The 72089-nt window shown below is 35.4% G+C and overlaps 2 long non-coding RNA genes across 2 annotated transcripts; one reads left to right on the top strand and one right to left on the bottom strand.

Annotated features, from left to right (window-relative positions):
• The first annotated feature begins 49375 nt into the window (after window positions 1–49375).
• Window positions 49376–49780, top strand: LOC131800916 (uncharacterized). The gene is made up of 2 exons (XR_009341625.1): window positions 49376–49517; window positions 49577–49780. It is a non-coding gene; the product is annotated as an uncharacterized LOC131800916 (long non-coding RNA).
• A 362-nt stretch (window positions 49781–50142) lies between these two features.
• On the bottom strand, window positions 50143–50637 carry LOC131800915 (uncharacterized). Its single transcript, XR_009341624.1, has 2 exons — window positions 50406–50637; window positions 50143–50346 (listed from the first exon to the last, which is right to left on the bottom strand). It is a non-coding gene; the product is annotated as an uncharacterized LOC131800915 (long non-coding RNA).
• Between the last annotated feature and the right edge of the window lie 21452 nt (window positions 50638–72089).

Raw genomic sequence — 72089 nt, 5'->3', positions numbered from 1 at the left:
TGGTTGCTTTTTCTTATTTATGCTGTGGTAAAAGTCATTAATAGTTTACTATTTCTCTCGGGCTCGGAATACCCTTTTTTTTTTTTTTTAATTTTGATCAGTCTGGCATGATATTTTTTTTTTTGTTTAACGTATTGCCAACCTAGTCAATGTCGTCAAGAACCACCCCCATCCGGCGAGCACTAGCCGTGCAAAAAGCCAACATGCCAGCAATGACGATGTTTGATAGAAAACAGGAATTATGTGAAATCAACTGACGGTAGTACGTGACAATAGCTCCCATATATATCTTCGTCCGATTTGCTTTTTATTGTGAACCAAACGTGTAATATCAGCCCAAATTGTATGAACTTTTGCACATACAACCAAATTAGGTATGAAAATAAGTAAGTAATAAGTGAAAATAAGTCTAATATTTGTCCAAATGGGATGAAATCTAGAAGCTAGTATGTCAAATTTGGTGAAGATCGGTTCAGGTATAGCTAGAGCTCCCTGTTTAGAGAACATAGATAAAAGGTTAAGAAACATTCTCATGTGATCGTTTGACTTAATTTTTGAACGGTCCAAAATAATAATATAAAAAAAGAAACCATATGTAAGCAATTCAGCGGCCTTGTAGCTCTGTGGCAGCGCAGATCTATTTTTAACGATAAGAAATTCCAAGCGGCCATAAAATATATTTGTGTGCACTGATAATAAAGGATCAATAAAGTCCACACATACAGATAGAGATGCGCTCAGCAGGTAGCACGCACTTACGTGTTTGACACAAGATCCCTCCTAGCGTGCCCTTAGAATATATAAGAAAGATTGTGTGTCTGCGATTAGGTTAAGTCAGAATAGTTTAGGTAGCACTTAAGTAAGATATATTCTTTAATAAATCAGATTTGAAAATACATTATAACCGGCCGGTTGTGTGTTTTTATTTCTCCCCTAACACTCCCATAATACTGTTCATCAGATTCGTTATATTTGTTACCCACAGCCGTAACATGCACTCCGTAACAACGACGTTCAGGGAAATGTATCAAATACAGCTCAGAAATATCTTTGCAAAAGATATATATTGGAGTCTATACGACGTGGACATACATAGACATTGTTTGTCATAAGCCATTACCATATTCAAATTCGAAACTTGAAATAAACGGTGAATAATGTAGCTAAAATCATCAAAACATAGTATATACGGAGGTGCCGTTAAATTGGAGCTGTGCGAAGAACTGTCACAGGCTGTAGCTGTAACTTCAAATACCACATCTCGAACTATTTCGGTAGGTATTGTACCTAAAATCGTCAAAATACCAAATATAGGGAGGTACCGTTATATGGGGGCTATATGAAGACGTGGACCTGCACAGACAATTTTCTGTCTTAGGGTGTAGTATCCATTTTGAACTTCAAATAGCAAATTTAAAACAATTCCCGTGAATAATGTCGCTAAAATCATCAAAATACCGAATATCGGGAGGTACCGTTATATGGGGGCTATACGAAGACGTGGATCTGCACAGACAATTTTCCGTCTTAGGGTGTAGTATCCATTTTGAACTTCAAATACCAAATTTGAAACAATTCCCGTGAATAATGTCGCTAAAATCATCAAAATACCGAATATAGGGAGGTGCCGTTATATGGGGGCTATATGAAAACGTGGACCTACATGGCCCATTTACGAACTTAACCTGCCTGCTGGAAAAATAAACATGTGTGCAAAATTTTAGCCATCTATCTCAATTCATTCGAAAGATAGCGTGATTACAACAGACAGACAGACAGACGGACGGACGACTCTAAATCGACTTAGAATTTTACGCTGGTCAAGAATATAAATACTTTGTTGGGTCTGATATGAGTATTTCGAGGAGTTACAAACGGAATGACAAAGTTAATATACCCTCCATAGTATGGTGGAGGGTATAAAGAAGACAACACACGTTGTAAAAATAGCAAATCCTTGCAAATGGTAATATCTTGACCAACCGATCACAATAAATAAGCAATAATTTGCCTATTTACGTTTTTGTCGCTTCTTCGTTAATATGTTTTCTGGTCCAAAGCTTTAGGTACTCAATGCCCTATACCATTTTGCGTTCTATGTTATAATTCGCAAATAATAACTCAAAACCTCACAAAAGTACTCCAATAAGTTCCTGCAAACTAAAAGATTATATTCGAAACATATACTTTCCTGGTATTTTTAAAAGTTCAATCAAGTTTGTATTTATTGCCAATAGGCCTTTTTGATATTTATTAATTCCTTCTGACAAGATATGAAACAATACAGTGTCATAAAATCGCTCAAACGATATGTAATCGCTATTTCAATTCAATTTCATAACAACGCTCAGGAACATGGTGCGATTTCATTTCCTACTAAATATTGGGACAAACCACTTTATTTTCTACAATTTAATCAGTCTGTAGTATTTAGATCCCTCTTTGTTTCCTATTAAATATTTTTATTCCGTCTAAGTTTTGTAGATATAAATCGCATTCCTTTGATCTATCTTCTTTCCATAAAAACCAAATTCAAATGTCTGCCCCAAAAGATTACTCGTCAATGTTTTGTGCAGGCAGAGAACAAAGTAAATTGAATTCTAATCTAATCTGAACCCAAGTATAAATGCTATGTGTGTTTGTATGTATATCCGCATAACATTGCTCATACATTTCCCTTAGAAATAACTGTATTGATGAACCATATAAAAAACATTAAAGAGGTCATTGAAAAAAAGAGAAAAAAGACAATAATAAAAAGTTGAACTGTAGACAGAAAATACATGCACACGTTATGGCGTACCGGAAATCTGTTAACGAATCGAAATAGGAAATACAAAAAAAATGTCAATAACAAACCATTCACATGCAACAGCAATTGACGATCTCGCGAATACGAAGCTTTCACTAAAATTTGCTTTGTGTGTACAGGAACCAACTCAGTAATAAAAAATAAACACACATACACATAAACCTGCTCTATCTATTCCGTATATTCACATACACACACAACGGCTATAATACGATTTAAATATATTCAATTCAGGCTGAGGACGAAGCTAGTGAGACGACAACGGAATGGGATATATTTAAATCTGTGTCGGATGGCATGAAATGAGCTGCCGAGTGATTCATGTAAAACACTTATGGAGTGTCGTCATTCAATCTTAATTCAATCAGTGAAATTTCTACGCTTGATTTATCAAAAGCCAACTAATATCGTGTGAGTACATGTGTCTGATAAGACCACAAAGCAGAACAATAGCACCCAACATTCGATTAGAATCTGTTGACATGCCCCAATTCCTTTTGCAAAGGATACACAACACACAAAAAGCATAATAGTGTAAAATTTCAATTTAAAGGCCACTTCAAAATTGTGCAGACAAATGTATGTACGTGTGTACATACACCTAAACTTTGATGCAACTTTCTTTTAGGCCCTACGGAATTAAAACAATAATTAGAACAGAGCTAGTGTAAAGGGTCGTTTTTGCTAAACAATAATTAACCTGTTTAAGCCAAAATATACATAATCGAAATAACAGCTTTAGGACCTCAGTCCATTTAGACGAGATCCATCGCAGAAATTTCGGAATCGATCTAGCGATTTTTGTCCATTTGCCTGACTGCACTCACGACAACCCTCAAATGATATATCCAAACTGGTCGAATCTTGGAACGTCATAATATGTTTACATCAATGTGTCAAATTTTATATTATATACTACTCAATTACCAGATAGCAGACTTAGACCAGTAGCGAACATGATCAATATTAGACCACTCTCTTGTTACTTTGTTAAAAGTCAAAATTTTGAATAATCATAAAAAATATAAAAAAAACAAATATTTAAATAGACTGTTCCTACGAAAAACTCGCTTGAATTTGTGTAAAGGCTGAAACCTGCTCGAAATTGAGCGGCAGCACACCTGGAAGTAGAAACCAGTTAGGGAAAGTCAAAAGTCGGGCGGGGCCGACTATATTGTACCCTACACAACTATGCGCATTAAGTAGTGGTCCCGTAACAAAAAGGTTAATATTGTGAATTTACGAATCCGATAAGGATTATCTAAACAATATTTCTTGGAGCAGTAGATATGTATACCTGACCGAGTTTTACCAACTGGTAAAATTCGACTAAAAATGAAAAAAAATCTATTCAATTTGGGATGATATTACTTATACGGTAAGTAATAAACTTACAATCAGACGAAGATGTATATCGAAGCTATTAAAACCTGAACCGATCTGGATAAAATTTGGGAAATTTATTTTCAAGCATTATCTGCTGTCCTGTATCTTTCACAATTGTTGTGGAGTGCATATTACGCGAGTGAGTGACTTTAACAACAAATCGGATAAGCATACAGGGTGAGATGAAAAAACTGGAACCAAATTCACACTGCTGTCATTTCTAAGCCACTCGTCCGACAGCTGTTAAAATTATTCCATTGACAGTTCATTATATTTTTTACAAGCGTAAAGAAGAATTTTGATGAGAAGTTTCCAGAAAAAAAGATATTCATGATGGAATTCAAGCGTGATAGTGTGATATCTTTATATTTGGCTAGAAAACCACAAGTGGCTACCAGCACTTAAATGTGAATAAATCTTTTGTGTCTCGTACCATCGCTCGTTACCGTGATACTGGTAGCGTAGTCCGACGTCAAGGAAGTGGACGGAAGAAAACAGCGACATCAGCAGAAGTAGTTCGAAAAGTAAAGAAGCGACTTGATCGAAACCCGATCGAAGCCATTGAAATTCCAAAAAGTACAAGAACTTACACCGCAACAGAAAGAAAATAGACTCAAAAGAGCTAAAGAGTTGCTTCGCTTGGCCGAAAGTGGTGAACTGCCGAATTTGATTTTCTCCGATGAGAAAACAGTCGTTATCCAGTAGTTTGTAAAAAAAAATGATCGTGTTTACTTGCCAAAGAGGTCAGCTGAAAATGTGCACCTTCGGTTGGCCACCATAACTCAAGCGCCGGCAATGGTGATGTTGTGGGCCACCATAACATCCGATGGTCGCTCTCCGCTTGTATTAATCGACCGTGGTATCAGAATAAATGCCTAATGTTATAGCAAAACCAGTAAGGAAAGCTCAAAAGTCGGGCGGGGCCGACTATATGATACCCTACACCACTATGCATATTTAGTAGAACTCTCGTAAAAAGGTTTATACAGTGGATTTCAGAGCTCTATGAGATATTTGGTACAAAATCAAAATCTATCTAATTCTATCTAATTCTATAGCTATCTCTGAACCGGGGTTCTCCAAATTTTACGTATTAGCTTCTAGACTGAATTCGGTCTTATGTACGAAAATTCAGGTGATTTGGGCTGATATTGACCATTTAGTGCACATTTAACCCTAAATCGGATGAAGATATATATGGGAGCTATATTCAAATCTGAACCGATTTCGATAAAATTTAAAACAGCTATTCCTGTGCTCCATCTAATACCTGGTACCAAATATCACGGTTGTGGAGTGAATATTACGAATGTATGGGACTAAAACACTAAATCGGATGAAACATATATATGGTTGCTATATCTATATCTGAACCGATTTTCACTAAATTTGATATACTTGCTTTTAGGCTGAATTTGGTCCGATGTACTAAAATTCAGTCCATTTGGACTTATATCGGCCATTTGGTGCCCAATTAACCCGAAATCGGATGAAGATATATGTGGGAGCTATATCCAAATCTGAACCGATTTCGATAAAATTACAAACAGCTATTTCTGGGCTGTATCTTATATCTGGTACCAAATATCATTCTTGTGGAGTGCATATTACGAATGTGAGAGGCTTAAACACCAAATCGGATAAAACATATATATGGGAGCTATAGCTGTCTCTGAACAGATTTTCTCCAAATTTGTTGTATTTGCTTTAAGGCTAATCTCGGTCACATATGCCAAAATTCGGGCCATTTGGGCTGATATTGGCCATTTGGTGGTCAATTAACCCGAAATCGGATGAAGATATATATGGGAGCTATATCCAAATCTGAACCGATTTCGATAAAATTTAAAACAGCTATTTCTGTGCTCCATTTAATACCTGGTACCAAATATCACGGTTGTGGAGTGCATAGTAGGAATGTTAGGGACTTAAAGATCAAATCGGATGAAAGATATATATGGGAGCTATAGCTATATCTGAACCGATTTTCTCCAAATTTGATATACTTGCTTCTAGGCCGAACTCGGTTGGGTGTGCCAAAATTCAGGTAATTTGGACTGATAGTGGACATTTGGTGCACATTTAACCCGAAATCGGATGAAGATATATATGGGAGCTATATCTAAATTTGATCCGATTCTCACCAATTTCAATAGGGTTCGTCCTTGGGCCAAAAAAATATTGTTTGGAAAATTTCATCTCAATCGGATAATAAATGCGACCTGCATTTTGTTCACAAGAATACATGGACAGACGGACGGACGGACGGACGGACGGACGGACGGACGGACGGACGGACGGACGGACGGACGGACAGACGGACGGACATGCATAAATCGACTCAAAAAGTGATTCTATGAAGGTTCTCAAAAGTAACTATGGGTCTATCTCGTTTCCTTCTCCATGTTACAAACAAATGCACAAAGACATAATACCCTTACCACTATGTGGTGTAGGGTATAATTACCACTATGTGGTGTAGGGTATAAATATTCTGTAGGGTGTATTAAAGCCTTGGGCACGCAAACATTTTGGCCGCAGACCTTGGACATTCCAACAGAACTCAGCACCATCGCACTCAGCACGCGCCACCCAAGAATGATTACAAAATGATGTTCTTCGCTTCATTTTCAACGCATAATGGCTACCAATATCCCCGGATACCAATCAGTTGGACTATTGTGTCTGGGATATTTTGGATTGCAAGGTTGGCACTAAAAAATACAAAAGTGTCGATCAGCTAGCGTATCGTCGGGAATGGCCCAAAATACCGCGGAGCAACATTCAGGCCATAATGGCCATAATTCGTGCTAAAGTTGACCAATTCGAACAAATCTAAGCTTATTCTAAAATTTGAAACTATTTGCGAATTTTTTTTTCTTTCAATAAAATTAAAAAAAATCCAAAATTTATAGCTTTTGACTTTGTTGGAGTTAGCCCTTTTTTTACCCTTTTCAACAAATTTTGAATTACTTGATTCTAGGATGAATTAAGGCAGAATTTCATTCAGAATTTCAATTCAGGGCTGATATTAGCCATTTGGTGCCCAATAAACCTGATATCGGATAAATATATGTATATGGTATCTAAATTTATATTATATTATATTAATATATATATATATATATATATATATATATATATATATATATATATATATATATATATATATATATATATATATATATATATATATATATATATATATATGTATATATATATATATATATCTTCTTCTTCTATATCTATAAAAGAGGAAAATGTTTGTACGTTTGTTTGTTTGTTTGTTTGTAATTTATGGACTCGAAAACTGCTGAATAGATTTTTCTGAAAATTTCCATATATACTGCAACATCGCCTGAAAGTAACATAGACTATATACATTTTGAATTTCCACTTGGAACTGGAGATATAGCATCAGAATCGGAGGTACCTCCCAAAAATTTAGATTTTATATGCACATATCTATTGATCGGTTAAAGATACAGTCTCCAAATTTGGAATGTCTAACGGAATTTGGAACAAAAATAAGTTTGCTAAATTATATTGTAATCGGTTCAGATTTGGATATAGCTCCCATATATATTTTCCACCGATTTCGTTCATTTGATGCCTCAAACACAATATGAATGTTCGATTCCAATGAAATTTGGAATAAGTGACGGGATTTGATCCGAAAATAAATTTGTCAAATTATATTGAAATCGGTTCAGATTTGGATATAGCTCCCATATATATTTTCGGCCGATTTCAAGCATTTGATGCACCAAACACGCTATATATCCCCAATTTCAATGAAATTTGAAACGTGTGATAGATTTTATCTAAAAAAATTTATTTCCCAAATTATATTGAAATCGGTTCAGATTTGGATATAGCTCCCATATACATTTTCGGCCGATTTCATGTATTTGGTGGACCAAACAAGATATGTATGTCCAAATTTAATGAAATTTAAAATAAGTAACGGAATCGGGAGCAAAAATGAATTTTTCAAATTATATTGAAATCGGTTCAGATTTGGATATAGCTCCCATATATATTTTCGACCGATTTCACATATTTGATGCACATTTGACAAATTATATTCAAATACGCTCAGATGTGACTATAGCTCCATATATATACTCAGCCGATTTCACATATTTGATGCACCCAAAGCGAGAGGGACAAAATCTGGCACCAGCAAAAATTGCCAAATTATATTGAAATCAGTTGAGGTTTGGATATAGCTAACATATATATTTCGGCCGATATCATACATATTATGCACCAAACACGATATATATGACCGATTCCAATGAAATTCAGAATGTGTGGTGGAATTTGGTTATAATAATAAATGTGATAAATTAATTGGAAATAAGTTATGATTTGGATATAGCTCCCATATATATTCTCGGCCAATTTCACATATTTGACGCACCAATTTCAATTAAATATGAAAGGTGTGGCGGAGTTTGGTGTAAAAGTAATTTTTTTTTAAATTATATTTAAATCGGATCAGATTGGGATATGATTTTAATAAGAACCATTGACCCACAACGCCTTAGGCTAACACTAAAAAACAACACAACAATTTATTTGAAATACGCATATTACGGCGAAGTATGTTGCTATCTCGAATTCACTAATTGCAATAGAAATGCCACTCTACTTAAAAAAGTTGCAGGTTCCTACACGCTTGGTATTTGCTATGAAATAAATAAATCCAAAGGACAAACCCTTCGTGTATGCATGTCATGTTACTGCTTTTGTAATGATTTTGTTTATTAACACATTAAATTAGTGCAATATTTTTTTTAATTTATAAATTTGTTTTTCTTTATCCAACATATATTCGTAAATAAAATTTTGAATGCATATAAAATCAAAAGGGGTAGCAAAGCGCACCGGGTTCAGCTAGTCTATATCTATAAATATATCTATAAAAGAGGAAAATGTTTGTATGTTTGTTTGTTTGTTTGTTTGTTTGTAATTTATGGACTCGAAAACCGCTGAATAGATTTTCCTGAAAATTTCCATATATACTGCAATATCACCTGAAAGTAACATAGGATATATACATTTTTGAATTGCCACTTGGGACTGGTGATATAGCATCAGAATCGGAGGTACCTCCCAAAAATTTAGATTTTATATGCACATATCTATTGATTGGTTGAAGATACAGTCTCCAAATTTGGAATACGTAACGGAAATTGGAACAAAAATAAGTTTGCCAAATTATATATATATATATATATTTTCGACCGATTTCGTTCATTTGATGCCTCAAACACAATATGAATGTTCTATTGCAATGAAATTTGGAATGTGTGACGGGATTTGGTCCGAAAATAAATTTGTCAAATTATATTGAAATCAGTTCAGATTTGGATATAGCTCCCATATATATTTTCGGCCGATTTCAAACATTTGATGCAGCAAACACGCTCTGTATCCCCAATTTCAATGAAATTTGAAACGTGTGATAGATTTTATCCAAAAAATTGATTTCCCAAATTATATTGAAATCGGTTCAGATTTGGATATAGCTCCCATATACATTTTCGGCCGATTTCATGTGTTTCTTGGACCAAACACGATATGTATTTCCAATTGTAATGAAATTTAAAATAAGTAACGGAATAGGGAGCCAAAATGATTTTGTCAAATTAAACTGAAATCGGTTCAGATTTGGATATAGCTCCCATATATATTTTCGGCAGATTTCAAGCATTTGATGCAGCAAACACGCTCTGTATCCCCAATTTCAATGAAATTGAAACGTGTGATAGATTTTATCTAAAAAATTGATTTCCCAAATTATATTGAAATCGGTTCAGATTTGGATATAGCTCCCATATATATATTCGACCGATTTCATGTATTTGATACACCAAACACGCTATGTATCTCTAATTTTAATGAAATTTTGAATGTGTAGCGGAAATTAAAACAAATATACAGTTGTCAAATCATATTAAAATCGGTTCTGATTTGGATATAGCTCTATTATATATTTTCGACCGATTTCATGTATTTCATGCACCATACACGATATGTATGTTCGATTCCAAAGAAATTTGGAATATGTAACGGGATTTTGATTAGAAAATAAATTAGTCAAATTATATTAAAATCGGTTCAGATTTGGATATAGCTCCCATATATATTTTCCGCCGATTTCACATATTTGACGCACAAAACACGATACGTATTTCCGATTCCAATGAAATTCGGCATGAGTGGCTAAATTTGGTACAAAAATAAATTTGACAAATTATATTCAAATACGCTCAGATGTGATTATAGCACCCATATATATACTCAGCCGATTTCACATATTTGATGCTCCCAAAGCGAGAGAGACAAAATCTGGCACCAGAAAATACTGCCAAATTATATTGAAATCAGTTGAGATGTGGATATAGCTAACATATATATTTCGGCCGATTCATACATGTTATGCACCAAACATGATATATATGACCGATACCAATCAAATTCAGAATGTGTGGCGAAATTTGGTTACAATAATAAATGTGGCAAATTAATTGGAAATTAGTTAAGATTTGGATATAGCTCCCATATATATATATTATCGGCCGATTTCACATATTTGACGCACCAATTTCAATTTCAAAGTAATTTTTTTAAAATTATATTTAAATCGGATCAGATTGGGATATGCTTTTAATAAGAACCATTGACCCACAACGCCTTAGGCTAACACTAAAAAACAACACAACAATTAATATGAAATACGCTTATTACGGCGAAGTATGTTGCTATCTCGAATTCACTAATTGCAATAGAAATGCCACTCAACTTCAAAAGATTGCAGTTTACTGCACGCTTGGTCTTTGCTATGAAATAAATAAATCCGAAGGACAAACCCTTCGCGTATGCATGTCATGTTACTGCTTTTCTAATGGTTTTGGTTATTTACACATTAAAGTAGTGCAATAATTTTTGTTTTTTTTTTTAACCAACATATATTCGTAAATAAAACTTTGAATGCATATAAAATCAAAAGGGGTAGCGAAGCGCACCGGGTTCAGCTAGTATAACATAAAGAAGGAAGTGAGATAGACCCAATGATACTGTTGAGGATCTTCATAGAATCATTTACTGAGTCGATTTATGTATGTCAGTCCGTTTGTCCGTCCGTTCATCCGTCTGTCCAATTGCAATGAAATTTTCCAAACAATATGTTTGGGCCTATATATATCTTCAATGAATTTCGGCTTAATTGTGCACCAAATAACCAATATCAGTCCAAATGATCTGAATTTTTGAACATCTAACCGAATTCAGACTAGAAGCAAGTACATCAAATTTGGTACTAGATATCTTATAGAGCTCGGCAATACCTTTGCCATCTTTTTTCGAGATCGGCTAAGATTTGGATATAGCTCCCACAAATATTTTCGACCGATTTCACGTTTATTGTACACCAAATGGTTAATATCAGTCCTAGTAGAATGAATTTTTGATAGTAGTAAGTACATCAATTTGCTTTTCTAGTAGTAAGTACATCAAATTTGGAAAATCGGTTTAGATATACCTGTGGCTCCCATATATATGTTTCATCCGATTTAACGTTAAGCCCCATACAGTCGTAATATGCACCCCACAAGAGTGATATTTGTTAATAGATAACTTATATATATATATATATATAACTTATATATATATATATATATTTATATATATATATATATATATATATATATATATATATATATATATATATATATATATATATATATATATATATATATATATATATATATATTCATTGGAATCGGCAATACGTATCGTGTTTTGTGCATCAAATATGTGAAATCGGCGGAAAATATATATGGGAGCTTTATCCAAATCTGAACCGATTTTTATATAATTTGAATAATTTATTTTCTAATCAAAATCCCGTTACATATTCCAAATTTCTTTGGAATCGAACATACATATCGTGTATGGTGTATAAAAAACATGAAATCGGTCGAAAATATATATGAGAGCTATATCCAAATCTGAACCGATTTTAATATAACTTGACAAATGTATATTTGTTTTATTTTCCGCTACACATTCCAAATTTCATTGAAATTAGAGATACATAGCGTGTTTGGTGCATCAAATACATGAAATCGGTCGAAAATATATATGGGAGCTATATCCAAATCTGAACCGATTTCAATTTAATTTGACAAATTCATTTTGGCTCCCAATTCCGTTACTTATTTTAAATTGTATTACAATTGGAAATACATATCGTGTTTGGTCCACCAAATACATGAAATCGACCGAAAATGTATATGGGAGCTATATCCAAATCTGAGCCGATTTCAATATAATTTGACAAATTTATTTTCGGATTAAATCCCGTCACACATTCCAAATTTCATTGGAATTGAACATTCATATTGTGTTTGAGGCATCAAATGAACGAAATCGGTCGAAAATATATATTGGAGCTATATCCAAATTTGAACCGATTACAATATAATTTGGCAAACTTATTTTTGTTCTAAATTCAGTTACGCATTCCAAATTTTGAGACTTTATCTTGAACCAATCAATAGATATGTGCATATAAAATCTAAATTTTTGGGAGGTACCTCCGATTCTGATGCTATATCTCCAGTCCCAAGTGGAAATTCAAAAATGTATATAGCCTATGTTACTTTCAGGCGATGTTGCAGTATATATGGAAATTTTCAGGAAAATCTATTCAGCGGTTTTCGAGACCATAAATTACAAACAAACAAACAAACAAACATACAAACATTTTCCTCTTTTATAGATATAGATTACGTGGACCTATACATGCAATGTTTCGCCACCGGAACTAGAACCCATTATGACCAACAAATACCAATTTTGGACAAATCCGTGAAAAAATTTGGCAAAAATCATCAAAATACCAAAAATCGGGAGGTACCGTTATATGGAGGTTATACCAAAGCGTGGACCCATATATACAAAATTTCGCCACACGAACTAGGATCATTATGACCTACAAATAAGAATTTTCAGAAAAAATCAAATAATGTGGGCTATATAGTGATTATGAATATATACTTTATGGGGTCTACGATGAATATTTAGGGATGTTACTAACGGAATAACAAAATTAATACACCCTCCTTTCCAAGGTGGAGGGTATAATTATGTACAAAGTGGGTTGCTAAAAATCTATTCAAATGTATTCTTGATCCACATATTTTAAAATGGGTCATAAAAACTACACTTTTGCCTTTCAACCGTATCCATAGAAATCAAGCGACATTAGATTTCCCAATGTCAATCTTGAAATAAGTTTACTTCAACAAAAATTTCTTTAAATCAAAATTTACAAAATTTTTTCTATTTTCATCAATAATCATTTAAGACATGTATTGACAAACATTAAACCACACATACACATCTTTACTTGTCGAAATGTGTCAAGTAACAGCCATTCGGCTATTCAATATTTTAGGAGGTTTAATTTTTTAATACAAAGACTTCTTTCCTAGCATTTTCGAGGGTGTATGTGTTTGCGTATAGATACATATGTATGTACATGCTTATGCTGCCTGGTAGATGTTGTGGGTGATGTTTAAACGAATTTATATGCAAATCAGTTAAATGTCTGTAAAGAATGAAATTGGAACTTGCGAATGGTACAGAGCAAAAGAACAGCGATTTTCTGCAATGTTAACCAAAAGCTTAAGTAATTTCTTCATTTAAGGGGCATTGTTGACAAATAAGGGTTGCCAACGTTTATAATTCGATTTTTTATACCTTCCACCATACATAGTATGGAGGGTATATTTAGTTCGTTATTCAGTTTGTAACTCGGCGAAATAATAATTTTAGACATAACAAAGTATATATATTCTTGATCAGCGTAAAATTCTAAGAAGATTAGGCCTTTCCGTCCGTCCGTCTGTTGTAATCAAGTTAGAGTTCGAAAATGGGCTATATCGGTCCACGATATCATGTAGCATCCATACAACGGTACTACCCGATATTCGATATTTTGATGATTTTAGCCACATTTACCAATGGAAGTGTCTAAAATTAGAAGTTCTTTCCAACCACCTTACTCCCTGGAAGAGAAATATCTACATACATAGGTTCAACATATCGTATAGCCCACATTAAACGGTACCTCCCCGATATTAGATATTTGGCGATTTTAGGGACTTTATTCACCGGAGTTGATTCAAATTGCGTACCTAGAATTCGTAATGGGTACCTATGGGTAGCCTATGCCAAAAAATTACTTATGCAGGCCCATTTCTTCGTATAGTCTATATAATGGTACAAGCCCCATATATCAGTACCTCCTTATATTCGGTATTTTGATGATTTTAGCTACATTATTCAAGGTTCCTATTTCAATAGTGAAATTGCTTATGACAAAAGTTGCCTATGCAGGTCCACGTCTTCGTATAGACCCCAATATAACGGCTATTTTGTTATGTATTTTTTTTAAATTTCCAAATTCTTTTCAAAGTTTGGCCCGGCTGAACTTACTGCTTTTTTACTTGTTCTTATTTTTTTTGTGATGTGTAGTATTTTTATAAGCTACTTGAATTAGGGTATCCCGTGTGTACATTTATATGAATGCTACAATGAGTAAGAAAGACAGCCTCGTAAAACTACTGAAATACAGCCCTAAGACTATATTCGCTTCTTTTCAGAATTATACAAAATTCGATGAAACAAGTTGTTCTCAAATTCTTGAAATTTTTTCTCATTTTTAAAAAGGATTTTCTGCCTCAATTGTGATCCAAACTGTTAAATATTTCAAATCTGAACAGTGTTGGCTTGTTTGTTCGGGATACCGTAGTATTTTGTTGTTGCATAATGGTCAGGTTTTATCCCTTTATTGTTGTTTCTATAAATCTGGTTAAAAATTTTAATGGGATCAAGGGAATGTAAGTTTCTTCAAAAAAAAAAAAAAGGAAGAACCGTTATATGAGTGGTTTTGAGCCGGTTTCGGCTGCATCTGCCATTGGGCAGATGCATGAAGCCAAATCGGCTTTGCTGTCCGTCTTGATGAACAAACATTCCCTTTCGAGCGCTGCCTTGAAGGATGTTTTGTCCCAGACTGCTCGTTTCGAGCAGTTGGTTGTGTCGTTGGTGGCGGAGAATGAGCGTCTTCGTGGGCGCTTAGACGTTCTCCCCCGTTCTGTTGATGTGGCTGGTCGTTCCACGGCGACCGTTGGTGCACCTATGGTGCCTCGGGTGCCTATCCGGGCAGCAATGGAGCCCCTTCCCAAGCCTGTTGAGACGTGGTCTGCTATTGTGAAGCCTAAGGACTCCACAGTAGCACCCAAGGATGTGGTAAAGAAGGTGGTCTCCGAGGTGGGACCTAGTTTGGCGGACCTTGGTGTACGTGTACACCAGGTTAAAGCTGTTAAGGCCGGCGGTGCGATCATTCGCACGCCCTCGGTTGCAGAGAGGGAGAAGATAGCAAAGAATGCTAAATTCTCAGAGGTAGGCTTGGAAGTTAGTGTCCAAGATAAGATGGGGCCTAGGGTTTCGATCCATCAAGTGGATCCGGCTATTAAGCCTGAGGTTTTTATGGAGGAGTTATTTTCCCTTAATTTCAAAGGGAAGATGACAAAAGAGGAGTTTTTGAAGAGTGTACGTTTGGTGACTGGTGCCTGGAAAGACACCGGTAGGCCAGTTAACGTAATTCTGGAGGGCAAAAGCCGTGTGGTGGATGCTTTGTTGGCGGCTGGGAGGTGCTACATCAAGTGGTTCTCCTTCTTGGTGCAACCACATGATGGGGTCCCCCATTGCTACCGCTGCCTAAGCTTCGACCACAAGGTCCAGCACTGCCGCTTCACACGTGGAGTGTGCCGTAGGTGCGGTGAAGAGGGGCATACGGCGAAGAGGTGCAAGAATGCACCAAATTGCCGTAATTGTGCGTTCCGGGGTAAACCCGATTTATAGTTTGTTGGTGGCTAGGGCGAAATCTAAGCATTAAGATGGATTTAATCATCCAACTTAATTGCAGACGATCGAGCGCAGTCATCTCTGATTTGGGTGTTACGATGCGTCGGCTAAACTGTAGGTTCGCATTGATTCAGGAACCTTATTCGACTTTTGGTCGAATAAGGGGCCTGCCTGCAGAAATGCGGGTATTTCCTGACTCGAGGTGTCATTCTGCAGTTGTCGTCGACGATAGTAACGTAGATTGTGTGCTTGTGGATGCGAGTGATTTTGGTGTTTGTGTGTCTGTGAGTGCTGAATTTTGTGTTTTATTTCTTGCGAGTCTCTATTGCAAGTTCGAAGAAGCGTTAGAGCCGTACCTTAGGTACATGGATGCGGTGCTACTACAGGTGAGTAGCCATCCTGTCATCCTCGGCTTGGACGCGAACGCATCTTCTCCCATGTGGTTCAGTAAGATAACTCGGCAAGCGCGGAGCTATCAGAACTACACTAGGGGGGAGATGTTAAGTGAGTGGCTCCTTTCAAGGGCCATGCATGTGGTAAACCAGCCGAGTGAGGTTTATACCTACTGTACGGTTAATGGCTCTAGCGATATCGACGTGACATGCTGTAACGATGCTGCTTCGCGGCAGTTTCGTTTTTCATGGAGCGTTGATGAAGAACTGGGAATTAGTGATCATAACCTAATCCGTATAGAGATGTCGTATGATGAAATAGTTGAATTTGTGAACCCTTCTGTTCGTTGGCGTTTGGCGAATGTTGATTGGTCCGTTTACGGGCAGCAACTGGTCAATGCCTTCTCGAACATTTCGCTGCGAGAATTTTCTTCTCTTCCTGTCGATGAGCAAGTAGCATTGTTAACCAACACTGTTACTAGCGTCAATGATACTCTCTTCGAGAGATATAGCCGATCGAGTTCTAGGAGGTTGAGGTGGTGGAATAGAACTCTGAGTCAGAAGCGTAAAGTTGTAAGGCGTCTCAGGAAGAAATTCCAGAGAGCCAAACGACGGAACGCGGATGACGTTGGCGTACATTCGGCTGCCTATAGGCAGTGTCTGAATGAATATCAAGACATGATAGCTAGTGCGAAAGATGGTGTTGCGAGAAACCGTGATGACCCATGGGGTCAGCTGTATAAGATTTGTAGATCCCAGAAATCGGTTGATGTTTCTGGTATTAAGGTAGATGATAGAGTCATTACCACGTGGACAGAGTGTGTGTCGGCCCTGATGGCTTCTTCCTTTCCAAGGGTGGACCTGTGGTTGCCTCCTCCACAGGAGGAGACTGCTATTGTTCCAGAATTGGAGAGAAATGAGATCGATCAGGCTGTAGCCTTGGTTCGCTGCAGGAAGTCACCAGTAGCACCCAAGGATGTGGTAAAGAAGGTGGTCTCCGAGGTGGGACCTAGTTTGGCGGACCTTGGTGTACGTGTACACCAGGTTAAAGCTGTTAAGGCCGGCGGTGCGATCATTCGCACGCCCTCGGTTGCAGAGAGGGAGAAGATAGCAAAGAATGCTAAATTCTCAGAGGTAGGCTTGGAAGTTAGTGTCCAAGATAAGATGGGGCCTAGGGTTTCGATCCATCAAGTGGATCCGGCTATTAAGCCTGAGGTTTTTATGGAGGAGTTATTTTCCCTTAATTTCAAAGGGAAGATGACAAAAGAGGAGTTTTTGAAGAGTGTACGTTTGGTGACTGGTGCCTGGAAAGACACCGGTAGGTCAGTTAACGTAATTCTGGAGGGCAAAAGCCGTGTGGTGGATGCTTTGTTGGCGGCTGGGAGGTGCTACATCAAGTGGTTCTCCTTCTTGGTGCAACCACATGATGGGGTCCCCCATTGCTACCGCTGCCTAAGCTTCGACCACAAGGTCCAGCACTGCCGCTTCACACGTGGAGTGTGCCGTAGGTGCGGTGAAGAGGGGCATACGGCGAAGAGGTGCAAGAATGCACCAAATTGCCGTAATTGTGCGTTCCGGGGTAAACCCGATTTATAGTTTGTTGGTGGCTAGGGCGAAATCTAAGCATTAAGATGGATTTAATCATCCAACTTAATTGCAGACGATCGAGCGCAGTCATCTCTGATTTGGGTGTTACGATGCGTCGGCTAAACTGTAGGTTCGCATTGATTCAGGAACCTTATTCGACTTTTGGTCGAATAAGGGGCCTGCCTGCAGAAATGCGGGTATTTCCTGACTCGAGGTGTCATTCTGCAGTTGTCGTCGACGATAGTAACGTAGATTGTGTGCTTGTGGATGCGAGTGATTTTGGTGTTTGTGTGTCTGTGAGTGCTGAATTTTGTGTTTTATTTCTTGCGAGTCTCTATTGCAAGTTCGAAGAAGCGTTAGAGCCGTACCTTAGGTACATGGATGCGGTGCTACTACAGGTGAGTAGCCATCCTGTCATCCTCGGCTTGGACGCGAACGCATCTTCTCCCATGTGGTTCAGTAAGATAACTCGGCAAGCGCGGAGCTATCAGAACTACACTAGGGGGGAGATGTTAAGTGAGTGGCTCCTTTCAAGGGCCATGCATGTGGTAAACCAGCCGAGTGAGGTTTATACCTACTGTACGGTTAATGGCTCTAGCGATATCGACGTGACATGCTGTAACGATGCTGCTTCGCGGCAGTTTCGTTTTTCATGGAGCGTTGATGAAGAACTGGGAATTAGTGATCATAACCTAATCCGTATAGAGATGTCGTATGATGAAATAGTTGAATTTGTGAACCCTTCTGTTCGTTGGCGTTTGGCGAATGTTGATTGGTCCGTTTACGGGCAGCAACTGGTCAATGCCTTCTCGAACATTTCGCTGCGAGAATTTTCTTCTCTTCCTGTCGATGAGCAAGTAGCATTGTTAACCAACACTGTTACTAGCGTCAATGATACTCTCTTCGAGAGATATAGCCGATCGAGTTCTAGGAGGTTGAGGTGGTGGAATAGAACTCTGAGTCAGAAGCGTAAAGTTGTAAGGCGTCTCAGGAAGAAATTCCAGAGAGCCAAACGACGGAACGCGGATGACGTTGGCGTACATTCGGCTGCCTATAGGCAGTGTCTGAATGAATATCAAGACATGATAGCTAGTGCGAAAGATGGTGTTGCGAGAAACCGTGATGACCCATGGGGTCAGCTGTATAAGATTTGTAGATCCCAGAAATCGGTTGATGTTTCTGGTATTAAGGTAGATGATAGAGTCATTACCACGTGGACAGAGTGTGTGTCGGCCCTGATGGCTTCTTCCTTTCCAAGGGTGGACCTGTGGTTGCCTCCTCCACAGGAGGAGACTGCTATTGTTCCAGAATTGGAGAGAAATGAGATCGATCAGGCTGTAGCCTTGGTTCGCTGCAGGAAGTCACCAGGCTTGGATGGTTTGACCGGAGAGATGTGTAAAAGCATCTGGAAGGCCATTCCGGACTACCTGGAGACTTTGCTCTTTAATTGTATTCGCTCAGGTGTTTTTCCGAGGTCGTGGAAGGCTGCGAAAGTCATCGTCCTTCTGAAATCTCCCGATAAGGTCAGGAGTAATCCTCGATCTTATCGAGGCATCAGCCTCCTACCAGTGCTTGGTAAAGTATTGGAAAGGATAATGGTGCAGAGATTGCAGGAGAGGTTGGCTGGGACAGAGTCCGAATTTCAATTTGGTTTCAAACCAGGTCGTAGTATTGAAGACGCTTGGCTTTATGTCAAACAATGCGTCGAGGGATCTACAAGCAAATACGTTTTGGGTATTTTTGTCGACTTTAAGGGTGCTTTTGACCATTTGTGTTGGTCGCGTGTGATTGCTCGTTTGCAGGAAGTTGGTTGTCGAGAGATAAAACTCTGGAAAAGCTATTTCTCTGACAGGGTGGCGTGCTCTGTTGGTGCTCAGAATAGTGTTTCAATGGATGTCGTTAGGGGTTGCCCGCAGGGTTCCATTTGCGGTCCATATATATGGAACATGATGATGGATCCATTACTGCGGCAGCTTAGTTCCACCTGTAAGGTATGTGCGTACGCAGATGATCTCCTGATATTAGTGGAGGCTAGGTCTCGTTCTGAGTTGGAACAGTCTGGCTCACAATTGATGGAGATTGTCGGTGCTTGGGGCTTACGAGTTGGTGTAGAAGTGGCCAGAGAGAAGACCGTGACTATGTTGCTCAAGGGCAGCTTGTCGCGTAATCGACATCCCAGTGTTGTTTTTGATGGTCGAGGTCTTAATTATAAGACCGAATTGAAATACTTGGGCATCACAATGGGCGAGAGGATGAATTTCATCCCCCACCTAGATCGCTTAAAGGAGAAAATGTGCAGTATTGTAGGTCAAGTTCGTCGTGTGTTGAGGTCTGAATGGGGCCTCAGTAGACGTGCAATGCGTGTTGTGTATGGGGGTCTTTTCGTAGCTTGTGCTACTTATGGCGCTCCCATATGGTATACGACGGCGTTAGGCTGGGGGTGTCGCAAGATACTTTCATGCCAACGAATTATGATGTTGGCTTGTTTACATGTATGCCGCACAGTGTCTACTGAGGCCATGCAGGTGTTGCTGGGTGTTCCTCCTTTGGATCTTGAAGCGATTCGTGCAAACGTGTCCTTCTTGGCCAAGAGGGGTCTACCTATTGTGCCTTCTGACTGGGCAGTAGACGGTGTGGAGAGAATGAGCGTCCAGGATCGCAAATCGCGGCTGCGAGATATTCTTTCATCTAGATGGCAATCTAGATGGAATGAAAGTGAGAATGGTAGAGTAACTTTCAGGTTCATCCCTGATGTTACTTTTGCTCAGACGAACCCCGATTTTGGTTTTGGCCTTCACTTGGGGTACTTGTTGACGGGACATGGTTCCTTAAATGCATTTTTGTATAGAAGGAACATCTCTGGCACAGAAGCATGTAGGTGCGGGGCACCAGTCGAGGACTGACTACATGTATTGTGCTCATGTCCATTTTACGACGACTTCCGGAATCTAGATTCCATGGGTATCTCCAATGTTGAGGGCCAATGGGATGTTAGTCGTGTTCTCTCCACTAGCTCTACGCGTGCTAGCCTTGGAGAGTTTGCTAGTCGCGCTTTCGCCCGTCGCCGGGCACTAGTGTGAATGTGTTGTATGAATGTGTCTGCTCTGTATGTATGAGTATGAATGGGAGATGAGTGTGTGGTTTAGGGCGTCTTAGTACGTATCTATGGCCTAGACGTGTATAATAGCCACAAGGGGTTACCAGTCCCCTGGTCACATGGGACTGAAACTGGAAGTAACTCGGTTACGAGATCTGACCAGAGGTCTTTTTTCTGGTACCGCAGGTGGTGGGGACTCACAGGGAATCTCAACTCTCTGCCTCACCATCATAGATCCTTCAGATCTTGTCGGGGGCACTTTCAAATCCAATCGGTTGCCGTTCGCCAGCGTCAGAGCGGAAGGGGTGAATAGGCCTCGCTCTTCGCAGTGAGAAAGCTACGTCCATGTAAACGTGGTGATTAGACTGCTCCATCAGTGTAGCACTTGTGTTGCACTCGTCCTATTCCCTGATCGTGCCTTAAATTTTTCACTCATTTTGGGTGACCAGTCCCGTGCTATATGGAGCAAAAACTGGTAGTAGTTTCGACTACGAAGTCTGACCGGAGACTCTTCTGGTGCCGCGGGTGTCAGGAGCCCCTAGATCTGTTGATCTAGCCTGACTATGGAGAGGCCCCTGTTTTGGGTGCAACGCGGTGGTTGTGGTTTATACCCAAATCGCGGGTAGAGCTTCGGCTCGATGTGGTGTTGCATTCTCAACCGGGTGCTGCGACCCATAGAGCAGCAGAGGTGTAAGATAGTCCTCAACCCCTTACCAAGAGGGAAGTGAAGCCCATATAGCTGATCTTCGAATTGGTACCTGCGGAATAGACCTAGAACTCCGTGGAGGGCTACCACTCTCTAAGAGAACTCTGGGTAATTCCAAAGGGGCGCTGGCCGACGCATCGTATCGCGACCCCTGTGCAATGGTGCATCATGGTTGAAGCCGTCAAGGCGATAATCATGTAAAACCCTCGACTTCACCCTCTAGAATATTTTCGCGTTGAATGTCGTCATTTATCGATTAATAAGAGCGGAGAGCGACCATCGGCTGTTATGACGGCACACATCATCACCATGGCCGGCGCTTGTATTCTGGTGGCCAACCGAAGGTGCACATCCTCAGCTGACCTCTTTGACAAGTAAACATGATCATTTTGTTTGTTTACAAACTGCTGGACAACGAATGTTTTCTCATCGGAGAAAACAAAATTCTGCGGTTCATCACTTTCCACCATCACCAAGCGAAGCAACTCTTTAGCTCTTTTCAGTCTATTTTCTTTCTGTTGCGGTGTAGTTTCTTGCACTTTTTGGAATTTCAATGGCTTTAGTCACCACCAATGGCAGTCATACACCACTGGCATTTCCTTGGTTTGTTCTCCTTGCTTTACCCTTTCTCTTATTGAAATATTTTTTAGTAGTAGTAATCGGCAAAGCTACTCGACGATCACCGCGATCGTCAGTGATTGCATGAACATCGGCGTTAACTTGTCTTTCGGTAGTCGAAGTGTGCAACCCATCCGAATCGCGGTTATACTAACCCCGCTTCTGACGCCACCCCAAATTACTTAGGTCATTTTGTTGCATTAGAAAAGAGAAGAAATCCTCCAATATAACATTGAATCATTAAGAATTGTATTAATTCTTCCTTGTGTTTTATTTCTATGTATTTTCTTCCCTTTACCACCATCACCACACACTCGAATTACCTCTCACCATCACACAATAACATTCCAATATTGGAGGATATTAAAAGTTCGCACCGCCAAAAGCTATCTGCATTTTTTTCTCTAATTATTGTTATAATTACTACAATGATTCTTTATTATTCATTGCCATGTTTATATTTCTTGGTTTTTCACATTTTTTCTTACCACACTCACACTTTGGCAATCCTGCCTTTTCCAATGTAACGCTTTCATTTACATTAAAACAAAATGCTTATCTTGGTATCTACACCCGCATCGCTATACTGCCATAAAATTTCTTAAAGTGGAATTAAATCGGATTAGTTCGAAATGAAATGTTGCGCGAGATTAAAGAAGCTTTTGCATTTTACTGGTCCTTCTTAACTTGAAACTGTTCATAAATGTATTGAAATTTCTTATTCAACAACTTGAAACTCTGTCGAAGATTCTTGCCTCAATTTTATTGCGTCCAAAGCAGATAGTAACGGAGTTGCGGCGTAAAATTCCACAACCTGCACTGAGGTCCAGTTGCTTGTTGTGTCGTGGCCTCTAAACAAGTTAATTGCATTAGAAACCTTAAACTCATTAACGCTAAACAATTAATTGGTTTTGGTCGCATGCGATGGGCAGCGCACTCGTTTCCTGACTTTGAAGTGTTTGGTTCAGTTCATATTTGTCGATTTGCAATTCTACCGCTTATTGCGAATTCTTCGAAAAGAGTTGCTGAAATAGATTCCAATTTCGGTTGTGGAATATGATAGCGTAAATTAGATTTACATTCAAGATGCTCTTGAAAATATTAGGAATTGTTAAGTTTGTATTAGTTTTTACCACAACAGATTGTTCAGTAACGAAGTCAAAGGAAAACAAAAGTAATACTATGGAATTTAGTCTATATGATATATTGTGCTCAGCGAACATTGAAGCCGTCAAGGCGATAATCATGTAAAACCCCTCGACTTCACCCTCTAGAATATTTTCGCGTTGAATGTCGTCATTTATCGATTAATAAGAGCGGAGAGCGACCATCGGCTGTTATGACGGCACACATCATCACCATGGCCGGCGCTTGTATTCTGGTGGCCAACCGAAGGTGCACATCCTCAGCTGACCTCTTTGACAAGTAAACATGATCATTTTGTTTGTTTACAAACTGCTGGACAACGAATGTTTTCTCATCGGAGGAAAACAAAATTCTGCGGTTCATCACTTTCCACCATCACCAAGCGAAGCAACTCTTTAGCTCTTTTCAGTCTATTTTCTTTCTGTTGCGGTGTAGTTTCTTGCACTTTTTGGAATTTCAATGGCTTTAGTCACCACCAATGGCAGTCATACACCACTGGCATTTCCTTGGTTTGTTCTCCTTGCTTTACCCTTTCTCTTATTGAAATATTTTTTAGTAGTAGTAATCGGCAAAGCTACTCGACGATCACCGCGATCGTCAGTGATTGCATGAACATCGGCGTTAACTTGTCTTTCGGTAGTCGAAGTGTGCAACCCATCCGAATCGCGGTTATACTAACCCCGCTTCTGACGCCACCCCAAATTACTTAGGTCATTTTGTTGCATTAGAAAGAGAAGAAATCCTCCAATATAACATTGAATCATTAAGAATTGTATTAATGTCGATTTGCAATTCTACCGCTTATTGCGAATTCTTCGAAAAGAGTTGCTGAAATAGATTCCAATTTCGGTTGTGGAATATGATAGCGTAAATTAGATTTACATTCAAGATGCTCTTGAAAATATTAGGAATTGTTAAGTTTGTATTAGTTTTTACCACAACAGATTGTTCAGTAACGAAGTCAAAGGAAAACAAAAGTAATACTATGGAATTTAGTCTATATGATATATTGTGCTCAGCGAACATTGAATGGAATCGGTAAACAAAGAAAATAATAAGAAATTATCATAAAAATTGTGGGTTTTGTTGATAAGGGGAGCGACTATATGACCGCACGTCCTAAAGAACATACAGAAAAAACTTCTTGTGGCATTAAGACCGATATCAATATCCGTTGGTCAGTTATAATAAGGCGAGTTCAAGGACTCTGCGACTTATTGCAGTATCCCACATTTTAACCATAAAAGTCCCTCTGACCCCTTTGCTTATATTAGAATGGGTCTAATTACGTACTTTGAAGCTCCAGGTTTCATTTAGGATAAAGTCACCATTTCGAAACTATTACATTTTTAAAGGTTGATGTAACTCTGTTAGCTTTCTTCAATCATTCAGGGATGTAGTCTATAGCCTTGAGTTTTCTATTAAGAATTAATTGGAGTCCTATTAAGAGTCTTCTTTGTTACGTCTTAACTAAGACCAGTTGTAAGCAATTTTCATGACGGATTCAGAGCAAACATTTGGAATTTTCCCCTCAGTGGTATCTTAAAGTCGTCTGCTTAGTTTCTGACACAAAGAACTTCCTTAGTTTAGATCCGCAAAATAGGTTACTACCTCATTTAGCTTATTCATCCATTCTCTAGCATGTTTCTTTTCTATTTTTCAGGACCCGATTTACCTTGAAAGTATCTATGGCTTAGACGGGAGTTTCGATACTCAAGTCATTGAGGGAATGCACCCTATTAGTAGTGTAGTCTATAAAAGCAAGTGTATGCCTATATAAGAAATTAACAAATAACAAGTAAAAAAATATTAAGTTCGTCCGGGCCGAACATTTAATACCCCCATCTTAGGGTAAAGGAAACATTAGAACCCATTATGACCCACAAATACCAATTTTTAGACATATTTATGGGGCAATATGCCAAAAATAATCAAAATACCGAATATCGGGAGCCTGTACATACAATGTTTCGCCACCGGAGCTGGAATCCATTATGACGAACAATTTTTAGACAAATCCGTGAAAAAATCATCAAAATACCGAATATCGGGAGGCACCGTAGTATGGGGTGTATGCCAAAACGTGGACCTATACGGTATGAACTAAAAATACAAATTTTCAAACAAATCAGTGAAAGAATGTGGCAAAAATAATAAAAATACAAATTTAATGTTGAGATATCTCTTGATATTTGGAATTGAGATATGGATATGGTTATAAAAATGTATACTAGTGAAGGAATAGAGCAGATATCCTAAAATTTGATATGTATATCACAGATGGTGTCAGTGGCTGAGAGGAGGAGCTGGTGTTGGATATGTGTACTATAATTGTACTAAATGGTACTAAATTTACTAATGGGGGAAATTAAAGGGCTGAAATCCTCAAGTGTGCCCATTTTGCAATAGTTTTGCTAATAATATCCCTCTCAGTAAATTTTCAAATAAAGGATTTTGAAGACTTTTTTTTATAAAAGGTAAACCATTTTCCTGTTATACTTTTCGAAAAATAGAATTTGAATAAATAGTTATCGAACTGGTGCAGCTAAAAAGTTAGTACGATGTATGAAGTTTTGTTTGGAATTTTTGTCCAAGAAATAATATATTGAAATTTGGGATGGGATCGGATTACTAAAATGAACTGATGAAACGAATCTTGAATTGTAAATGCACTAGCGATGTAAATGCGAACAACAAGTTAAAAATTATCAGTCGGTTGTTCCAGCAGATGTATACCCTTAGGCAATGTCGGCAAATTTAAATATATTATGACTTACGTTACCATTATTCTAAATGTTGACCCATTATGTAGGAGGTTCAGAAAGAGTTGGCCAATATTTTCCATTTCGTATCTGATATAAGTTAGATATATTATTTTATAAAATTGTCATTCCGTTTGTAACACTTCGAAATATACATTTTAGACCCACAAAGTATATATATACTTGATCAGCATAAAATTTTATGCCGATTTAGCTATGTCCGCCCGTTTGTCCGTCTTTGGAAATCACTCTAGCTTCCGAATAAATTGAAGTAGATTGATAAAAATTTACTCAAAAGTGTATATGTATGCAGTACTTTTGGTATTGAAAATGGGCCAAAACGGCCAAAACGTGGACCTAGTTTTGGTATAGCCCCTATATAACGGTACCCCCCGATATTCGGTATTATGATTATTTTTGCGACAATATTCATCGGAATTGTTTCAAATTTTGTATTTGAAGTTCGAAATTGATACTACAGACTAAGACAGAAAATTGTCTGTACAGGTTTACGTCTTCCTATAGCCCCCATATAACTGTACCTCCCGATATTCGGTATTTTGATGAGTTTTAGCGACATTCACCAGAATTGTTTCAAATTTGGTATTTGAAGATCGTAATGAATACGACAGAAAATTGTCTGTGCAGGTCCACGTCTTCGTATAGTCCCCATATAACGGTACTTTTACGGTATTTATACATTATTCACTGATTCTTCTTTTATGTTTCGCAGTTGAATATTGTAATAAATTATGACAAAAGTTACCTATGCAGGTCAATGTTGTCGTATAGACACTAATGTAACAGCTACATTCGATTTTTTTAAGATTTTAACAGAATTTTTAACGGATTTTATTGTTTTTGAGAATTGCCAAGTTCGTTCCAAATGGTGGAGGGTATTCAAAATTTGGCCCGGCCAAACTTACAGGTTTTTTACTTGTAATATTTCAACGTGCCACATTTGGACTATATAAGATAGGTGATCATTTTTGGAAATTCTTGAAATGTATGTAAGGTTCGTGATATAGTTTTCCACTTCGTCAAATATCGATAAAAACATTGTGGTGTGCAAAATATAAAAAAAATCGAATATTTATTTCCAATTCTAAATGAATAATTATTACTTTAAATGTAAGCCTTTTTTGGGGTAAACCAGAAGAAGAGGTCTGATAAATTCCATATTCACATAAGATCTCTGGTGGTTGAAAGAAATATTTAGTCAAGCACAACAGGGTCTTTTCTCCCGCTACCAAGTTTGAACAGAATTACAAATCTTGCATTGGTGAAAAAAATATTAGAATGTGTGAATTTTAAAGAGAATTGGATGACAATTTCACTTTTTATGAGAGATATAATATTAACAAGTAAAAAAGCAGTAAGTTTGGCCGGGCCGAACTTTGAATACCATTTGGAACGAATTAGAAAATTTTCAAAAAATAAAATCTATTAAAAATTCTGTTAAAATCTTTAAAATATCTAATATAGGAAGGTGCCGATATATGGGGGGATATACGAGGACCTATATAGACAATTACCTTTCAGGGGTTAAAGTGCTCACAAAGAACTCCGTGTATGGATTTTCAGACAATACCTAGGAAAATATGGCTAAAATCATCAACATACCGAATATCGGGGGTACCGTTATATGGGGGATATACGATATCGTGGACCTATAGATGATAATTCTCCTCCGAGGTATAAAGTACATACAAGGTACTCCTTGTGTGGATTTTCAGACAATTCCGTTTAAAAATGTGGCTAAAATCATCAAAATACCGAATATCGGGGGTACCTATGTATGGGGGCTATACTATATTGTGAACCTATTTAGATAATTCTCTTCCAAGGGATAAAGTACCTACAAGGAACTCTTTATGTGGATTATCAGACAATTCCGTTGAAAACGTGGCTAAAATCATCAAAATACCGAATATCGGGGGGTACCGTTATATGGGGGCTATACGATATCGTGGACAGAACTTGACCTGCCTGCAGACAAAAGAGGGACCTGTGCAAAATTTTATCTTCCTATCTTAATTCGTTTAGACTGTAGCGTGATTACAACAGACGGACGGACAGGGCTAAATCGTCTTAGAATTTTACGCTGATCAAGAATATATATACTTTGTTGGGTCTAAAATGATTATTTCGATGAGTTACAGACGGAATGACGAACTTAATATACCCTCCATACTATGTATGGTGGAGGGTATAAAAATGTGAAACCTTTGTGAGGGAGGTACTTGGAGTAAGCCGATATTATTTTATTTTGAAAATATAAGGACTTGAATAGTTTGCCAAAAATTGAAGGATCCTGTCTTGTTCTATAAGGTAAATTATTTTCTGTAAAAATGGTGAACTTTTGTGGGGGAGGTACCAGAAGGAGTGGGCCGATTTTGCCCATGTCCAAACTTTAGATCGATGTATCAAGTATGGACCAACTCCGATACTCCGTTCGAGAGTCATCATGTCCACCAACCGGACAGACAGACGTGCTGACCCCCATAGATCGACCTCAAATGACCAGAGACGGAAATGGACTGAAGAGACCTAGGGTCTAAAACCGTTATTTCGATGAGGAACGTTTTAGCCATATTAAATGATATATACCCTCTGCAGCAATATGCTATAATGAAGAATTTGGAAAAACAAATATGCAATTCTGTTTCTTTCACATTCATTTTCCTTCGACACACATATACATACCGCTGGATATAACTCAAATACAACCCTCATTCATGTAAGAGGACGTAACAAGAAAATAGGCAAAATGAAATTTGAAAATTAATTCTAGTTTGAATATAAACTCGTAATTATATTGTGGAAAATAAATCATATGAGTACCATTCAAAGTTGATTCAAACCTTTCCTCTGTGTATTTTTTGCAATCAAAATTTTCAAAATGCAACACTTAGAAAAGCGAAGTTTGTTCAGTGCAAACTTTATGTGCCCACACCTTCAATAATGAATATTTATGCAACGATTTTTCGATCCGCCATTGTTTGCTGGTGGTGGTAGCATATTTATATGCATGCATGTGCATGCAACATATTAGTATAAATTTGTAAATTTATTTATTGGCAAATTACACAACGTAGCCCAATTTACATATTGTCAAGCTAAAAATTCTATTAACGTGTTCTCGAATTCGTGGTAATTGGAGTCAATATTTAAACAGCAAAATGGCTACAAAAGTCATTGTGGTATAATTTGTAATGCAACATTAATACGCAGCATTATGGAATAAATTATAAATTAGATACTTTTATATTTTCCTCCACAGTCGAACAATGTGTGTGCGCCTCCTGATTTTCGAATAAATTCATGCATGGATGTGGGCAATGCTGTCACTTAGTATCCATTTGTTCGATGGAACACCCAAAAGGATGTTTGCAGCCAACATGTATATACGAGGGATACGTGTTACATTTCGTGTGATTAAAAAAAAAAAAACAATATTATTGTTATCATAGTAGATCTGCCTCATCCTTCTGAATTGGTGTTGCATTTCATTTCTTAATAAACTCATTGCTTTGTCCACTTGGCAAAAGATTAAATATCATCGGTACGCACTGCAGAATCCTTAGGGCGATCTATTAGAACAAGTTTAAGTTTCTCATTATTATCCCAAGAACTAAAAATATTTTTCTATATTTTATACCTTCCACCATAGTATGGAGGGTATATTAAGTTTGTCATTCCGTTTGTAATACCTCGAAAAAAACATTTTAGACTCCACAAAGTATATATATTCTTGATCAACATAAATCTATGTCGATCTAGCGATGACTGTCCGTATATCCGTCTGCGGAAATCACTCTTGCTTTCGAACGAATTAAAGTAGATTGATAAAATTTCACTCAAATGTATATTATGTCTGCAGGACATTTGATATTAAAATTGGCCATGTAGGTCCACGTTTTGGTATAGTCCCCATATAACGGTACCTCCCTGTATTCGGTTTTTGGATGATTTTAGCGACATTATTTACGGGAATAGTTTCAAATTTGGTATTTGAAGTTCGAAATAAATAATGCAGTCTAAGACAGAAAATTGTCTGTGCAGATCCACGTCTTCGTATAGCCCCCATATAACGGCACCTCCCGATATTCGGTATTTTGATGATTTTAGCGACATTATTCACCGGAATTGATTCAAATTTGTTATTTGATTGTATGATACAGCCTATGACAGGAGATTGTCGGTGCAGGTCCACGTCTTCGTATAGCCCCCAACAACTGTATCTCCTTATATTTGGTATTTTCATGATTTTAGCGATATTATTCACCGGAATAATTTAAAATTTTGTATTTGAAGTTCGTAATGGATTCTACAGGCTATGACAGAAAATTGTCTGTGCAGGTCCACGTTTTGCATAGTCCCCATATCATAGTAACTCCCTATATTCGGTATTTTAATGATGCAGGCCCACGTCGTCGTATAGACTCTAATGTAATGGATACATTCGGTATTTTTAAGATTTTACCAACATTTTTAACCGATTTTTTCTTTTAAAATTCCCAAATTCGTTTCAAATGGTGCAGGATATTAAAAGTTCAACCCGGCCGAACTTACCGCTTCCTTACTAGTTCAAATGTTGTTGTGTATGCCCTCCATCACGTGTTAAATAAAATTATCTGGATTCAATATTCGATAGAGTTTTATTTTAAACTGAAAATGCCAGGGGCATCTCTTAGTTGAAGCAGTTAAGGTATTCACAATACCATCAAGTAGGAGGCGCATTTAGGTGGACCTACGAGTTTCAAATAATGTGGCTAAAATTCGGAAAATAAAGGCGAAGGCACAAAGTGTATTTATACGAGGGCTATTGGCAAACATGATCTTATATAGACAACTTTCTGTCTGATAAATTGAATCGAGCATGAACTTTGAATACTGAATTTCAAACTACTCCGTTGATAAGTGAGGAAGTATCGATCTGTTTTGCCGACAGATATAAAGGGTGAGATGGAAAAACTGCAACCAACTTCAGACTGCTTTCATTTCTAAGCCACTCGTCCGACAGCTGTTAAAATTATTCCAGTGACAGCTCAATATATTGTTTACAAGCGTACAAAAGCATTTTGGTGAGAATTTTCCAGAAAAAAAGTTATTCGTGATGGAGCTGAAGCGTGATTTCTCTATATTTGGCTGGAAAACAAAAAGTGGCTATCGTTAGAGCACTCCAGCATTTAAATGTGAATAAATCTTTTGTGTCTCGTACCATCGCTCGTTACCGTGATACTGGTAGCGTAGCTAAATGAGCTAAAGAGTTGCTTCGCTTTGTCGAAAGTGATGAACTGCCGAATTTGGTTTCCTCCGATGAGAAAACATTCGTTGTCCAGGAGCTTTTTAACAAACAAAATGATCGTGTTTACTTGCCAAAGAGGTCAGCTGACAATGTGCACTTTCGGTTGGTCACCAGAACTCAAGCGCCGGCCATGGTGGTGGTTTCGGCTGCCATAACAGCCGATGGTCAGAATAAATGCCGAATATTATCAGGAAATTATTCTGGAGGGTGTATTAAAGCCTTGGGCACGCAAACATTTTGGCCGCAGACCTTGGACATTCCAACAGGACTCAACACCATCGCAGTCCGCACGAGCCACCCAAGAATGGTTACAAAATAAGGTTTCTCGCTTCATTTCTAGCGGTCACCAAAATCTCCGGATACTAATCCGTTGGACTATTGTGTCTGGAGCATTTTGGAAAGCCAAATGGGCCAAAATACCGAAGAGCAACATTCGGGCAGCGTGTGGTGGTTTCATTAGCCGTTTGAAGGCCATAATTCGTGTCAAAGGTGACCAATTCGAACAAATCTAAACTTATTCTAAAATTTGATGCTATTTCCGACATTTTTTGCTTTCATTCAATAAAATTAAAAAAAAATGTAAAAATTCTGGCGTTCTTTCTTTCATTATTTCAGAATGTTGAACTTTTGTAGATAGATTCCATATTCACATCAGATATCTAGTTGAGAGAGATATTTAAAACAAAAATTTTTGAATTTTTTCGCAAGATATGAGAAATATAAGTATTGAAAATTGTGACCCCTTGTGGGCGAGGTACCAGAAGTGTTGGGCCGATATCTATCATCTTCACACCAAATCTTGTGTTTGTAAAATTACTTGAGTGTGAGAAATTTAAAGAGTATCGGGTGCTTTTATGAACGTGTTGTTATTGGGCTGGTATATTCCATTCTCACAAGAAATATTACCACAACCAGTGGTTCAATATATTTCATCTTTATATCAGATTTTTTGTTAGAAATATTGAGATACACGAAACTAGATAACAATCACACTCGTATTTCACATTTTATAAGTGGTATAATTAATTAAAACTTGCACCCTTTGAAGGAGGGAGTGGGCCAATATGGTCCCCTGACCTAGCACTGATACATATAATAGAATTTGCAAAGTTTGAACAAAATAGGCTTATCTTTTCTTTTTCTATGGGGTAAATTTTTTTTATAAAAATTTTGACCTTTTTTGGGGAGAGTATTGGACCGATATAGCCCGTCTCCGGGCTGATAATAATAACTCAATCTATGTTTGACAATAATATTACAAGATTGGACCAAATAGGTTACTCTCATCGAGAGTTATCGTATACACCAGCCAGACAGACGAACGGACTCACATCCCAGATTGCCTTTTCTTAGAATTATTCCTTAGGACAATTCATCAAATCATCGCACCCCTCGTATGTTTTCCATCATTGGCAAATATGTTTTTGCCCACATGCACACGCACACATTCACACTCGCCTATGATATCACAGTACAATAAGTATCAGATGCCAATGAATTGTTCACAGGTGCTGTATGAATGACCTCTTTATAATTTGAACATCGTTTTGATTTCATCTCAATGCCATTTAATTGCATTCCGATTTTTTGTTGTTGTTGTTGGTGTTGTATAATGCATTTTACATTTGATGAAATTAGCAAAAAAAAAAAATTAACATAATTATGAATAGAGGAAGGATGCGGCAAACAAAGCATTTCGTTTTGCCACAGCCGTGCATGGCGACGTGCTGTAGTCGCGAAAGGCATCACCCGGCACGTTCAATATCACAAATGAATGATTCGATGAGTATTTGATTATATTGAAATTAATTGCCAGCATTGAAGAGCAGAGTTGAATATTGCTCATTTTCGTGAACTATGCTCGTATGATATGGGCTGTGTTAAAGGAATGCGATGCATGGGAACCAAATAATAAACTTAATCATAGGGGTGTTGGGAAAATCAAACAATTAAAATTCATTTAAAGTAAAATATTAAATCCATATGCGACCCTATAACCACATCGTTTTGTCGGTTGGAACCCCATACATAAAATGTGAACAACGGTAAGATTGTGCCCTAAGCTTGTAATTCCGTTTGTATCTCCTCGAAATAAGAATTTAAGATACCATAAAGTATATATGTCCATGATCAGCATAACATGCTATGTCGCTTTAGTCATGTCCATGATTCTCTCTACCCGTCGGTGGAAGCCACTCAAGCTTTCGAACGGAATGAAGTAGGTGAAAAAAATTAACTCAAACGTATTTTAGATACGTAGATTTTTTGGGATTGAAAAGAGGACATGTAGGGTCACGATTTATTATAAACCCCAATATTACGATACCATTCAATTTAAGGTATTTTTACACACTCATCCATACGGCTACATGTATCTCTATCAATAAAAGAGGAAAATGTTTGTATGTTTGTAATTTATAGATTCAAAAAACAGATTTTCCTGAAAATTTCCATATATACTACAGCATCGCCTGAAAGTAACATAGGCTATACAAATTTTACAAATTCCACTTCCAATAAAATTGCCAAATTATATTGAAATCGGTTCTGATTTGGATATAGCTCCCATACATATTTTCGACCGATTTCGTTTATTTGATGAACGAAACGCGATATGTATGCTCGATTTCAATGACATTTGGTATTAGTGACGGAATTTAATCAGAAAATAAGACTTGGATATAGCTCCCATATATATTTTCGGCCAATTTTACATATTTAATGCACCCAACGCGATATGTATGCGCATGTATGTATTTTGTACAAAAAAAAAAAAAATGTCAAATTATATTGAAATTGGTAGAGGAGTGGGTATATTTCCTAACATATATTTCGGCCGATTTCATGTATGTTATGCACCAAACGATATGTATGTCCGATTGCTATATAATTCAGAATGTGCGGCGGAATTTGGTTACAATCATAAATTTGGCAAATTAATTGGAAATCGGTTAAGACTTAGATGTAGCTCCCATGTATATTCTCAGTCGATTTCATATACTTGATGCGCCAAACACGGGATGTATCTTAAATTTCAATGAAATATGGAAGGTGTGACGGATACCGCCGATATTCGGTATTTTGATGATTTTAGGCACATTTGTCCAATGGAATTGTCTGAAAATCTACACAAGGAGTTTTTTCTGAGTACTTTACGCTCTGAAAGAGAATTATTTATATAGGTCCACGATATCGTATAGCCCACATACAACCTCCCTGCAATATTCGGTATTTTGATGTTTGTAGCCAAATTTTTCAATAAAGTTGTCTAAAAATCCACACTAGAACTTATTTCAAAGCACTTATTTCCTTGGAAGAAAAATACATATATTGTTTCAAGATATCGCATAGCCCACATACAACGGTACCCCCCGATATTAGATATTCAGCGATTTTAGGGACGTTATTCACCGGAGTGGTTTCAACTTGCATACCTAGAGTTCGTAATGGGTACTATAGCCTATTGTACATCCAATATTCGGGTTTTTTATAATTTTAGCGACATCATTCACCGGAGTTGTTTCAAATTTCGTATTTAGAGTTCGGAACTACTGTCGATGACAGAAAATTGTCTATGCAGGTCCAGGACTTCGTACAAGCCCCATACATCAGTACCTGCCTATATTAGGTATTTTGATGATTTTAGCAACAATATTGTATGACAAAAGTTGCCTATGCAGATCCACTTCTTCGTATAGACCCCAATATTATTATTATTATTATTATTATTATTATTATTATTATTATTATTATTATTATTATTATTATTATTATTATTATTATTATTATTATTATTATTATTATTATTATTATTATTATTATTATTATTATTATTATTATTATTATTATTATTATTATTATTATTATTATTATTATTATTATTATTATTATTATTATTATTATTATTCTTATTATTATTATTATTATTATTATTATTATTATTATTATTATATTATTATTATTATTATTATTATTATTATTATTATATTATTATTATTATTATTATTATTATTATTATTATTATTATTATTATTATTATTATTATTATTATTATTATTATTATTATTATTATTATTATTATTATTATTATTATTATTATTATTATTATTATTATTATTATTATTATTATTATTATTATTATTATTATTATTATTATTATTATTATTATTATTATATTATTATTATTATATTATATTATTATTATTATTATTATTATTATTATTATATTATTATTATTATTATTATTATTATTATTATTATTATTAAACTTAGAATGAGTTTTGAAATGGTCAATATCGGTCCTCTTCTTTTGGTACCATCCTTACAAATAAATTGTAAATAATCAAAACATTTATAAAATGTAAATAAATAGTCCAATTATCTAAGAACTTTGCATATTCCAATATAATTAAAATTTTTTACTAACTCTATATTTTGGGTGGAGATTGGATCGATCGGTCTACTCCTTGTGCTAATGGTAATCTTAGCTTTTATAAACTGAAAATATATTTCTCAGTTCAACTATCATTAAAATTTAGTGTAAAGATGGGATATGAAGGTTGATTTTGTCAGTTTGTATTTCCAACGAACAAAAACATCTTTGCAGAGAACTATTCATATTGATCCAAATTGAGAGATCAGCCTTATATGTATAATAGTACTTTCCGATATTGGGTATTTGCATTCTTTTAGACACATTTAGTGACGGTAATTTCAAAGTTCTTCCATCCTGCTTTCTTTTTCTATGTGTGTCTACGTTTTGAATAGGCTTTACATAAGGGAACCTCGCGCGTTTTGGCATTATGATAATTTTATTTTATAATTTATTTTAATTTTTTACTACATTTCGTAATAATATATAAAACACTTACCGCTTAAATTCTGGACATCTACACATATTTGAAAGTGTTCCAAATGGTGGAGGATATTCAAAGTTCGATCAGACCCATTAGTACACGGAACTATTGGGATCAATCTAGCTATACACATTTTTCGTAGCCAATGATATACCCGTGTATGTTGTCATATGGGTATTTTTTTTTAATAATCAAAAAATTGTCAATGGCATTTAGGCAAGACCGGGAAAAAAATAAATCTCTTAATATTAGAGCATATGGTTTTTTTTTTTCAAATTTATGTATATTTTTATTCAACTAGCGATTTTAACGTATGTTTAAGTGACACTTTACAAATGTTGTGGAATAAAATTAACATTTTCTGAACAAGAATGATTTGTAAATTTCTTATACTTATAATTATGATTTCGTTCTGAATGATTCCGCCCAGTTCATTCTTAATTACTGGACATTTGTGCTGTAGTTAACTCTTTAACACTAATTTAAGCCTTCCTTTGTGTTGAAATTAATAATATCGCCTATATATACCATGAGTTCATGTATTCATACATACAAACATACTAGTAAGCATAACATTCTAAAGCAGATATCCCTTGCGGACCTAGTGCAAATTAGATTTATTTCTAACATGATAGATGTAATGAGATAAAGTGAAAAAGATTAGGCATTTAAGGTTCTAAGCTGGTATATTAAAATGGAAATAGTGCAACATACATATACTTAAGAAGAAATGAACCTAACCGATACCTACCTAGCCACTTTTTGGCTAACGTAACTATTACAAATTAGTCGGCGTCTGAGTTTAGGATTTTCGATTTTTCAATCTTTCAACATTCTGAGTGAAATCTTTCAATTGCAGAAAAATAGAGTTTTTCAGATTCCACATTTTGTTTAGTTTTCGAAATAATAAACAAAAATTGAATTTGTTTTTATGAAATTGGCAAAATTTGCCATTTTACTAAAATAGTAGTTTTTTGCCAGTAGTCGGCACCATTTTCCAATGCTCGGCATGTCTATTCGCCATTAGTCGGCATGGTATTTCAGTATTATTTTGTATATTTTTTTTATTTCAAATAGTATAAAACAATGCTTCATTTTATTATCATTCTAAACCAAATATAGGTAGAAAATCAAGAATAGTATGGTTACCTTCAGTAACGTATGGATTTTCAATTAAAATAAAAATGAGATTAAATAAAAAAGAAAAAATACCTTTCTTATATATGGAATTTGTGAATTGATCTTTTTCTTTTATATAGCCAACATTTTTTTTTTTTTTTTCAAAAATGCCACCGCTATCTAAAACGTCAAATAGCTGATTTAAAAAACCTACTTAATTTAGAAAAGTTGGTCAAAAAGCACAAATAAAAGCAACTGCCGACTCAAAACAATTTTTTGATTTGAGTAGTTCTTGCATTATTTTTTAATACTTTTCTCAAGTTTTGGTAAAATTGGTCAAAAACGATATTTTTCTAGTAATCGGCACCCCCTCCCGACTACTGGCAAATCTCTTTTTTCTGTTCCTAATGTCGGCATTAGATAATATAACAGAAAAATACTTGATTTGTATGTTTTTAAGTTGTAAAATGATCTCTAGACTCTTATTTACTATTATAAAATATTTCTGATTCCAAAGGATTAAATTTAATTTACTTAAATCGATTATTAAGTTGACGCCACCACTAATTGAATTGCATTTGAAGACACTCACTGACGAAAACCGTTATTCTCTCGTAATAAATGATCGGAGCTCATTGTTTTTTACAGAAAGAGAGCAGAGCACTGTTTTTTGCAATTATTTCATTATTTGGTCAATTCTATTCTTAGTTATTTGAACTTAAATTTTAAAACTGCCGACTACTGGGACATGCCGAACTTAGGCGCACTTACCCTACGAAATTTGGAGAGCTTTGAATGTTATAATTATTCAAAATTATAAAAATTAAAATAAACAAATCGAGCCTTTGCATTAAATTTGGACGAAATCAGTTTAGTATAAACGACTCAAAATGTCCTAAAAGGAATTTAGTTCAAACATAACTAGATTTCAAAACTGTGTCGATATGGCTCATTTGTCCGCATAAAATGGTATATAGGGTATAGGTAGACATAACGCAAAGAATATAATAATTAAACAGCGCTTCTTTCGGCCAGGCCGAACTTTTAATATCCTCCATCATAAGGAAATGTTCCAATTTAAATTTCAAATGCTAGTGATATGTATTTAAAAAAGCCCATTTGAAAAATGTGACTAAACAAATCAAAATACGGAAAATCTTAAGATACCGTTATATGGGGCCATAGGAAAGGGCAGATCTATATGGACCTCTTTCTGCCTTAGAATTACTTTATATGGGGCCATAGGAAAGGGCAGATCTATATGGACCTCTTTCTGCCTTAGAATTACTTAACCTCTAAAACATTAAAACACATACCACGTAAAACTTTACAACATTTTCGTTAGAAAATATGTCTACAATCATCAGAATACTGAATATTGCACCGTTATATGTAGAAAAACTTGGACCTATATAGACAGTTTTCTACTAAGGGATTAGTACCCATTAAAAATTCGTAATTAGAATTCTAGACAATTCCATTGAAAAATGTTGCTAAAATTTTCCAAACCCCTAATATCGTGGGTACCGTTATGTGAGGGTTATAGGTACATTTGAACCTATCTGGACGACTTTCTGCCAGGGGGATTAATACATATTATGAAAACTTCATATCGAATTACAGAATACTAATTAATTACAGATATAACTACCCAATACAAAGTACATACAGGGTGAGATAAAAAACTGCAACAAAGTCAAACGCCATAATTTTTAAATTTCTCTTAAATTTTATTGGATGAAAGCAAAAAATTTCGGAAATAGCATCAAATTTTAGAATAAGTTTAGATTTGTTCGAATTGGTCACCTTTGGCACGAATTATGCCCTTCAAACAGCCAATGAAATCGTCACAAGCTCCCCGAATGTTGCTCTTCGGTATTCACCACTTTCGGCCAAGCGAAGCAACTCTTTAGCTTTTTGAGTCTATTTTCTTTCTGTTGTGGTGTAAGTTCTTGCACTTTTTGGAATTTCAATGGCTTTACCTCGAGCTCACGAGCCATTCGATCAAGTCGTTTCTTTACTTTTCGAAACATTTCTGCTGATGTTGCTGAATTCCATCACGAATTAATATTTTTTCTGAAAAAATTCTCACCAAAATGCTTTTGTACGCTTGTAAACAATATAATAAGCTGTCACTGAAATCATTTTAACAGCTGTCGGACGAGTGGCTTAGAAATGACAGCAATCTGAATTTGGTTGCATTTTTTTCATCTCACCCTGTATGGATATGGTGCATTTTTAAATAGAACTGATACCTAAGACTTGGAATCTTTTAATTAGATCTGTAGGAGTCATAAGGCTTGAAATTGACATAATTTGCTATTATCTAACTATAAACGATTTTTTGCCTAATCTAAAATATGGTAAAATTTCAAGATTTTTTAGCTTTCTTCCTAAAACCTTAACTAGTCACTTTGCCTACTGGGTACAACTCATGACCACAAAGTCACATTAACACAGCAAATACAACTTCATTAGTATTGTTTTATAAATCTTTGTTAGAACACATAGAAATACTGAAAGCTTCTTCGGAAAGCCATGTGTGCGTATGTGTCAACAAACCAAATCACACGTATTTAATTACACGTTTGTATCGTTGTACGGTGGCATGTAATTTACATATGTATATAAAAATGTATACATTTCTATGCTAGTATTTTTTGGGGGGAGGGGTTGGAGAGAAGAATAATGTAATTAATTTATGGACAAAGTTGGAAATAAAATCAAAGTTAATTGCTACTAAAAGTATTGTAAGCGTTTGCGAGTGTATGTTAGAAAAGAGTAAGCAAATTAAACATTGTTTTGGTCAAAAGTGATTTCTACTCGTGTATGTATTAAATTAAGTGATCTTATGAATGCAGAGATCTGTGCTCTCATAAAAATAACTGATCTGCCATAAGAAGTAAATCTACGTATTTTAAACCATTCCATTGGAGAATGTGACTTAAATTGCAGTAATATATGGGTCTATACGAAATCGTGGACCAACATGACATATTTACGAGCTTGAAAAAATACACATATACGCAAAATTTTAGCCTCTTACCTCAATTTGTTCGAAAGATGTCATGAGTACAATAGACCTACAAACGACTTGAATTTCAAGAATATATAGCTTAAAGGGTCTATTTTGATACCTTCCATAGTATGGTGGGGAATATAAAAAGTGAGTATGAAGCACCATTTTAAACACCTCAGTAAATCTTTAAACAGAATTCAAATATTTGCACAATTTGACCTATTGCCTTAAAGTTGTTCTCCTGCCTTGACGACAGAAGTTTTAGCTTAAAATATGCAAACTGAATTTTATGATGCAAAGATTAGTAACTGAATATGAAATCAGGCTAATGTAAAATGGTGCAAATGGAAATCTCCTTGACAACGACGAATGCTCGTTCGTACCTGTGTACACGTAAACCACAAACACTCACTTTTATCGCTTTCCTCCATCGGAAGCAGAACAATTTTGACCTGACTCGAGGCCATGAGCCAAAGCGCAGACAACAGACGTTTGCTCGGAGAGAATATGTACATATTTGTTACCCATAGTAGTGGAAAGTATTGTTGTTGTTAATAATAATCCGATGCTGAAATCAGAACAACTCCAAACAGACAAACACCTACAACATTCACACCGACATATGGCATTGTTCAAAAATATTAAAAAATATTCGAAACCATGGCTTCGGCCACGAATTGTACTTCAAGGCATACACTCTTGATAAAATCATTGAAATCCTGAATACGACCATCTTCCGACATACATACATATGGCTTTTAACGAAATTGTCTTCCCAAGTTTAGAATAAATTAAGGTGATTGTGCTCCAAAGAAATCACCACAAAACGATGAAAGATGGAAATGAAGGGGGCGACATAATAAAATAATGAAGAATATATGTAAAAGACGGTGGACGACGAAGGCAGGGGGTAGGGGGTAGGGTCAGGGTTATGGTAATTTCGTAATTTAGATTTTGTTTAATCTTTTAAAAGGATTTTTTAATGAAATACAAACTTTCATTGCTACGAATGGTACATAATGAAGGCAATTTCGGGGGAAATTCACCTTTTTACGGTAGTAGTTTGGACGAGAGAACCCGGAGCTGGAATATTGTCCGGTTAAAGATTTAATAACTTTAAGTGTTATTAGAAATTTAATCAACATTATTTAGTAATAATCCTATTAGCCTCATGTTTGCATGGTGTCAAAGATTGTATCCCTTAGCTGATGAAATGTAAGGTGAAGATGTCATGATGGGTTTTATGGGTTCAAGTAGAGAGTTTATGCATATACGAATGCCATTCAAAATATTCCCTCTCAAAATCATCTGAAGTCGCGGTGACATCCCATTACAAAGATGTCACAATGTTTGAAAGAAAATGTTATAGACAATTTCGTAAGAGCAGAAAAAATGTAAGTCAAAATCATATGTCTCACATGTCATTGGAATTGAATGCCATTTTTACGTTATGCCTAGATTAAATGGAGCTGGAAGTAGCAATATGTATAAATTTTAGCCATTTGACTACAACTTCGCATATATTATTCGGCTAAAAAGCTAGAGCTCAGACTTGAGGAAAACTTAGGCCAAATGTTGGCAAACCGCAATAAAGTGCACGTTTAGGACCTAAAACCGTTAAAACTCTTAAACCGAAGTACCTGCTTTAGATCATAGGTTTCATTGGACGAATCTGTTTCACTGAAATTTGGTACATTATAATGTTATTATCAAACTTATGCCAAGTTCGGAGATGGGCAATATTGGACCACTCCTTATGTTACCAATAAGTCTCACGTCTTTCTGGCTCACGACTATGGAACGGACACAGATACCGTGATTAAAAGCAAAATTCCAATCGTTAAAATGCAAACAACATGCATATGTTAAAGGAGGTGGCACTACACAAGCTAGTACACCACATATGAGAGTACATTCGAGAAGATATTTAAGGTGCCTCCAACAACGTCAACGTCGATTCGCTTATCGAATTCTTAGATGCGTTCAAGGTGAATCGGTTCCTTCAAAACCTATTTGGTGAACAATAACCGTCAAACCGTATGGAGATATATATTCGAGCTTAATCCAAATCTGCCCCGATATCAGCCAAATTTGGCAGAGATATTTCAGAGCTGAATTATATCTTGAACAAAACAACATTTGTTCATAGAAATATGAACACAATTTTTACATTAGTTTAATCTATACATAGACATTGTTCGATCATAAAATATTTTATTGCCGTAGTCATAAATATCGGGAAAACACTTGTGTTTTAAATAAGTGCAGCATAGTTTATGACATTTAATGTGAACGGTTGGGGTGCATTGATAATAAAGGCAATGCTCAAGTGATAATGCACTCAGCCGACAGAAGATAAGTGGAGGTTGTTCTAAAAATAAGATACCCTAAGATTAATATTGTAGCTTAGCTCTTAAGAAAAATATTTAACCAAATAAAATCAGAATTGAAATAACACACAGACGAAACGGTCGTGTATCTATTCTCAACAACATTATTGCACATATCATGTCAATATCATTATCTTTACCGATTTTCACCAAATTTTAAGTATTTGCTTCTAAGCTGAATTAGGTCATATATCCCAAAATCCAGTCCATTTGGGCTCGGGTCAAGACCCGGATAAAGATATGTATGGGAGCTATATCCAAATCTGAAACGATCTTGATGACATTTGGTAGAGCTATTTCTAGGGTATATATGAAATCTTCTTTCAAATATCATTATTGTGCAGTTCATATTACGAATGTGAGGGACTTAAACTCCAAATCGGAAGAAATGGAAACTACATCTAAATCTTATCCCATTAACACAGATTTCAATAGGGTTCGTCGTTGTCCCACAGACAATAAATGCGACCAGAATTTGTTTGCAAAAATAGATGCACATAGGGACGGACATGCATACATCTAATTAGAATTTAATTCTACTAAAATCGTGAAAAGGATCTATGGTAGATCCATCCATTTATATGTTACCAACAAATGCAGAAATACATAATACCACAGTGTGGTCTAGGGTTTAAAAATCGGTGTCGAGTTATTATTTATACTACCATTCGAGCAAAAATGAAACCAGAAACGCTAATCCAACTTATGTTTAAAAAAATAAAAAAAATTAATCTCAAAATCAACAGTTTTTATTTAATTCTCCCATCAAAGAAAAAATGTATATAGATGAATTCCTATATATAATCCTCACATATTGGCAGCTTTTTTATTTGTCGGGATTTTGGAAGATAAGAAATTTAAAGAAATTTGATTATTTGAGTTTCAGTGCAAAGTAAGCCTCGCTTAGAAATTCTTCAGCACAGGACAGTTTGAAGGTTTTGAAAGCTCTCTCCTCATTTTCCAATATGATACTGTAGATTCTCCATTGATTATTTTCAAAATTGTTTGGTTCTCCCAAATAGAACTATTGCTTTTACAAAATTACTCGTTCACCAAAATATAAATACATGCACATAATTATATATTTTTCATATTTTTCATGAATCACAGATTGAAAAATTTATTGCAAATGCTGTCACTTCGAATGCATCGAATGTGTATTCTGCCGAATGCGTAGCTTAATTGTAAGGTGTGATAAGAGCAGAACCTTTGTCAGCTCTGACATAAATATGACAAATTATTTGTCAGCATTTAGTTGACATGTGACACTATATTGTACGTTTGGTGCGTAGGTACAGCATGTGCAGGTATACAAGGGTTGTCCTCTGCCTGGCTTTTATTTGACAATTGTGTAAAGCATTTGGTATGAGATGGAATAATTTTGGGAATAAAAACTATGCCCGCAACATATAAAATGAAATAAGTTCTTGGATCATAAAACCAAATTCAGCCATAACATCGCCAGAACATAACAATTTTCCTAGAAAATTAGTCTTCATGGTAAAGGGCAATTCGAAATTTGTATTTATAAAAGTACTAAAATATAACCTTGAAATTTTGAATGAAGGCAGGAACATTGAGATTTCCGATAAGCGTTGAAGAAGTAGTAAAAGCTGTAAGAGGTATTACCATATTATTGAACAATTCGTAAGACCTACAAATTTTAAAAGCTGCATGAGGTTTTATAGGCTTTGCATCATTGTTATTGAATCCTCGATAAGGGATATAGGTAAGCAATTTTGAGCAAGTGTCCTTTTTGCGTGTTATTTTCGAAAGTCAAAGTATTGAAATATATCATTATTATAGAAATTTGCAAAACGGGCTGAAATAAGGTAGGATAAGATGCTACCATTCCTATTGATTCGGTTCAGATCCCATGTAACGTACTCTTTTTCGATATTTTAAGGGTTCCAGACACAATTTTCGGATTAACTCAATGTTATCATTTTTTATGTTTGTACCGGAAAATACAGTAAAACACCTGCTGTTTTAATATTTAGATTTTTCTCATAATCTCCCATTGACATATTACAATATTTACAAAAAGACTCACATCTGTTAAGTAAAAGCAACCATTGCACAGTGGTCGCTGCCATTGGCCAAAATTCAAAAAATGAAAATCAGATATTTATTGTCAAATGTGTACATATGAACTCTTAAGAGGTTAAGCTTTTTAGAAAACATAATAATCTTGACTTCATTCTAACGGTACACTTCGAAATTAGCATCAAAAAAGAGAAAATGTAGTTAGTTGCTTTTTTCAGTGGGATCAGTAAAAAAAGATTAAAAATAGATCTGTATTACAAAAATAAATACATTTTAAAATGACAGTTATTGGCATAATTATTGAAAAGCAAGGTATTGACTTATTTTTAGTGCAGTAATTTGTGTGTTTAGTAGTTGTGTATAATATAGATGATGTGAGTGTTCTGAGTGGCCTTTAAGATTAATTTTGAAAATAAAATTGGATTTCAGTTAAAGTTTTAATTGTTTTCCCCCCTGAATCCTCCAATGTGATTTTTTTCACGCCATTAGTAATGGTCCTAAGATTCTAGAAGTGCTAATTTAACTTTCAGATTTTGTCAGATTTGTATGTTATGCCCAATATACTGAAGTGACTTCGCTCCAATTTTGTCAGTTCTATGGTGCTAGTAACATAGGATATTTTATTGTTGTTTGGGATTGATAAGGATATAATTGAGGGGTGTTTAATAATGTTGCCTGCATTGTCTTCTGGGTATAATATTAATGTCGAAAAAATTAAGGACTCTGCACATGAACGGCTAAAGAGTTAACAAATAGATATCCATGGCACTATCTTCCACCCGCAGCTAATAAAATGTTAATACATGCACCCGACATTATAAATTTGTCATTGTATCGATTGGAGAATTATAGGAGGTGGCCGTGGAGTCTAGAAACAAAGATATAAAAAGTTTCGACTAAATCATACCCGAAAAAATTCTCGTGTTTCAACAAACACAGATCTTATTAACCGTCTTCTTCTGAGCTCTGACCCTTTTATAACAGGACAGCGAACGTTACCAATCAATAAAATCTGCATTTGATTTACTTGAATAACACTGAAATTTATAAATATCCATTAGTAACTTTGATTTTATATTGAGTTGTTTATTTTGTTTACAGAAAAATTCTCTATTTTGTTTACAACAAAAATAATCAAATTTGGAATTGATTTGTATAAAAAATACCTCTATTTTTGAAGGTACCTTTACAGGGGGACTCTACCTAAAGGCGGGCCGTTCGAAATAATTTTCAGTAAGACTATTTTTTAGCTCTTTAGAATGTAAAATGTCAAATAACAGAACAATCTAGTGTAGAAATGTGACAAAAATTGGGCAAATAACCCTTATTCGGGAGGTACGTTTTAAGGCGACCATGCCAAACATGCATCGACCATATCCATTTTGTCACATTTTTTATTTTTATCCCATCAAGGTACCATAACCAAAGAATCATATTGATATCTGCACTGAAAGTATTTTTGGCCGCTGTTCCCATACGACGTCGACCACTGTGCATTGGGTTGCTCGAATATCAACATTGATTTTTAAATAGTATATGTACACAAAACGTCAAAGAAAATTTCACAAATGTCTGATTGAGATGAAACTTTCCATAAGTCATTTGTTTGGCCCAAGAACGAAACCTATTAAAATTAGCGATAATCTTACCAGATTTAAATATAGCTCCCATAGTGTCGTCTGATTTCAAAAATATTGTGTATGTCCGAATGAAATGAATTTTAGCGAAATTGTCCAAGTTCAGTCCAGAAGAATATTTGGCAATTTTGGTGAATATCGGTTCAGATTAAAATGCAACTCCCATATACAGGATGAGATTAAAAACTGCAACCAAATTCAGAATACTTTCATTTCCAAGCCACTCGACCGACAGCTGTTAAAATTATTTCAGTGACAGCTCATTATATTGTTTACAGGCGTACAAAAGCATTTTTGGTGAGAATTTTCCAGAAAAAAAGTTATTCGTCATGGTATTCAAGCGTGATAGTGTGATTTCTATATACTCGGCTAGAAAACCACAAGTGGCTGTCGTAGCATTTAAATGTGAATAAATCTCTTGTGTCCCTTACCATCACTCGTTTCCGTGATACTAGTAGCTTAGCCCGACGTCAAGGAAGTGGACGGAAGAAAACAGCAACATCAGCAGAAATGGTTCGAAAAGCAAAGAAGCGACTTGATCGAAAATCGCGTCGCAGTGGCCTAAAAATGGCTCGTGAGCTGAACGTATCGCAATATTCCATTCGGCAAATATTAAAAAATTAGCTCGGGGTAAAACCATTGAAATTTCATAAAGTACAAGAACTTACACCGCAACAGAAAGAAAATAGACTCAAAAGAGCTAAAGATTTGCTTTGCTTGCCCCAAAGTGGTGAACTACTGAATTTGGTTTTCTCCGATGAGAAAATATTCGTTGTCCAGAAGTTTGTAAACAAACAAAATGATCGTGTTTACTTGCCAAAGAGGGAAGCTGAAGCCAGAACTCAAGCGCCGGCCTTGGAGATGGTGTGGGCCGCCATAACAGGCGATGGTCGCTCTCCGGTCGTATTAATCGACCGTGGCTTCAGAATAAATGCCGAATATTAGCGCGAAAATTTTCAACACGCCCCGGCCGAGAATGGTTACAAAATGAGGTTCCTTGCTTCAGTTCCAGCGAACAATAGCCACCAAAATCTCCGGATACCAATCCGTTGGACTATTGTTTCTGAAGTATTTGGAAACAAGGTTGGCACTAAAGACTACCAAAGTGTCGATCACCTCAAGCAACCGCTTCGCCGGGAATGAGCCAAAATGCCGCAGGGCATAATTCGGGCAGCGTGTGATGGTTTCATTGGCATTTCAAAGCCATAATTCGAGCCAAAGGTGACCAATTCGAGCAAATCTAAACTTATTCTAAAATTTGATGCTATTTCTGAAATTTTTTCATATTTGGTACCAGATACAGCTCAGAAGAGACCTCTGCCAAATTTTACTGATATCGGTTCAGATGTAGATTATACTTCATTCATCTGATTGGACGGTTATTGTGCACCAAATATGTGATGTCAGTCAAAATTAGATGGACTTTTGCAAATTCAATTGAATTTATCTTGGAAGTAAATACTGCATTTGGTAAAACTCGATTCCCATATATCTTTGACTCCGATATATATTTTAAATATAATCCTTTTCCAAGTCAAATTATAAACTCTATAGTAATTTTGTTTGGTAAAAGGGGTACAATTGCCACTGTCTGTTAAGTAGAAATCGCTTCAGAGGCAATCCCATATTTTAAATGTGCATTGTGGTGTAGGGTATAATAAAGCCCGCCCCTCCCGACTTTTGACCTCTCTACACTGGTTTTTAAATCCTTATAGTACGTATTTTCTGGTACGATTTGCCGAAGATATGTGCGAGACATATTAACAGCATAAATATGAAAATACAGGAAGGCTATCGAAGCTTTACATTCATAGAGAAATATAACCTCTCCTGGCTGAAGAAGACATAGTGGTCTTATGTAAATAGGAGCTTTGAAAAGTTATATCTATCGAAGGCATTTATTGACTAGAAGACAAGTAAATAAAACACCAATAGAATAATTTTACATTTACTGAAATAAAAGCAATTTCTTGGAAAAAAGTGAATTCTTTTCGAGATCGATATCTACCGATGCAAAGAGTTATTAAATATATCCTATAGAGATACTCAATAATAAAGATATTCTCAATAATTTATTTATTGTTCTTCAAAAAAGGATTCAACCCTAACGTTCATGTTAAGGCATATGTGAATCTTCCTGTTGTCGCAATTCATCCATATGTATGTAAATTCCCTTTCACTCTGGCAAGGGAGTGAGGTTGAAGTGCAAAAAAGTTTTCCCCTTTTACGTACGTTTATTTCCATAAAGGAGATGTTTATAATATTCAAGATGACACTGAAATACTTTCTATATATACGGAATTTTACAAATTTTAAAATTGTTGCCATAAGTTAATTTATATGTAAATAAAAACAAATTCAACTATTGTCTCTTATATTCACTTAGGTGAGCATAAATGTCCCCCATATGTGAGTGAGTGCGTGTGTGTTGGTGAACGAACGTTGATATCTGCCCAACATACCAAAATACAATACAGCTTGAGAATAATATTATGAAAATAGTTTATCATAAGAATTTTTCAACAATGCTTGAGAAACACTTTTTTGCACAAACTTTTCTCAAATCTGTCCTTTGTTGACAAATTTGTTTTGATTTTTCTTTTTGAAAATTGTCAACAAAAATTATTTTCTTTGGTTAAAATCAAAATCACGCGAATTTAGGACCCATTTCCGGACGAAACTCTAAGGTAATGATGAATAATAAATCTGGGAATCTGTAGTATAAATTATTTCAATCTCATTTCAGAATGGAGGCGTCAAAAAGTTGCAGGAATTCAACAGAAGTGAAGAATAAGTGGAGGAGATACAGAAGCTCAAATAAGGGGAAAGAAAGCATCTAGGTATCAAGGCAAGAGGATGCAGTGACAGCTGGGATGGCAATCAATGAATGAAATGTGTAAAATAATTAAAAAAATGAATAAATAAATATTTTTTACCATTGAAAAAATAAGCTTTTTAAAATATTACTTTCGTAAGCTTATTCTGCAATTACAAGAATAAGCTTATGAATAAGGGTTCCTTTTCGATTATTCTATAATTGTTAAACAAACATTTCTCAATACATTCTCAAGATTTTCTCAAGCTTTAGGCTTATGTTTGTAAGCTTATTAAAATATTACCCAACATACCAAATTGACTTGAGAATAATATTTTAATAAGCTTACAAACATAAGCCTAAAGCTTGAGAAAATCTTGAGAATGTATTGAGAAATGTTTGTTTAACAATTATAGAATAATCGAAAAGGAACCCTTATTCATAAGCTTATTCTTGTAATTGCAGAATAAGCTTACGAAAGTAATATTTTATAAAGCTTATTTTTTCAATGGTAAAAAATATTTATTTATTCATTTTTTTAATTATTTTACACATTTCATTCATTGATTGCCATCCCAGCTGTCACTGCATCCTGTTTCCTTGATACCTAGATGCTTTCTTTCCCCTTATTTGAGCTTCTGTATCTCCTCCACTTATTCTTCACTTCTGTTGAATTCCTGCAACTTTTTGACGCCTCCATTCTGAAATGAGATTTAAATAATTTATACTACAGATTCCCAGATTTATTATTCATCATTACCTTAGAGTTTCGTCCGGAAATGGGTCCTAAATTCGCGTGATTTTGATTTTAACCAAAGAAAATAATTTTTGTTGACAATTTTCACAAAAAAAAATCAAAACAAATTTGTCAACAAAGGACAGATTTGAGAAAAGTTTGTGCAAAAAAGTGTTTCTCAAGCATTGTTGAAAAATTCTTATGATAAACTATTTTCATAATATTATTCTCAAGCTGTATTGTATTTTTGGTATGTTGGGTATTCTCAAGTCAATTTGGTATGTTGGGTGTGTTCCATCACATAACTATGTATGTGTGTGTGTGCCTGTGTGGGACATTAGCATAAACTCAGTAGTCTACATGTTTTTAAGGTTAGATATTTGACTAATTTCCTTTTGGTTTTTCTGGTTCTCTGTTGTTTGTGGTTTCGTTTTGTCATCTAATAGAACTGTCTCAAACCAGGACAGGTAATGGATATTTGAATTCCAGGAATATTTGGATAAATTTGAAATAGTTATTCAAATATACGGTGCGATGATTTAATCAAAAAGAGGGTTGTGCTTGAGAACTTTGCATGTTGTAGAAACATTAAAAAATATATAATGTTACAAATTGAGATGTGTATATATTAAAGGGAGATATTTCAGTCTCCTATAAACACAAAGGTCAAAATTATCATAGAAAAAAAAATTACCTCATGGAATAAAAAAGGATCATCCGATATGGTTCAAACTCAGCAAATTCTAATATTTTTTTATCAGGTATGAAAAGAGAATATATCAGTACACTCCATCAGTTATCTTCGTCGCAATAGGGTCCACTTTTTGAACACAAACACAAGACGATAAGATACGACAGACCACTCCTACTGGTATCTGCTCTTATAAAATACGAATAAACATCGGTTTCTTTTCAATCTAAACACATCCTAAATTTTTAATAATTATTGCTCTCATAACCTGCAAAATAAGCCATGTATTTATTTAGACTTAGTATATCTTAATATTTTTCACCTACTTGAGGTTCAATGTGAATTTGGGAAATATCGTTCCACTCCTTCTGTTACCTCACTAGGGTCATAATCTTAAATAGAATGCAAAATAAATCACCGATATTTCTTTTAACTTTGAACAATGCTGTACATCCACCAATATCAGTATGCCCCAAAAAGTTATACATTAGTAAATTGCCAAATTCGGAGGGCATATATCTACCGGCAAACAGACAGATACTTTTTAACTTGTTCAAAATTTCAATATGCTTGCTTTTTGTTGAGTTTCTGAAATCTATCTATATATATAAAAGAAAGTTGTGTTAGTTACTACGCTTATAACTTACGAACCGCTGGACTGATTTAAACGATTCATACAAATACGGAATTGTCTCCTGTCCGAAAAGGATAATATCCAAAAAAATCGTGTAAAAATGTGATATATTAACATTTTCATTTTGACTTTTGAAATGTACAATAGTAATGTTTTATTTTGCATGATTTTTTTCCATTTTAACTTACTTTTTTTCTAATGTACATTTGTAGTGTTTTTTATATTTTATTTTTGAATTCGAATATTAATATAAATTTATTTAATTGACTTGATTTCTTGACATGGAAGTGGGTTACATGGAAGCGTAGTACCGAATTATGTGTTGGCGAAACGGAATAGATGATATCGAAATAATTTAACGCGGTCACACCTAAGATAAAATATATATCATTGCAAAAATTCTCAAAGCGGGAAAACGAACGAAAAAAAATTTCAATGGAATCGAATTTTAAAATAATAGTATTCTATTGACTAACTTTGTAAGGATCTTTAAAAATTTGCTCTAAAAAATCAGCGAACAAGTTGAAGATTTTTTCCATTTGTTATTCTTCTTTTCAAGTCCAGGGCCTACATCGTGGTTCAGCTGGAAGCTGCGAATACATTTAAACAAACAAAAATGACCTAAAAGCCTAATTTGGCTCATTTCAAAGCGTGGACCTACTTCTTTCATGTGAAAATAATCCGTCCAATGAGAGCTCAAAATGCAAAATTCTTTGGGAGTACAATCAGTAAAATACCAAATATAAAGGGTGCAAAATAGTAGAGCGAATGGGACTTTTAGTAAGAAAAGGATTTCTATCCTTCCCAAACATTCAAGATACTTTAAATCGCTTTTGCAGGTCATCATATTGATCATAATTCACGGATAAGGGTACAACCCGATTTTATATTTATACTAGCTGGCCCGGTCCGCGTTGCCGGCCCGTAGTTTTTGTCTATTATGCATATTTTCCCAAGCATAATTATTCACTGATATGACTGATATAAGTGTTCACGTACTGGTCGATTAAAAGTGTTTTGAAATACCTGTGCCTATATTTAAGCCGTGGGCTTTCATATTTAAACCGAGGGCTTCAAATGTGTGGATGTACAAATCTATTAACAAGTATATATTAATCGTATCCCCATGTAAGGGATTAAATTAATTTTTAGTATGGTAAAAATCGTAGCAAATTTTCCAGTCAAATGAGCAATAATTGGAAATTACTGTATTTTCTACACCTCATAACTGAGGGCCGAATGATTTAAGAATAGCCAAAGTTAATTACTTTTTTAAACCCAGTAACACCTTACATTGTGCATTAGAGTCCTCATAAGTCCCACTAACCATGTCTGTCTGTTTGTCCACCAAAAGGTGAACTTGAGGGGGTACTATTACATGGAGAAAATTCTAAAATTTTGTAGATATCTTGAAATGTTTGTGTAAGATTTTCACCCCGCAAATACACATTTTTAGCCAAATCCTTAGAAATATGGTAAAATCAGGAGGTACCTTTATATGGGCACTACTCCGACCTACATTGAAAACTTTCTAGAGGCCAAATTAAAAATATAGCGGAACAGCATAGCATGTCAAACTGAAAAATTCGAGTGATTTAAATAAGTAAAAATAGTTTTATCCACCTCATAAATGAGGACAGAATGATTTCAGAATAGTCAAATATAATTACTATTTTACACCCATTACCGTAAGATGGGAATTAATTTTATTTGCCATTTAAATTGTAAGTTGGAGACCCCATAAAGACCATATTTTTCATCATAGTATAATTCAGTGACGACTCAACAAATATTTGGTCCCGTGCTACTTTCTTATATTTGTAATTTGTTCATGTTTTCACAAATTATTTCATATAGATCTACATCCCAAATATACGTTCCTAACCAATATTCTCCTGGGGGTCACAAATTCAATAGAATACAATATTTTCTTTTCTGACCACACATTAGATGTGAAAGTGGACTTGGGGATACTCCAATATGGGGACTTTACTTAAATAAACTCCTATGTGGCACTCTGTATGATGGTTCCCCACCCCAGGGTAGCATAAATACAATTTTTTAGCCAAATCAATTGATGAATGTGGTCAAGACAAATATTGACCTTATTCTGAAAATTTCAAATTTTATGCGAAGAGGTTCTCTACCCCTTAGAAACAAAGATGCCAAATAAGGGCCAAACAAAGAAAAAAGTGGCCAAGACCGCAAAAATATCTTAAATCATACGGAGGTTATATAAATATGGGTTAAATAGGGTTGTACCCTTATCCGAGAATTATGATCGATATCATGACCTGCAAAAGCGATTTAAGGTATCTTGAATGTTTGGAAAGGATAGAAATACTTTTCTTACTAAAAGTCCCATTCGCTCTACTATTTTGCACCCTTTATATTTGGTATTTTACTGATTGCACTCCCAAAGAATTTTGCATTTTGAGCTCTCATTGGACGGATTATTGTCACATGAAAGAAGTAGGTCCAGGCTTTGAAATGAGCCCCATTAGGTTTTTTTTCGGTCATTTTTGTTTGTTTAAATGTGTTCGCATCTTCCAGCTGAAAAACGGTGTTGGCCCTGGAGTTGAAAGGTAGATGTCAGTTTACATAGTATTTCGCACTTATTTAATTTTTTGGTAAAAATTATATAGATTGAAAAATTATTCTTTATTTTGTTCACAAAAAATTCCATTGAATTCAATAAGATAATACAAATTGAAAAAATCTTCAACTTGTTCGCTGATTTTTTACAGCAAATGTTTAAAGATCCTTGTAAAGATTGTCAATAGAATGTACTATTATTTTTAAATTCGATTCCAATGATTTTTTTTTAGATTTTTTTCCGATTTGAGAATTTTTGCAATGAGATCTCTTTTTTGTGATTTTTTAGCGATTTTGAAAAAGTAATTATCTTTAACTTTGGTGTGACCGCGTTCAATTATTTCGATATTCCATTTCGCCACCACATAATTCGGCACTACACTTCCATGTAACCCGCCATCAATATCAGTTCTCAAGAAATCAAGTCAATTAATTCAAAATAAAAATTCAAAAATAAAATATAAAAAACACTACAAATGTACATTAGAAAAAAGTAAGTCAAAATGGAAAAAAATCATGCAAAATAAGACATTACTATTGTACATTTCAAAAGTCAAAATGAAAATGTTAATATATCACATTTTTACGTGATTTTTTTGGATATTATCCTTTTCGGAGAGGAGACAATTCCGAATTTGTGTGAATCGTTAAAATCAGTCCAGCGATTCTTAAGTTATAAGCGTAGTAACTAACACAACTTTATTTTATATATATAGATAACCATCGTATGGTTAAAGCTATTTTTGGGGTTATGGTCACTTTTTTCATTTTTGGCCCTTATTTGGCATCTTTGTTTCTAAGGGGGTAGAGAACCTCTTCGCATAAAATTTGAAATTTTCAGAGTAGGGTCCATATTGGTCTTGACCACATTCATCAATTGATTTGGCTAAAAAATTGTGTTTATGCTACCCTGGGGTAGGGAACCATCATACAGATAATTGCCACATCGGAATTTATTTAAGTAAAGTCCCCACATTGGAGTATCCAAGTCCACTTTCACATCTAATATGTGGTCAGAAAAGAAAATTTTGTATTCTATTGAATTTGTAACCCCCAAGAGAATATTGGTTGGGAACGTAGATTTGGGATGTACATCTATATGAAATAAATTATGAAACATGAACAAATTACAAATATAAGAAAGTAGCACGGGACCGAATATTTGTTGAATCGTCATTGAATTATACTATGATGAAAATATGGACTTTATGGGGTCTCCAACTTACAATTTAAATGGCAAATAAATTTAATTCCCATCTTACGGTAATGGGTGTAAAGTAGTAATTATATTTGACTATTCTGAAATCAGTCTGCCCTCAATTATGAGGTGGATAAAACTATTTTTACTTAATTAAATCACGCTAAATTTTTTTTCAGTTTGACATGCTATGTTGTTCTGCTATATTTTTGATTTGGCCTCTATTTGTCATCTTGGATTATAAGGGGTAGAAGAAAGTTATCAATGTAGGTCGATGTTTCGGAGTAGTGCCCATATAAAGGTACCTCCTGATTTTACCATATTTGAAAGGGTTTGACTAAAAATGTATATTTGGGGGGGTTAAATCTTACACAAAAATTTCAACATATTTACAAATTTTAGAAGTTTCTCCATGTAATAGTACCCCCTCAAGTCCATGGTTAGGGGGACTTCTGAGGACTCTAATGCACAATCTGAGGTGCTAATGGGTTTTAAAAAGTAATTAACTTTGGCTATTCTTAAATCATTCAGCCCTCAATTATGAGGTGTACAAAATACAGAAAATTCCAAACTACTGCTCATTTGACTGGAAAATTTTGCTACGATTTTTACCATACTGAAAATTAATTTGATCCCTTACATGGGGATAATATTGATATATACTTTTTAATAGATTTGTGGATGTGCTACACATTTGAAGCGCACGTTTTAAATATCGAAGCCCAAGGCTTAAATATAGGTAGAGGTATTTTAAAACACTTTTAATCGACAATTATGTGAACTCTTATAGCACTCTGAACTCTGTGAATACACATATATACATAATACATAATAGAGAAAAAATAAGGGCCGGCAACGCGGACCGGGCCAACCAGTTATTAATATTTTTCAAAAAAAAAAAAAATTATGCTTCTCAATGATATTAAAATATTAATTTTAATTTCAACACATTTGTGTAGATAGACATGATGGTGTGGAGTATCATATAGATAGCTCTGCCCGTCTTTTGACCCTTCTTAATTTGTTTAGTCGTTCATCTCCAATTTCAACTTTTAACAATTTTTAACCATCTTTGAATATAAAGGTTGAAAGAAAATATTGACAAATGCATTGTCTAAAAAAGTTATCATCCATAAAGTATATACGTATTTTCTTCAACAGTATAAAATTCTCAGTGGATTACACAGATATTGCCTACATTGTGATTTGCGAAATGAAAATGAACTGACAATGAGTATAACCCCCATGTTAAGTATAGCCTCGCCTTATGTATAGCCTAAGTAAAGGTTCCTCTTCTAATTTTAAATATTCAGATGTATTTTCAACCAAGATTGCTGATATTTTGACAAAAGATATAACCCTGTTCCGCTTCCAGCGTTACTCGACTCTTCGGATTTACTTTCTTTTGACAATATCGTTTTAAAATTTGAAATCTCAATAGACAATTCTTAAAAAATATTAATAGTAGGTCCATAATTTGGAAGTGGAAAGATTATATATTCTGTATGTTTAGAGACTTACAAGACAACATAACTTCAAATAAATGAGGCAAATTATATAAAACGAACCATTTTTTTAAGAATGAATAAGATATTGATTTCGGAATCGTTGACGTTTAACAAAAAAAAAAAAAAGCAAAAAACAAACTCCTGGATAGTGCTCTGGTCCAAAATGGGTCGAGTCTCTGGGCTCGTTCCTTGCTAAACACAGATATGACTTACATATATAGCAAAAGGCTTAGCTTTAAAACTAAACGAAACTCGGTCTTTATCATGATGTAGAGAAAACTAACAAAAATTAAACTTGAAGGCTTCAATTTTCAACGAGTTTCATTTAAAACCACAAATGCCAACAAGATCGTTTAAAAAGTGCCTTATAAATGTCATAACGTAGTAAGGGCCGTTATATGGAGGTCATACCAAAACCTGGACCTACATAGACAATTTTCTGCCAATTTTTTTTTTTTTTTTTTGCTGAAGTTGAAAAACTTGTAGAAGGTCAAATTTCAAGCGGGACGAATATATGGTATCCTATACAACTATGCGTATTTAGAAGAGCTCCCGTAACATAAAGGTTCTATTGGGAATTTTTGTGAAGTAGATCATACCAAATATGAACCAACTAACATTGATGTATTGTGCATGATATGACATCCATAAGGATTATATTAAACAAGTAAAACGCAGTAAGCATGGCCGAACTTTGAATACCCTCCACCATTTGGAACGAATTTGGAAATCTTAAAAATACCGAATAAAACCGTTATATTGGGATCTATGCGAAAACATGGACCTCTATAGGCAAATTTTGACATAAGACATTACAATATCCAAGTGCGAAACTTGAATAAAAAATACGGTGAATAATGTAGCTAAAATCATCAAAAATTCCGAATACCGGGAGGTACCGTTATATTGAGGCTATACGAAGACGTGAACCTGCACAGACAACTTTCTCTCATAGGCTGTAGTATCTATTACGTATTTTAAATACCAATTTTGAAACAATTCCGGTAGATAATGTCGCTAAAATCATCAAAATACCGCATATCGAGAGGTACAGTTATATGGGGGCTATAAGAAGGCGTGGACTTGCACGGACAATTTTCTGTCACAGGCAATTTTCAGTCATGCTGTAGACAATTTTCTGTAATGAAGTATACATTTCGAACTGCAAATACCAAATTTTAAACATTTCACCAAAATACCGAAAATAGGGAGGTACCATTATATGGGAGCTATACCAAAATGCGGATCTACATGGCCCATACCAAACGTCCTGCAGACATAATATACATCTGAGTAAAATTTGATCTACCCACTTCATTTCGTTCGAAACCGCTAAATCGACATAGAATTTCATGCTGATCAAGAATATATATACTTTGTCGGGTCTAAAATCTATATTTCGAAGTGTTACAAACGGAATGACAAACTTAATATACCCTCTTTACTATGGTGGAGGGTATATTAAAATCTAAACCGGGCTGATATTAGTAATGTTGTGCACAATAAAATAAAAATTGATAGAGGTATTGTTGAGCTCCACTATTTATCTGGTACCAAATATCATTCTATTGAAGTGTATGTTGCGCACGTGAGGGACTTTAACACCAAATCGAATGAAACATGTATGTAGGAGTTATAGCCATATCTGAACCGATTTTCACCAAATGTATTGTACTTGCTTCTAGACTGAATTCCGTCGGATGTGCCAAAATTCAAGTCATTTTGGACTGATATTGGCAATTTGGTGGAGAAATTTTAAAAAAATATGACTAAAATCTTCACAATATCGTGTATCTGGAGACGTTAACGTGGTCCGACATCATCTGTCTACTGAAATATTTAAATAGAGTCAATACTGAATTGACTTAGAATTTTACGCCGATCAAGAATATATATGTAGGGTCTAACGTGATTATTTTAAGAAGTCACATAGTTGAAGGGTACATTCTCCATATAATACAGGTAGTGGCCTTTTTTTTTAAATGAAGACATATTACAACTCGGTGTTGTTTCTAATGAACCTAGAAAGTATCACCTATTACGGTTTTATTGATATCAGCCAGCCATGCCGCAATTGCCTCTCAAATTATTTTGTAATCCTTAACATTTTGCCATCTTTGTATGAAAACGTTTTGAGCTCAGATATAATTATTATTATTACAATTAAAATTAAGATATTTTTTTGGAAAATTTATAGATTTTTGTCTTAAATTCTAATTATAAACAGTTGCAAATAAACAAGCAAAAAAGCGGTAAGTTCGACCGGGCCCTCCACTGTTTGGAACGAATTTGGAACTTCAAATACCAAATTTGAAACAATTCCGGTGAATAATGTCGCTAACATCAACAAAGTACCGAATATCGGGAGGTACCGTTATATGGGGCCATACGAATGCGTGGACCTGCAAACACAATTTTCTGTCTTAGACTGTAGTATCCACTTCGAACTTTGAAACAATTCCCATAAATAATGTCTCTAAAATCATTAAAATACCGAATATCGGAAGGAACCGTTATATGGGGGATATACCAAAACGTGGAATTACAGGGCCCATTTTCAATACCCAAAGTCCTGCAGACATAACATACATTTGAGTAAAATTTTATCAATCTACTTCAATTTGTTCGGAAGCTAGAGTGATTTCCACAGACGGACAGGCGGACAGGCTAAATCGACATAGAATTTTATGCTGATCAAGAATATATATACTTTGTGGGGTTTAAAATGTATATTTCGAGGTGTTACAAACGGAATGACAAACTTAATATACCCTCTATACTATGGTGGAGGGTATAAACAGGATTGTGAGTCTGTCTATATTTGGTAGAGTATAAATAATGGTTTTGTAATTAAAACAATGTTACGTATACGTTCCGTAGGCCAATCAGGTTGTTCACTGTTCAGTTCACAAATTAGTTTTTGCAAAAAAAAAAAAAAAAAAAAAAAAAAAACACACACAAGAAAAACTTTTTCCTCAATATTTCCTCATATTTCCCCAGTCAATAAGCAAAACACAACCCCAAGTCTTTGGGGACAAAATTGTAAAACAAAGCCAACACGTAAAAATTAAACCGAAAAAGGGAAAAGAAAACTCATACACACACACAAACACACTTACCACCGTGCGGCAAAGTTTTATGTTCACAATTTAAACTATTGTTAGTTTTTTAATTAAAACGCAGAACAGAGAAAACCGAAAGTAACCAGAGCACACAAAATAAGGAAAATTAACTTAAAAATTCTGGGCTTGTTGTGAGATTTAACTATTTGCTTTATGGAATAAATGATAGAAAAAGTGGTGTAGCTTTCTTATTTGAGGGAAAAATTCGATTCAAAATGCTATGTATCTGCTTTGATTACCCATATTTACTCCTGGCTTCCAGAATTCAAATTTACAACAATTAGTGTACACTTCTCCACGAAACAGAACAGAACGTTAATGTTGAGGGCATACAAATGTTATCACTCCATTTGTGAAGCATCGAATATTTATCGGAGAACCCATAAAGAATTTACACAATTGTTCAAGGCGATTTATGTTTCTAGTACCTTAGATAGGGTTTAATAATTCTGCACTGACAACGTAATATAAATACAATGTTATGTATTTGAAAGGATTTAATAAAAGGTTACGCTCCGCATATGTTCTTAAATTTTCGTTAAAAGTTTAGAAAATACAACATTTTCAAGCCCGTTTGTGTGTAGTTCAAATTTTTCTCATTTTATGTAACTTCACTTTTATGTGTATTATAATATTTGTTGAATATTACAATCAGTAGGAGGAGGCTGGAATTATTTGATTACATTTGGCAAAAAATATCTTCCTGGGATTTACATTGGTGCTACTCTTTAAAGTCCACAACATGCTTTAAGAATACCTCAGTTTCAGCATAAATAATTTTCGCATTTAAGCAAAAGACTGCATTAAGATCTTTATTTTTATATTTTTGTTGGGATAATCCCTCCCATATCATCATCAATTACATTGTTCCTTTCCAACTCCGTTTTGCAAAGGTCCATCCCACATTTTATCCAAACATACACCCACATAAACAAACTTGAGCAAAACACTCACAAATCTTGGTTCATATTTATGGAAGGTAAATTTATCACTGCCAAGGGAATTTAGTAACTTCAACATTTACCTACGAATATTAAAACGATTTGTCTTTTTTACAAAAAGGAAATTCTGGGAACAGCTACAAAAATAGAACAACAAAATACTAAATAATCGTGTAACTACCCTGTGGAGTAAAGTTGTAAGGATATTTTTAAACGATGCCAATGATGCTGTATTAAGTTAAGCAACTCATGTGATATGGCTATAATATATGTTCAAAAATTACACACTTTTGAACCTGAGAGGTTTTAGGTATTTCAATTATTATATGTTATCCAGGGCAGACTTCCGAGGCATTTGCTGGAAAATAATGTTCATCAATATCGTCCCAAAGTTTGTTGTCTTGGGGAAGTTTGCTTTCCTACAAACTCTATTAGAGCCAGACCAATCCGAAAGAAATACCTTTCACAATAGATAGATGTAGATGAAGGATTTTAAAAAATCTGAAAATAAAAAATTCGAATTTACATACCTTAAATATTCCTTTGCATTCCTTGAAAATTCCACTGAACTTCGATCGTATTTGTATTAGAATTGTATAAATTTACAAAGGCTTAAAATTCTAAAGCTAGATAATGATGCTACATGTATCTAGTCGAAATTCATATTCGCGTTTCTAAAAACAGCAAATAGGTGACCTATTCGTAGATTAAAGTAATTACTTGAAAATATATCCATTCAAACTCAAATCAAATTTCACAAATAAATATTTTCAAAAGTTACAATATAATTTCAAAATCTTATTAAGGAAATCTACGCTTATGCTCTTCTCAAAATTAGGCCAGATATACAGTAAAAATACTATATCGGTTGATGTAATACACAAAAAAGCAGTATGTTCAGCAAGGCCAAATGTGAATGCCATCCACCATTTGGAAAAAATTTGCAAATTTTCAAAAAAATACTTCGAAAAATACTGTTAAAATCATAAAAATGCCGTGATGCAAAGACGTGGACCTGTGCATGTAATTTTTGTCACACGCCACCACGACATTTAAATACGAAACTTGAAACAATGCCGGGGAATAAGGTCGCTAAAATTACCAAAATGCCGTCATACGGGAGCTATACGAAGGAGTATTGGACAACTATTGACAGTTCTATGCAACGATATTTCTTTCGTAATGGGAGCACATGCTGCCAATTTACAGGAAATTCGTGTTCGAATTACCGGTACAGTTATATGGGGGCGATAAAAGTGAATGCATATACCCCATTTTCAACACCAAACGTCCTATATTATTTCGTTTGGAAGCTAGAGTGATTTCTAAAATTTATATTACGAGGGCATAAAAAGTTCAGAACCAAATCTATTTATACAGGGTAAGATGAAAAAACTGCAACCAATTTCAGACTGCTGTCATTTCTAAGCCACTCGTCCGACAGCTGTTACAATTATTCCAGTGACAGCTCATTATATTGTTTACTAGCTTACAAAAGCATTTTGGTGAGAATTTTCCAGAAAAAAAGTTATTCGTGATGGAATTCAAGCGTGATAGTGTGATTTCTTTATATTTAGTTAGAAAACAAAGATAACATTTGTGCAGAGTTGTATGGCATTACTTCAGATACTAAATCATCAAAAATGGATTTGACGAGCCTTCCAACATATTACTGTGTTATAGGATATCACATGGTCTTGCACGACAATAGGCATTGCTTACATTAGATTAGCTTACTAGTAACGTATAAAGTTTCCGACGGATATACCCGTCATTGCACAACAATTAATGTTATGTAACAAAGTTTGATTGCATGTTGTGCTCAGCTATAATTTAGAAAATCAGGCTATTAAAAAGGACAAATTAATTGTAAAATGAAATAAAACTACATTCCCCCCTCCATTCTATAATTAGTATGCCATACCTCTCTAACTCAGAATATATAAGTTAATGTTAGAAGTTAAAGTTTATTTCACACTGCTATGGTGTTTCTTTATTTTGTTACTAACATTTATGTTGCGGTGCTATGCACCTCTCTTGTTGGATTTACAATTATGAATTACTTCAACTTAAAACTAATATTATACTGCAGCCTGGTCGTGCTCGTTATTACGCTGAGTCATCACTTGCGGTGCGCTGGTATTAGTGCGCGTGTTTGTGGCGGATGACTGCCCTGGTGTCATATTCCTGTTGATTTGTCGGACTGCTTGCGCAGCATAATGATGGGAATGTTTACTAGTTGGTTTGCATATTTAGTTTGATGTTTATTAGGGTGAGCCGTTAACTCCTCCCTCTCGAATTATCAAGCGTCTCGATTGATGTGTTTAGAAATATGGCAGATTATAAAGACTGCCGCGTTGATTCAAGTTAATATTGTGGTTTGCTAGTTGTTTTGTTTTGATAACAGATTCTGTTGTGCCGGCTGCCAATTGGCTTTCTGACACAGTCATTTCTATTTGAGGTCTAGACATTCCTTCATGTGGGGTCATTTTTATAATTTTCATACTAGTTTTGCGCCTTTGCCTCATTTTTACTGCCATCAGGAGGATGACCAATGCTAATATGAGACTGATGTTAAAACATAAACTGGTCTTGAATTCAGTATTTAGACGCTCGATTCTTTTATTACTTTCACGTGCAACGTTTTTAGTAGTTGTAGAGATAGTATTTCTTCGGTGTAGTTGTTTCTAGCTGAGTGTTTTAGTAGCGCAGGCAACGGTTTGGAGTAAGCAGCTTCTTCGACGGTGAAATTTTTGTTGCCTATCCTAATTGTAGAATTACTAAATCTTATTAAATAAGTTCCTGTTACATTTTTTTTCGTTTCCATTTATGACAATATTTTCTTTTATGTTATTTATCAAAATTAATCCAGGTTCTATTTCCTCTAAATTATTAATGTGATCTGCATTTACTATTGAACAATTATGTGGGCTATTAGTTACTAATTTAGGAATACATGTATTGTTTGTTATATTGGCTACATTAGATTCTAGACATAATTCAATACCATTTATTTTTTGACAAGGACTTTTAATTCCAAATGTTGCTCTTTCACATTTTACAATTTTCTTATAATCAAGATTTAAAACAGTATTTTGATTTTTTACAGGTCTTATGGTTATGACATTACAAATTTCTTTTACAGTTTTGGGAATGCTTATAATGTAAATTATATTAGTACTATTGTTTACAATTTTTATTCGTGCGAAATTTAAAGCTTGTTCAATGTTTTGAAACGGGATTTCATCTTGATTAAATATTTCTTCTATTTTTCTAATTTCTATTTCCGATAAAATAAATGTGTTTACAATGTTGGATTTTGTTAAATGAATGGCCGAATTAATATTCGTTATTTCCTCCTTTAAAATTTCAACTTTGTACTTTGCCTGCAATATGAGGGTATTACGGAAGTCCTCACTAGTCTTTAAAATTTTTGAAATACTATTTGTCGCATTCGTTATCTCCTGCATTCTTTCTATTAGATCTCTGTTGATTATTAACTGGTTATTGCTGTTGTCTGTTAACTCATTGATTTTGTTTTTCAAAAGCATAAGGTCATCATGGTCTGGACTACCTGCCAGCCATTTCCACGCCGTTCCAATCTCATCAAGAGATCTTTTAGATCTCTCTTCAGGCATTAGCCGATTTATAAGGTGAGATAGGGTAGTGATGTCATTATGTAGGAAGGGGAGTAGTGGGTGGTTGTCTGGAATTCCTTTGGCCAAGTCGTCCTTGATCCTCTCTAGAGTGTCATGATATTCCTTGATGTTAATAACATGCAAAATTTTGAATGTCCCTGTTTGTATTTTTCCTATTCCACTCTCTATAAGAACCACTTCTGATTGAGAGTAGTCCAATATTTCTGTGACCCCTAGGCAACCTGTAATTAAGAACTGGAAACCCGGTAAATAAGTAAGTCAGTTTCTGATATGACTCTTATGGACTATTCTCCCTGATTGAGTCAGGACAGTTGAGTGCCTATTCTCCTTTACAACTTCTTCTTTGAAACGTTTAGATAATTTGGTTCCTAATCTCTTGTTCTGTTTGACAAATATTTTCTGACCTTCTTGATATTCTTTTGGTTCTTCCCTAACACGATTATGATTTGCCAAATCATTTTCCTGTTTCCTCAAGAGTCTTTCGTAGTTGTTAAGGCGAGTCCTTTCGTAGTCCTCTGGTCCAAAGGTCGTCGGTCGTCCAAAAAATAGATCTACGGGTTTCTTTCCAATTGACGAATGTATTGTGTGATTGTACTTGTTAACGCTATCTTGCAATAGCTCCTCAAAAGAGTAATCGGGTCGCTCACACTTACTGCAACGCATAATTTCCGATAAGGTCGAATGGAATCTCTCTATTTGCCCATTAACCTCGCTCTTATAAGGCGGTGCCGTAAAAATTTCCATGCCAAGTTCGTCTTCCAACATAAACCGAATGGTCTGAGAATTGAAAGATCGCTCGTTATCAAATACAATTGACTTCGGGACCCCAAAGTAGAAAATTATTTCTCTCAATGGTTTCCTAATGTCTTCAATGCCTTTGCCATTTATCATTCTGGTTACTGCGAATTTTGTAAATTTGTCTATTGCGGTTAAAACTCGAAACTTGTCTGTAGAGAAGATATCTATGTGGATTGTATGCCCAGGATAAGTTGGCATAGGTGTCTTATTAAGTTTGGGAGCGTTCGGATGTCGCTCATACTTATTTTCTTTACATACTTTACAGATATTGATCACATTCTTTATTTTCCTAGTCATGGAAGGGAAGTAATAGCTCTCTAAAATTTGTCTCCTATTCTCGGCATTATTCCTATGTGCTCTGTTGTGAGTCTCAATAATGATTTGTTTTTGTCTCTCCTCATCAGTAACATCTTCAACCATTGTTCGAGCGAATCGTACTTTAATGTTTCTGAAGTGATGAGGGTACAGTGCTTGAATCATAAGCATAACTGGCTCTGAGGTCTTGATGCCGTTGACTACTGTAGGATTTAAGTATCTCTTTAATATGACTTTCAGATCTGATTCCGCTAGACTGGTTTCTTTAATGATATGTCTATGGTAGGAGGGAAATACAATGTTAAATTCATATGAGGAAGCTGATGATTCCTCAATAATGATCTGATTTTTGAAGGTATTTATTGGCACCTCAGCGGAAGGAATTAGGTCTTCCGATGAGTCCTCGGCACTGTGAACCGTGGGCGTTAGGGAGTTAACATCTGTCACCGGTGGTCTCGATAGCGCGTCCGCGACTACATTCGTGCTACCTGGTTTATAAATTAACTCGTAATTATATTCTTCTAACTGTGCCTTCCACTTCTTCATCTTCACATTTGTGTTCTTGTTGCTTAGCGCAAATGTCAAAGGTTGATGGTCGGTAAATATCTTTATGCTTCTTGCTCCATACAAGTAACAATTCAATTCCTTTAAAGCCCAAATTATCGCCAGCATTTCTTTCTCATTTGTCGCATATTCCTCTTCTGCCCTACTGAGAGTTCTAGAAAGGTATGTGATAGGTCTATTGCCTTGAGATAAAACTGCTCCTAAAGCGTATTTCGAGGCGTCAGTAGTGAGTTCAAAGGGCTTATCAAAGTCGGGATAGTTCAAAACGACTTCCTCCGATACCAAACAGTTCTTGAGCTGTTTGAAACTTTCAATCTGTTCGGAATTCAAATTGACACTGATTTTTTTTGACTGGTTTCTCGGGGTTTTCCCTATATCGCCTCTCATCATGGAAGTTAATGGTTTGGCTATTTGAGCATAGCCCCTTATGAATCTCCGATAATGTCCGGTCAAACCCAGGAACGATCGCAAGTCATGAACTGTTCTAGGTTGAGGGAAATTAACTATGGCCTTAAGTCTGTCTGGGTTTGCAGAAAAACCTCCTTCCTTTACATTGAACCCTAAGAAGTCAATTTCTTCCTTTAAGAATTCACTCTTGTCCAAATGAACTTTCAGATTAGAGTCTTCCAAAGTGCGGAATATTATCCTCAAATTTTCAATGTGTTCCTTTTTAGTCCTACCAAATATCAAAATGTCATCAATGTAGACGTAGCACCGTTTCCCTATATGCTCTCTAAGAATATCATCTAGAGCTCTTTGGAATATTGCAGACGCGTTACGTAGTCCAAATGGTAGTCTTGTGAACTCGAACTTTCCATTCTTGACGGAAAAAGCTGTTTTCTCAATATCGGATTCCCTAAGTGGAATCTGATGGAATCCGCTCTTTAAATCTATGGTGGAAAAGTATTTCTGTTCGCCTAAGTTAGCCAAGATTTCTGTAATTTCAGGTATGGGGTATCTGTCAGGTCTAGTTATCTCATTAAGTTTCCTATAGTCAATAACCATGCGGTATTTTTTCACACCTGAAGCATCTGGTTTTTTTGGTACTATCCAAACTGGAGCATTATATGCGGACCTGGAAGGGCGAATTATCCCGTCCCTTAATAGTTCTTCTATCTGTTTGTCAATTTCGGATTTCAGTGCCATTGGATACGGATAGGATTTTGAATAAACTGGACTATCACTACTCGTATTAATTTCAGCTTGTACGATTGTTGAATAAGTGAGTTTTTTATTGGGATCTGCAAAAAGGTTTGGATGGTCATCCAAAATATTCCTGACTTCCTTTTCATCTTCGGGATTTAGATGATTTAAACGTAGATTCATGTTATTAATCTCATCAATTTGCAGCTCTTTCAAAGGAAATTTCTTTCCATCCAGAATTGTGAGATAGGATCTCCAAGTGTAAATCACTGCATTCAAAGATTTCAGGGTATCATTCCCTATTATCCCATCAAAGGTCTCTAGACCAGGAAGGATGTAAAATTCTAACTTTCCGATCCCGCAATTAAAAATGTCAATAAAACTATGGGTCTCTATACTAACTATGCCGCCTACGGACTTAACATGAAAAGGTTTCTGGTTCTTTAGAGGGTTTCTAATAAATTTGCCATTAATATAATTTTTGTTCGAACCGGTGTCTATAAGAAATTTAAGTTCGTTGCCATTTTTCATTCTGAAAGGGAGGTATGGCAACGTTGAAGCTAGTCTAAAAAATTAACGTCATCTACAATTGCCAACTGATCGTCTAGATCCTCCTCGTACGCTTCGTCATAGGAAACCTCATATTCCTGTTCATCAGAACCATTCATTTCATCCGGCTCTGCATCCTCATGTATTTGGGCCTCAACATTAAACACTCTCTGCTGCTTTTGCGGCTGATGAATATTTCCTGAATTATTTCTCTTAAAGTTAGGCTGAACATTGTTAAAAGCATTACTCAACTGTGGCCTATTCTGATAGTTTACCTGCCTAGTCTGTATTGATTGATCCACGTCCATTGGTACAGCAGGTTTAGGAGGAAGTGGGGGTCTGTATCCTCCGTATTGGGGGTGTCCAAAATTATTCACTACTGGAGGTCGATTCGAAAAGTTCGCCGGCCCTCCGTATTGTTGTTCTCCACTTCGGAAATTCTGATAACGATATTGAGTAGGGCCTCTGTACCTTTGGTCACCTTGAAAATTCCTATCACCAATCGTCAGCTGTGGGTAAAAATGTCTAGGAGGGTTAGTTTGGGGGATCCTGTTTGGTCTAGATCCTTTCTCGGTAGCGTGTTGAATACGCACACCTAGATTACCTAATTTTAAACAGGCATTTAGAGCCTGAGGCAAACTTGTCGGGTTTGTAACACTCATTAAGCTTGGAAGATTACCATTAAGTCCTCGAATAAAGGTGTCCAAAGCCTTGTCCCTATATGTTTGGGTCAATACATCCAAAGCCTCGTTCCCTATATCCAGACAATCAATCTTGTCCAGAATCAAAGACAAATGGTGGTAAACCTTCTGGTAAAAATCTGTTATGGTTTGCCCACCCTGAGATAGGACGGTCATTTGATACTCTAAGGTCGAAATATCTCTCTTATCTGAAAAATGAAGCACTAAACACTTTCTTATCGCTTTCCAATTTAATGGGGTCCGATAAGACTCCAAAGCCGTGTCGGCCTCACCAACAATTTTATGCCTAACAGTGTGTAGAATTGTGAAGTATTTGGTTGTTCCCCTTTGTGACTCATAAATGTTCATGATCCTATCAACAGCTTTCCTCCACGAACTAAATTCTCCTGGCTTGCCCGAGAATTCCCTTAACGTCTTCACTATGTCTGGTATTCTCTCTCCTTCTGAGATATCCCCAGATCCTTCTATGTCGACATCTTTAGTGGCGGTAACATCCTCCCCCTGTTTGAGAAGGTTTGCCACCGTCTCACTTATTATTCGTTTTACCTCATTAGTCTGACTTTCCGTAAAGGGATTAAACCTTACGGGAGCTGCCCCAGAAGGCGAAGATGTCTGTCCTGAAACACTCATAGCTTCGACCCTTGTTATTAAGTTGTTTAAATCTTCCGGCATTGGCCGCTCGAAAAAAAGGAGAAAAAGAAACACCAAATCCTAGTTCTCGTCACAAATCTATTATCAAAATTTCTTTAAAATTATTTCAGCACGGATATGACTCTTTAAATTTGGATGCCACACTCTATTTTTTTGTTTAACTTAATCTAACATTTCATATTTCTTACATTTGTTAATTTCGCACAAATATGATTTTTTTGTAAATTTAGATGTCACACTTTATTTTTTGTTTTACCTTACTCTAACATTTCTTTCTTCTTACTTTGTTATTTTTGTTAAACGTATTCTAGCACAAATATGATTTTTGTAAATTAGATTTCACACTTTCACTTTCTGTGTTATTCCTTATTTTGTTTAATTTTATTTTAACATTTCTTCTTTTTTACTTTTGTTAAATTTATAATAACTTACTAATAATAATTTGATCATTTTCCTTATATCCCGGTAGTCCGCTAGTTCTTACGTAACATCCTTTTCGTACTCCTACTCAGGAACGGTTCTCGTACCGGCTGTTGGGATGTTTTAATCCTTGTGGTTGTTGGGTTCTAGGATGTGTTGATCCTTGTAGTTGTTGGGCGCCAGTTAATGTTAGAAGTTAAAGTTTATTTCACACTGCTATGGTGTTTCTTTATTTTGTTACTAACATTTATGTTGCGGTGCTATGCACCTCTCTTGTTGGATTTACAATTATGAATTACTTCAACTTAAAACTAATATTATACTGCAGCCTGGTCGTGCTCGTTATTACGCTGAGTCATCACTTGCGGTGCGCTGGTATTAGTGCGCGTGTTTGTGGCGGATGACTGCCCTGGTGTCATATTCCTGTTGATTTGTCGGACTGCTTGCGCAGCATAATGATGGGAATGTTTACTAGTTGGTTTGCATATTTAGTTTGATGTTTATTAGGGTGAGCCGTTAACTTATACATTGTTAATCATCATACGGTTCTGTGTTGATTAGCCATGTCCATCCGTCAGTGGAAATATCTCTAGCTTGCGAACAAAATTAAGAACTTTTATTATACTACTGAAATATTTGTTAAGGATTGGAAATGGGCCATATATTTCCAAGTTTTCGTATAGGATCCATTTAGCGTTTCACCCGGTTTAAGTTATTTTTGTAGTTTCAGCTTAATTTTTTAGTCCAAACTAGCTTAAAATCGGTGGTTGTAGGTTGTAGATCGTAATGGATGCTGCCTCTTAGGGTAAAACATTGTTTATATATGATATCTCCTTTGGAAGGGACAACTGTTTTCAAGGTCCTTGTTCTCTTATAACTATACCTCTTGATATTCGGAATTCTATGGATACTAGCCACATATTCTTTCTTTAAAATTCTGTATTTGTAGGTTCTATCTTCGGTGGCACAATATTATGTTAACGTTTTCCCATTTAATGGTACCTCTCAATGTTCAGTAATTTGATCATTTTAGCCACGCTTTTCAACAGAATTCTTTCAAATGTAGTTCTTAAAACTCGAACTTTATAATAATCTTGGTTGGTGAACCGATCTTTGTACCGCAAAATTGATTATTTGACAATGGAGCTTACATCATAAAATTACTTTTGCCGGGTTCAGTGTATAAAATTTCTTATCAAAATTATACTAGTTAAGCAGCATGATATCCTTATGTAGTACGGATATAAAAATTTATATTGAAATATATCAATATATTCCACCGTAACACCTGAACCCACCAAGACGATTTAGAAATTGCAACTAAATCAGATATTCCTTTCGCTTAATATGAAATATTTTTTGAAAGCGTTGTACTTTTATGTGTGAAGCGCCAGAGAGATATTCCAATACATCCCCGAAATTGATCTAACTTTGGAAACAATTCTACTATGTGCCATGTTTGGACAAAATCGGATGCTACATTTGAGAGTTATCATACATACCAGTCAATTAGACAGGCATACAGATCTAATCCAAATACCCTGAAAGAGATTTCATCCAAAGAGGCATCCTTATTTTGATTAGACTGGGGTGGGGGGGGCTTAAAAATATAGTCGTAATTTTTTATCTATAAAGTTACTTTTTGGGCATAGGCAAACTGAAATTTTAAATTCTCACTTTTGTCCAACAAACCTGTTAGAACTGGCACAAAATATCGAATATTTAACAATTCATCCAATCCTCCATATCCTCGGATATAAAGCGAACATATCGAAAAAAATCGATTTTTCACACCATACATCTATTTTCAACTATGTGTTTTCCAGCAACGCGATATTAGGTTATTTTCTTTACAATGGGGAATTACTATTATTTTGGTGCGAACTACTTTTACACATGACCTGGTCAGTAAATAATTTAAACACCCTCAGCAAACTTGAACAGCTCAACATCATTTTGAAACAAAGTCACACCGACGATGAGAATTGAACGAACTACTAAAATTGTCCCAAGACAAACAGAAAAAAATGCAATCTAGTCGATGCTAAGAGCTTTATGACAGTCTTCAATTGACGAAGATTTTGCCCACATCTATTTAGCCTGGGTTTTATTTGGCTTTCAATCATGGCCATTCACAAAGAGTGTGGATGTGTATGTGTGTGCATTTGGCAAACAACAATAAAAATATAAGAAACCGGAAATAAGCTATTGCATACGCC

This window comes from Musca domestica, unplaced genomic scaffold (assembly GCF_030504385.1).
Source record: "Musca domestica strain aabys unplaced genomic scaffold, Musca_domestica.polishedcontigs.V.1.1 131, whole genome shotgun sequence".
Classification (NCBI taxonomy): domain Eukaryota; kingdom Metazoa; phylum Arthropoda; class Insecta; order Diptera; family Muscidae; genus Musca; species Musca domestica.
This window is presented reverse-complemented; position numbering and strand designations above follow the sequence as displayed.